Below are 71,148 nucleotides of genomic sequence, written 5' to 3'. Positions count from 1 at the left end.
TGTTTGTTAGGGTGTTTAATACAGATTTCCATGTGCTGCTTAAGTCTGTCAAATGAATATGTGGTTGCATCTGATGATCAGATGTATAGTCTAAGCACCTTTAAATCAGGGCATCACTGTTAATGCAGCTTCATAGAAGGTCCTTGATGTGGACTCCTCTTCCTTCAGCTATGACAGAGATGATGCCAGTATATGAAAAATCACTTGAAATTATGGTGGCAAGTAAGGGTGGTCACTAATTGTATTTATTTGAATTTGGTTTAGACTTTACAAACACATAAACCTTGACTTAGCCTCAAAATTTTACTTTAAATATTTTGACTGCAAATATATTAGAATGTATTTTTAAAAGTTTTAAAGTTTATTGAGCTATAATTCACGTACCATAAGATCCACCCATTTCAGGTGTAAAATTCAGTGGCTTTCAAGTGTATATGTGGATGTCTAGTATCAATATTGTGAGTTCAGCTACTGTTGACTGTAACGATCTGTTCTGACCCAGTTGGGTTTGTTGAAACTACTTCCCTATTCCTGTCCATCCAGCTTAATTGACAGTTAGTAACTACCTGCTTTAGTACTGACTTACTGTTTGCACTGTCAATCAAACATGAATGAGAGGTCAGCCGGAGAAGCTCAGCTGGGAAAATGTTAGACTGAAGATACTGAGGTCCTTTGCTTTGTCCAGAGTTTTGGAGACTGCTTTATCATAATAAAGTTGTTACTGGAAATGGGGTGGGAGGCAACAGGACAACAGTTCCTTTAATAAAGAGACCACACGTATGAAGGTGTAGGTAGGGATTAGGAACAGAAATGTTAGCAGTGGTCTGCTACAATACGGTTAGCATTAGATTAGAAAATAAAAAGGAGAGGCGACTTATAATGCAGAAAGATATTATATCAACTGTACAAGTGATCTGGAATCTCAGCCTGAGTTAAACTTTATAAATATATCAAGTATCTCTGGAATGACAGGATAAGGAAGGAGGAGGAAGAAGATGTCAGGAGATGAAGTAGAAAAGTGAGGTTGGGGTCAGAGAGTGAAGGGAAGTGTATATGCCTTAAGGAGCTTCAGCTCTATTCTTTCAGCATTTGAGCCCAGGGAGTAGATAAGAAAGAAGACCTAGGTGATGGTTAAACTTCATATACATGTCACTGTGACTGTGTTTATAGTTCCTTCCTTGCTAACAGATTGTTGTTACTGTAGACCGGAAAAGTGTGCTTGCCATAGCAGGCTCCTTTCTACTATCTAGCTAACTGAAAGATCTAAATAAACACACATGGGATGACCCCTAAGTATCATATGATCTTCAATGTGTTGACTCAGAGATAGAAATCTATTTAGAATCTTAGAGTTCCTGATTCATAGTATATATCTGTATAACTGACCTATGCCACAGCTTAACATAAGTAAAGTGTAATAACATAATCTGATTAAAATCATAGTCACACATTTTAAATTTATTCCAATATAGGTGATTGGAGTTGTGCTTCATACATTTCAGCAGTTCAGCAGTGTTTTATCTGCCAACTAAGCTTTTTACTTGAGTGCACCATGGAGACGCTACTAATGAGACTTGTTGAGCACAAAAGTGGACTTGAAGAGCCAGAAGCCACTGTTTTCCAATGAAGGATTCCAAACAGTTTTAAGCCTCAGTGCTTTTAAATCACCAGAGATTCCCTCCCTGCCCCTAAAATCAAAATGGCAAGCAGACGAAAATCAACAACACCTTGCATGGTCCTTGCCAGTGAGCAGGATCCAGATCTTGAGTTGATATCGGATTTGGAAGAAGGCCCTCCCGTCCTTACACCCGTAGAAAATGCTAGAGCAGAGAGTGTCTCCAGCGATGAAGAAGTTCATGAATCTGTGGATTCTGACAATCAGCAAAATAAGAAAGTGGAAGGGGGCTATGAATGTAAATACTGTACTTTTCAAACTCCAGATCTAAATATGTTTACTTTCCATGTAGATTCAGAACATCCCAATGTTGTGCTGAATTCATCCTATGTTTGTGTTGAATGCAATTTTCTTACCAAAAGGTATGATGCACTTTCTGAGCATAATCTGAAATACCACCCAGGAGAAGAAAATTTCAAACTGACTATGGTGAAGCGGAATAACCAGACAATCTTTGAACAGACAATAAATGATCTGACTTTTGATGGCAGTTTTGTTAAAGAGGAGAATACAGAACAAGGAGAATCCATAGATGTTTCTTCTTCGGGAATCTCCATTAGTAAAACTCCCATTATGAAAATGATGAAAAATAAGGTAGAAAACAAACGGATTACAGTTCACCATAACTCAGCTGAGGGCACTTCTGAAGAGAAAGAGAATGGAGTAAAAGCAAGCCGGGAAGAAAATGCAGAAAGTACGAGTTCTTCAGCTTCAGAATCCAACACAAGTACTTCCACTGTCAACCGAGTACATCCCAGTCCTGCAGGCACAGTGGTGACCCCCACAGCTGTTCTTCCTGGGCTAGCACAGGTGATAACTGCAGTGTCCGCTCAACAGAACTCAAACTTGGTCCCTAAGGTCTTAATCCCTGTTAATAGCATTCCAACCTACAATGCTGCATTGGATAACAATCCTCTTCTACTTAACACCTACAACAAATTCCCTTATCCTACAATGTCAGAAATTACAGTTCTTTCTGCTCAAGCAAAATATACAGAGGAACAGATCAAGATCTGGTTTTCAGCCCAACGTTTAAAGCATGGGGTTAGTTGGACTCCTGAAGAAGTAGAGGAGGCAAGAAGAAAACAATTCAATGGAACAGTGCATACTGTACCTCAGACCATAACTGTTATTCCTACACACATTTCCACGGGGAGTAATGGGTTACCATCTATTTTACAGACATGCCAAATAGTTGGTCAGCCAGGTCTGGTCCTTACTCAAGTAGCTGGAGCAAACACCTTGCCAGTAACGGCTCCCATTGCCCTGACAGTGGCAGGGGTTCCAAATCAAACAAATGTACAAAAGAGTCAAGTGCCTGCTGCTCAGCCTGCTGCAGAAACAAAGCCAGCCACAGCAGCAGTTCCATCATCACCAAGTGTCAGGCCTGAAGCTGCACTAGTGAACCCAGATTCATTTGGTATTCGGGCCAAAAAAACTAAGGAACAGCTGGCAGAACTGAAAGTTAGCTACCTTAAAAACCAGTTTCCCCACGACTCAGAGATCATCAGGCTTATGAAAATAACAGGCCTTACTAAAGGCGAGATTAAAAAATGGTTTAGTGATACAAGGTACAACCAGAGAAATTCAAAGAGTAACCAGTGCTTACATCTCAATAACGACTCCTCTGCCACTATCATCATAGACTCCAGTGATGAAACCCCAGAACCCCCAGCTGCAGCTGCGTCACAGCAGAAACAGTCCTGGAATCCCTTTCCTGACTTTGCTCCCCAGAAGTTTAAAGAGAAAACTGCAGAGCAACTTCGTGTCCTTCAGGCAAGTTTTCTCAACAGTTCTGTACTTACAGATGAAGAATTAAATAGATTAAGAGCGCAAACCAAACTTACTAGAAGAGAAATTGATGCTTGGTTTACAGAGAAAAATAAAACAAAAGCTTTAAAGGATGAGAAAGTAGAAGTAGATGAAAGTAATGTAGGTAGTTCCAAAGAAGAACCTGGAGAAAATTCTCCTGGAGACGAAGCCGTTGCACCTAAGTCAGCAGGGACAGGCAAGATATGTAAGAAGACACCAGAGCAACTGCACATGCTTAAAAGTGCATTTGTCCGAACACAGTGGCCGTCACCAGAAGAGTATGACAAGCTGGCTGAAGAAAGTGGGCTTGCCAGAACAGACATAGTTAGTTGGTTTGGAGATACCCGTTATGCTTGGAAGAATGGGAACTTGAAATGGTACTACTACTATCAAAGCTCCAATTCAAGTAGTTTGAATGGTCTGTCCTCCCTTAGGAAAAGAGGGAGGGGCAGACCCAAAGGACGAGGCAGAGGCAGACCACGTGGGCGGCCCAGAGGAGGAAAAAGAATGAACACCTGGGACAGGGTACCATCGCTCATAAAGTTTAAAACTGGAACAGCAATACTTAAAGATTATTACCTGAAGCACAAATTTCTTAATGAGCAAGACCTTGATGAACTTGTCAACAGATCACACATGGGTTACGAGCAGGTCAGAGAGTGGTTTGCAGAAAGACAAAGAAGATCTGAGTTAGGTATAGAATTATTTGAGGAAAATGAGGAGGAAGATGAGGTTATTGATGATCAGGAAGAAGATGAAGAAGAAACAGATGATAGTGACACTTGGGAACCCCCACGACATGTGAAGCGGAAGCTTTCTAAATCGGATGACTGAAATGTAAGTGTTTAGCCTTTGTACTCATCATCATATACATGTGTTAACAGCCATCTTATTAGTTTACTCATCTTCTCGTGTTAGTGTGGGGACATGTGCGCATGCGTGCGTTTATGCGTGCGTGTGTAGGCCAGAGGCTGATACTGTCTTCCTCTATTGCTCTCTGCCATACTTTTTGAAACAGCATCTCTCTGAACATGGAGCTCACTGATTTAGTGATACTAGGTGTCCAGGGAACTCCAAAAGCTCCAAGCATCCACCTATCTCTACATCTTTAGTAGGAATGTAGGTGTGTACTACTGTGCCTGGCTCTTATGAGGGGTATTGGATATGAACTCAGGTTTGCATGTTTTTATGTAAGCATTTTAGTGACCTGAGCCATCTCCCTAGCCCTTATCTTCACTTTTACTAATTTTTTTAATACTTGTTTTTCTAATAAGAGGACCAGCTGCCACTAGTCATGACATGTATTATTATGATTTGTAGCTTGATGATTATATAGGGTTTACTGTTCTAATGTCCCTTTAATTATTTATTTTCCATACAAAAATTTTTCATTTGTTTCAAAGAAAAGTAAGAAGGGAAACAGAAAACAAACAGTAAAGGTAACTAAAAGGTATTTTCTTGTAACCTTCTCTCTCTACTAAAGCTTCATTTTTGACTATGTAAGGAAACAATTAAAAAACAAGACAAAACTAAAACTAAGGGCAAGTATACTGAAGGGAGAGACCACAGCACAAGGACTGATGTGTTCAAGGAAACTGAAATAAAAGTAGATGCTGGGGTTGGGAATTTAGCTCAGTGGTAGAGCGCTTGCCTAGCAAACGCAAGGCCCTGGGTTCGGTCCCCAGCTCCAAAAAAATAGAAAAAAAGTAGATGCTTTTTTTCTCTGTTGTTGTTCCCCCAAAATGTCATCAGACTTTTGCTAGAGTTTAAGATGCATTGTGCACTCAATGTCATTTTCTGTTAAAAGACAGAGGCCTATTCTAGGTCCTCTCACCAGTGCTTAGGTGGCATCTGTTTTTGAGTAACTACAATACAATTTTTTTGTTATAAAGATCAAGAGGCAGATAACAGGTTTGATATTTAATATAAATTAACTCAGTCACCTAAAATATCTTTTGCTCTTTGGGATAAGACCTATAAAACCTCCTATAGTATAAGTACTATGTTTGGTTAAAAAAAATTTCCTGCTGGATGTGGCTTCTTATTCCCATAATCCTAACATTAAGAAACTGAAGCAGGAAGATTTCAAGTTCGAGGCTAGCCTGGGCTATGCAGCAAGATCCTCTCTTAAAACAATATAAAATCTCCTTAGTACAAACGAATATGGTTTAAATTTGAAAAGGTTTGGCATGTTCCTTAATAGATCGTAGATTAAATTAAAACGTGACTGTAGTTGCAGATAGTTACCTGAAGTTAGGCCTTCAGTTCTTTGTGAGTTTGAATATTGGGAGTGAGCTAGGGGATTGCTTATGCCAGGCAAGCACTCTACCACTTCGCTACGTTCTCAGCCCAGCACTTCAATTCTTAATTCTTTTGGAATTCAGGAACATGGTTTTATTCTTTTCTGTTCTTTGTTTTGGGAATATTCCAGAATAAAAACATACTGCTTTGAATACAGTTTAGTTGTTATGAAATGGCTGTGTTTGTCTCTCTGTAGCTCGATAGCATTTGTGAGAAATTGCTGTTGTGTTTTCAATCACTGAGTGAGGGAAGGGCACAAACTCTCTATTATTTTGTACCTGAGCATAGGTACTTATTTCCTTGACTTCTTTCCTCTCTGACCTACATGCGTGCTCTCTTATTCCACCCAGTATTTTCTTAATCCCCAGGAGGTATCTTCCTGGTTTGTTTATTTTAGCAATTATTTATAGAAATAAAGGCTACACACTAGTCTCACTTATTAACAGTTCTTTTTCCAGTTTCTTTTCACCAACATTGCTAAGAGAAATCAGATGGACTAAAGCTTCACTTTATTTACATCAGTAGTCTAAGCCTCACTGTAGGTCAGAGAGTATCATGTCATCATTTTAAGTCACAAGAAGCTCAAGAGTTTTATAGCATTATCCTGAAATCTAGCCCTCCACTTCCTTATGTCAGAGACTTCACCACAGGCTTTGTTCTGACCCAGATGCATAAAATATTTGTAGCAGGCTTTTTTTTTTAAATTGCTAAACACAAAAACATGTCTTCCGTCAAGATTAAATCAATGAGTTTGTTGCTGCAGTGAATTGTTGCAGCCTTTCCAGTCATTTTCTGGAGAATTGTAATCATCTAAAAATAGGTGAAATTTTCCATACTGTTTTCTTGGGTCTGACTTTCACTTACATAATAACATGGTTACAGATATTGATTATGGTCATAAAATTTGCATAAATCTAGCTTTACGAGTTTATATTGTATGTAGTATATGTGTCCTTTATTTTTAAAACACATAGAAGCAAGAACTGGGAAAGAAGTTCAGGAGATAAAACGTTTGCCTGAGTTCAGACCCCAGCACACATTCTGTAGGCACAGTACTAGTAACCCCGCCTGAGGAGAGATGGTGGAGAGAGATGTACACCTGGAGCTCACTGGCCAGCCAGGATAGCTGCTTCAGAGTTTTGCTGGCTTGTCTCTGAAACTAAGGCAAGAAGCAGCTGAAGAACATCCCCTGACACCACCAGTGGCTGACACACGTGCATGAGGCATGTGCAACCCTCCCATGAACCTATGCACTGCATATAGCTCATATATATAGTTTAAGAAATACTTGGAAATGTAAAATTATAAAACATATCAATTGGGGTTGGGGATTTGGCTAAGTGGTAGAGCGCTTGCCTAGCAAACGCAAGGCCCTGGGTTTGGTCCCCAGCTCTGAAAAAAAAAAAGAAAAGAAAAAAAAAATATCAATTAGCATGTTATAATTCATTTAACAAAATAATTCCCACAAGATTATTCATCATAGATTTCCTCATAAAAATTTTATTTAAATATGATTTAGCTTATAAAAATACCCTAACCTTTCCAAAATATTGCAACTGGGCAAAGCCACAGAAGACAGATAAAAAGTAATTCCTCTTTTACAACCAGAAGTCATTGTTTAATACAAACTTTGATTAGTATACAAAGGAGTATGATAAAAAAGATACTGCAGAACACAAAGTAAATATAACTTTTGCACAAGCTACCCTTGTGTACAAGCAGAAATACTATAGATTGTTAGATTTCATGTTACAAATACTGACAATGAAATATCTTCCTACTAATAATTTTATAAATGATTACAGAAAGGCGTATGTCTAAAAGCAAATGTGGCACATGAGGAACATATACAAGTTTACACAAACTGCACTGTGAGGTGTGTGTGGTAAGTGATCTCACTGTTAAAGAGAATGCAGAATGCATTTGTGCTAACTGGTTATTTTTATTCTAAAAGCAAAAATTAAAATATGGCTGTCTTTAAAGTTTCAGGGTTTTGTTTGTTTTTCTTTTATAGCTACTTAAAATTCTGAAGGAGAATAAGTTCTTCAATTCAAGATGTCTGAATTACTGTGAATGGGCCCAACCAATCCTTGATGACACTGAGAATGCTTTGGGGCATACATACTTTCAAAACAGAATCCAATATCCAAAAGAAATGGAGCTCGATGTTGTGCCAAAGTCAAACTGCTGCAGTCGGGGGCGGTTCTGCAATGTAAATAGAGCGCTAATTAAAACAAACAGACTGTAAAAGTGAAATTTAATACAGTACACTTTTATTCTGACAGGATGCAAACCTTGTGAATCTTTGACTTTCTAAGGGGTTAATGACCACTAGAGCTTGTCCTCACCTCGACTCCAGCATACAGCTCTGTAAGACGGGCTGTATTACCTGTATTCTTTGACATGTGATTAAGCTTACAGCTTTGAGTGACCAAACATTTTACAGAGTAAAAGTTGTTAGAAATGGGAGAGGAGAACCAAACCCTACTTTCTGTGTCTTATTTTTCAGGCCCTCACCAAAATTAAAAGTTATACATGGGCTTACACAGTTTGCAGTGTAAAAGCAGCCTGTGCCTGTTATGTTAGGACAGAAAGACCTGTGGCTTGCTGGCCTTTATGACGAGACCCTCCACTGAACACTCATATAAACCAGTTTCTACTTGTGCACTTGTGCGGCTTCTCTTTGTCAGAATCCGATTTGCTTTTTACTAAGCTGAAGATACTACCCCAGCAGGAGAAGGAACTCAGTAGGGAACACTCTAAACATGTTCCAAACATGTGAGAGTCCATAGTGAAATACATGTGGTGTGTTCTCACGGGCGTGGGACTCAGGAAGGCCAGACAGTCTCAGGTGGGATTTTGCAGGAATTACCTTTTCATGAAGTTGTACCTTATGTAACAATTTCAGTGAACAGAGGGGAAAAAAAATTGGAACCTAGCAAGTTAAAAATTTCCTTTTGATGTAAGAATCAGGGCGTGTTAGCGGTAACTGTGCTGCAGCAGAAGACAGAGTTCCTACTGACTTGTAACAGACTGGTGCTGACGTTCGTGTGGGAAGGACCCTTTCTGTTGTGTTCATAGGACCACTTTTCAAACTGTGCTTTCCTCACAGAACAAAATTTTTAGTTTTATTTGATTTGGATTTAAAATTTTTTTGAATGATCACACATAGTGGGTTTGGCCAGTTCATCTTTTTCTAACTTAATGAATAATAAATACTGAGCTCTTGGTTTAATGTTTGTCAGCTAATGAGAGATGTTATGAAAAAGCCTTGAATATGCATGCTGCTTTCATTTTTATAAACTTTTTATTTTTTAACTATAGCTTTATTAGCAATTCCCAAATGCTGCAATTTGCTGATTTCTTCACTCAGACAGCTGGCTTTGTGGGCGGCTTTTTCATACTACTGTTAACTTTTTGAAAAAGAAGTGATGTAAAGACTGTAACAATTGAATGCACTAAGCTGTTTTTCTTTTACACATTTAAAAACTTCTTAAAGTACTCTGTATTATAATGATTAAATTGCTCCCTTTTTAAAACCATTGCTAATGTGGTCTGAGTTTTATTTGACAGTAATTTTAATGTTCTCAAGATCCAATCCTTGAAATGTCAAGGATTGGAGATGAAGGATTTGAATATATTTACATTACGTTTCTTTTGTGCTATGCTAACTTTGTATAGCTGCAAATAACTTCGTGATTTTCCCATCTCTCTGGTAGGCTGGGTGAAAGTCTGCTCTGATGTTTGCTAGCTTTTAAATAAATTTATTTGACAGTGCGAAAGAGCCTTTTTTCCTGGTTGACTGTGTCTTTGAATACAAAATAAAAGTTAGCAATAATGAGCACTTTTGAGTGATTTTTTTCTATTGAGCCAGTTTTTTAAAAAATGTGGTAAAATATGCATAGTAGTTGCTGTTATAATTTTAAGTGTACAGTTTAATGGCACTAAATTATATTCACAGTGTTACACAACCATCACTGTAATTTCCCAAACTTTTTCATCACCCCATACAGAAATTTGTAACCATTAAGCAATAACTCCATATCCTTACTGTTGGTAACCTCTGGTCTACTTCCTGGCCTATGAATTTGCCTCCTCTTGATATTTCAAGTGGTGGAAAACACAGGTTTTCCTTTTTTTTTTTTTTTTTTTTTGGAGCTGAGGACCGAACCCAGGGCCTTGCAAGCGCTCTACCACTGAGCTAAATCCCCAACCCCAGGCTTTCCTTCTGTGTCTACCTTACTTCACTTGGCCTAATGCTTTCAAGGTCATCCATGTTGTAATGTATATCATAATGTTCCCTTTTGATGACTGAATCATAGTTCATCGCGTACTAATTTTTGACTATCCCCTCATCTGTTGATGGACACTTGGGATGTTTCCATCTTCAGGTTCTTGTGACTAATGTTGCAATGAACTTTAACTCTGGCCTGTAAGTCTTTTTGAGTCCCTGTTTTTAGTTCTTTAGTTATTACATTTTGGAGTAGTACTCTTATTTATATGATGAATTCTATGTTTAATATTTTTAAGATAAAAATTTAAGTCCATCCCAGACTGGTAATCCAACTTACTGTATTACTCAGGCTTGCTTTGAACCCACAATCCTTTTTTTTTTTTTTTTTAACATTCTTTTCTTTTATTGGATTTTTTTTTATTTACATTTCAAATGTTATCCCCTTTCCGGGTTTTCCCTCCAGAAACCTGCGATCTCCCCCTGCTTCTATGAGGGTGCTGCCCCTCCTACCTCCCTGCCTTGGCATTCCCCTACACTGGGGCATCGAGCCTTGACAGGATCAAAGGCCTTTCCTCCCATTGATGCCCCATCCTCTGCTACATATGTGGCTGGAGCCATAGGTCCGTCCCTGTGTACTCTTGGGATGGTCATTTAGTCCCTGAGAGCTCTGAACAGTCTGGTTGGTTGATATTGTTGTTCTTTCCTATGAGGTTGCAAACCCCTTCAGTTCCTTCAGTCCTTTCGCTAACTCTTCCACTGGGGACCCGTTCTCAGTTCAGTAGTTGGCTGTGAGCATCTGCCTCTGTATTTGTCCTGCTCTGGCAGAGCCTCTCAGGAGACATCCATATCAGGCTCCTGTCAGCAAGCACTTCTTGGCATACGCAATGTTGTCTTGGTTTGGTGGCTGTATATGGGATGGATCGCCAGGTTGGGCAGTCTCTGGATGGCCTTTCCTTCAGTCTCTGCAACACACTTTGTCCCCATATTTCCTCCTGTGAGTATTTTTGTTCCTCCTTCTAAGAAGGACTGAAGCATCCACACTTTGGTTTTCCTTTTTCTTGAGCTTCATGTGGTCTCTGAGTTGAGTTGAGGTAACCAAGTCACAAAAGAACACACATGGTATGTACTTACTGATAAGTGGATATTAGCCCAAAAGCTCGGAATACCCACAATCTTATTATTTCCTCATTCTGAGTGCTAGAGTTACAGGACTGTACCACTACCCCTAGTGGCATAATTGGTTAACTTTCTGAGAAACCATCAACCCATTTACAATGCCAAAATGCTTCCCACAGAATCTTATGCATTTCACATATCACCAGCAACATAAAAGGGTTCCATTTTCTCATATCTTTTCCCATTGCATTGTATAGTTAACATAAAGTAGGGAACAAAATGATAGCCATCTTGGATGTGAAATATATCATTGTGGTTTTGATTGGCATTTTCATAATGACATCATCTTTTCATATGGTGATGACCATTTGTATACCTTTCTTGGTTAATGTTCGTTCAAGTCATTTGCCTGGCTTTTAATTGGGTTATTCATTTGTTGAGTTCTAGAAATTCTTTGTATAATCTGGTGTTACAGTCTTATCTGAGACACAGTTTGTAAATATAGTCAGTCCTCATTATTTGTGGATTCTGTATATGCAAATGCTCCTACTCATTAAAATTTACTTGCAAACCCCAATTCAATACTTGATGCACATTTGTGGCTATTCGTCTGTGTGCACAGAATAGCAAAACATCTGTGCTGTCCGAACACATTCCCAACTGAGGTCCACTAGGTGGCATTCACCTCTCCTAATGCAAAGAAACACTTCATAGTGTACTGTTGGTTATGGTTAGTATTTTTGTGCTTCTTTTCCCCTTGCTGATTTCATTGTTTGCTTTAAATGTAAGGCTGGGTTGCTGCCTAGTAAGTGTGGTGAGTCTGCCTTGTGCCCTGTGGGGAAATGCATGCTAGCTAAGCTTATTCCAGTAGAGCTACCATGCTGCTGGCCATTAATTCAGTGCTAATTAATTGACAGAGCATGTTAACTGAGGTATCTGTAAACAGAAATGCATAAACAAGTTTAGGGATTAATTGATGAAAATATGGAAGGGCCAGAGGCTTGCATTGTGTTTTTCTGGTTTGTTGTCTGAAACTGTCTTAATGTAACCCAGGCAGAAACCACGTAGCTAAGGAAGACCTGAGTTCTTCATCCTCCTTGCCCTGTTCTCAAGTTCTGGATTAAAGGCATGTATCATCCCATCTTCTTGTTCAGTATTTTCAGGATTTATTTTATTAGATTTTTATATATGTGTGTATGTCTTGATATGGGGTGTATACCTGAGTGCAGATGCCCTAGGAGGTCAGGGACATTAAGTTTCCTGGAGCTGGAATTATAGGCAGTTGTGAATACTTGGAGCTGAACTCAGGTTTTCTAAAAGAGCAGTACATCTTCCAGCCTCTATTCAGGATTTCCTTTTCCTTTCTTCTCTCCCTCCCTCCCCTCCCCTCCCTCCCTCCCTCTCTTCCTCCTCCCTTCCTTCCTCCTCCCTCCCCCCTCCCTTCCTCTCCTCCTTCTCCCCCCTCCCTCCCTCTTTCTTTTTTGGTTTTTTGAGACAGGGTTTTTCTGTGTAGTCCTAGCTATCCTGGAACTCATTTGCCTGCCTCTCTGCCACACAGTGTGCTTTTGTGGAACATAACCACTGAGAACTATGAAAAATGGTTATAATTTTCCCATTGTGTTAGCTGTATTTTCACTTTATTAGTAATACATAAATTTAACATTTTTATGTGTCTAATTTTCATTTTTTATTATAACTTATGCTTTTAATATCACATTTAAAAGGTGTCAATTTCTATTTTTCTTAAGTGTTTTGTGATTTGGGGTCTTGTATTTAGGTTCTTAAATCATTCCTAGTTAGTTTTATATATCATATGAATAAGATGTCCAATTTCATATTTTTCTTTACAAACTTTAGCTTATAAAACAATGGACTTTAATGTGATGATCTCTTCTTAATTGTTTGTTTGTTTAGTGCACACATTGGTACCTATATAGAGGATACCTTTTGGGAGTCAGTTCTCTCCTTCTACTCTGTGGGTCCCAGTGTTTGAAGTATGGTCATCAGACTTAGCAGCAAGCGCCTTTTCCAGTTGAACCCTCTTGCTAGCCCTATTATGACATTTCCTTAGTATAATATCATTATATCTTGTTCTGTCCTGCACTCATACTTCTTTCCCACTATTGCTGGACCTCTTCCCACAGATGGCCCATTTTCTCTTTTCATGCCACATTTAAACCTACATTTCATACCCTTTCTTTTCCCAGTAGATCTTTTTCCTTCCCACTTGTAGTCCCCCTCTACTTTTATGCTATCTATGCATTAGATTTCACTTATGAGAGACAGATGCAATGTTTGCTCGAGCCTAGCTTGTTTTACCTAACATGTTCCATTCATTTTCATTCTTTTCTATAGCCCAATAAAGCTCAACTGTATCTCTGTCACATTTTTAATGGTTTATCTGTTGATGACTATCTAGGCTGGCTGCATAACTTGGCTATTGTGAACAGAACAGCAATAAGCATTGGTGTTCTGTGGTATGTTGACTTAGATTTCTCTAGGTTATACCGAGGAATGATTTATGGTACTTATTATATTTCTTTAAAAATCAACCTGTCTCCCTGTGTGTGTGTGTGTGTGTGTGTGTGTGTGTGTGTGCATTTGCCATGCATGTACGTATGCAGGCATGCGCCATGCCATGTATGCGTGGAGATCAAAGGACACCTCATAGGAGTTGGTTCTTTCCTGCCACTTTTGTGGAATCCAGGGGACATGCTTGGGTTGCCATTCCTGTGTTCAGTAAACACTTGCACCCATTGACCAGCACTGATTTATAGTCCCACCAGCAGTCCTTCCCCCACATGCTCACAGGCATATGCTGTTTTCCTTTTGAAAAATTATTTGTGTATGTGTACACCGCAGGCATCTTCCTCGATTGATCTTTTTTTCCTTAAATGTATGGGTGAACTGGGCTTGATGGCACACACATTTAATCCCAGCACTAAGGAGACAGAAGCAGGCAGATTTGAGTTGGAGGCCAGCCTGGTCTATAAATGAGTTTCAGGACAGCCTGAGCTATTCAGAGAAGCCTGGTCATGAAACAAAACAAAACACAAAGTTAATAAACACGGATGTGTGTGTCTTACCTGCATCTGTGTAAATCACTAGTGCCCCTGGAGGCCAGTATCCTGGAACTGGAATTATAGACAGTAGTTTGCTGTCATATGGGTGCTACAAATCAAACCCAGGATCTTCATGATAGCCAGTGCTCCTAACCACTGAACTACTAAACACCTGTTTTAGTGATAATGGTCCTTTCAGCAAAGATGAAATGGAATCTCAATGTTTATATTTATGTGATGAATAAAGATGTTGTTTGTTTCATTTTTAGAATCTTTAAATTCTAGGTACTGATTCTGTCAGATGTCTGGTTGGCAAAGATTTTCTCTGTGGACTGTCTCAAATTCTGCTGCTGGCTTGTGTTGTGCAGAAGCTTTTTTATCTTCATGCAATCCATCTGTCAGTTCTTGAGATTATGTCCTTAGCTACTGGAGTTGTTTGTTTTTGAGACAAGGTTTCTCTGTACAACCCTGATTGTCTTAGAACTCAATTTGTAGACCCAGCTAGCCTGGAACTCACAGAGATCCACCTGCCTCTTATATCCTGAGTACTGGGATTAAAGGCATGTGCCACCACACTCTGATGCTACTGGAATTCTTTTCAGAAAGTTTGTGCCTATTCATCTGTCTTGAAGTTGTGTCTATAGTCTCAGAGTTTTATTGTATCTTTGTGTGTATGTGTGCACTTTTATGTGTTTGTGTGTGTAGGCATCTTCCTCAATCACTTTCCCATGTTTATCTTTTTTCAAAAATTTTCCTACATATTTAATTTGTGAGTGCATGCACACATAAGCTATAGTGCACATGAGGCCAAAGGACAACTTACATGCATCCTCTCCTTTTTCCATGTAGGTCTAGTGCTGGAGGTCAAACTTAGGAACTAATGCTTTGGAAGAATTCTACCAATGAAGCCATCTCCCCTGACCCACATTAAGGACCCTGATACATCTTAACTTGTGTGTGTGTGTGTGTGTGTGTGTGTGTGTGTGTGTGTGTGTGTGTATGCCTGCAGGGTAAGAGATAATCTAATTCTTATACATGCAGATATCTAGTTTTCCTGACTACTTCTAATTTTTTGATGATAATCTAATTGTTTTAGAACCACCTATAAAAGCAACTATTTTCCCCCATTGAACAAACTGTGTACTCTGGTGAAAAATTATTTTTTGTGAGATGGGTTTCTCTGTGTACCCCTGACTGTCCTGGAACTTACTCTGTACACAAGACTGGCCTGGAACTCACAGAGATCCTCCTGCCTCTGCCTCCAAAATGCTGGGATTAAAGGTGTGTACCGCCACTGCCCTGCAATTGGTTATATTCTTGAAGGCTTATTTTCTGGACTCTTAATTCTGTCCTACTGGTATATATTTCTGTCCTTAAGCTAGATCAGTATCATTTAGAGTTTTGTAGATTTGCAATGAGTTTTGAAATCAAGAGTATGAGTCTTACAACTGCTTTTAAAGCTTTTCTTTGGGGGCCTGCAAGATGGCTCAGTGGATAAAGGAACTTGCTGCCAGTGCTGACCACCTGAGTTTGAGCCCCAGGACCACATGGTGCAAAGAGAGAACCAATTCTTACAAGTTGAAAGGTTTAATGAGAGAAGAGAGGAGAGGAAAGGCCGGCCATAGCATGTGGAGGGAAGGGGTTGGGAGGTAGAAAAAAGGGACAAGGAAGAGGGGAAGAGCAGGGAAGAGAAGAGAACAAAGAGAATGAGGAGGGGGGCAAACAGCCCCCTTTATAGTCAGGCACAGCTGGCTGTTGCTAGGCAACTGTGGGGCGGAGTGTACCTGGCTGTTCCCAGGTAGCTGTCGGGGTGGAGCTTAGACAGAATACCAACACTTTGTACATGACCTTCCCCCCACAAATAAATAAATTATTTTGTTTAGGGGTTGCCATTCTGTTTAGCACCCTTTCCAATTCCATGTGAATTTGAGGATTGGCTTTTCCATTGTAAACAGATAGTTGAACATTTGATAGTATGTTGATTCTGTACATTTCTTTGGGTAGCAGTAACATGTTAATGATTTGACTTCCTGTTCACAAAGGGGGTATTTGTCATTCTGGGTATTTGATCTTATATAATTTCTTTCATGAATGTTTCATAGTTTTCAGTGTGCAATTGACTAAATTTATTCCTATATATTTTATTCTGTTAGAACTTGATATTAATATAATTGCTTTCCTTTTAATTAGTTTTATTTTGTTGTGTGTGTGTGTGTGTGTGTGTGTGTGTGTGTGTGTGTGTACATGTGTGTCTGGTGCCTGCTAAACACTTAGTATGGGTGCTGGTAACTGGACTTGGGTCCTCTAGAGGAGTAGTACATGATTCTAACTGGTAAGTCATTTCTCCAGCCTCTGGACTTACTTTGTTTTGAATTGGCCATTGCTGATGTATAAAAACAAGTCATTCTTGTATGATGTGGTAAGTTGCAATTGTGCCCAATTTATCTATCAGATCTACCAGCTTTCTTATGGGAAAGAGAGAAACAAAGAAGACAAAACAGGAAGGGGACTTTTTTGGCAATGTGTTTTTATGTAATACTTAAAATAAAATTTATTTTAAAATTACAAAAAGAAGAAATGAAGGAGCACTCTGACGTCTAGCCAGGCCTGGACTAAGCCAGGAACCAATCCAAACTAACAGCTAAGTATCTTCCTGTGTCTTTTCTGCACATGCATCTTGCTCTGAGAATGTGCATAGCTTTCTAAATTCTCCCCAAAGCACAAGCACTTTTTAATTTTCAAAGAATCTCTCCTATTCTTTTCTCTCAGGCTTTGTGATAAACTTTGATCTTGACTTTGTCTTTGACTTGTTATGACCCAAGACTTTGAAAGTTGGTAGATTTTGTTTTTGTTTTTGTTTTGTTTTGCAATGCTTTCAAACAATGCCCACTGCTTTTTAGTCAAAATTCCAGGTTATACAAAGCAAATGGATATTTTATAAGTCCTTCAGCAGACCCCTGGCACGTTAGAACAGACACACCTAATAATTTGTACTGATGGTTTCTTTGCATTTTCTCAATGTAGAAGGTAGGGCTGTACACTGAGAACATGGACTAAATAGTCTTTGTCTCCCTATAAAATAGAACTTCCACGAGAGCAAGGATCTTTTAAAATATAATTTTTCCTTTTGTGTTTGTCAGTATCCACACTGTGTGGGTAGGTATGGAAGTGGCCAGAAAAGGGCACCAGACACCCTGGAGCTAGAGTTCCAGGTAGCTTGGAGCTGCCTGATATGGGTGCTGGGAATGGAATGTTCTTAATGGCTGAGCCATCTCTCTGGGATCTTAACTAATTTACCACTGCATGCTCCATTCTGACAACAGGACTTTAAGAAATTAAAGCAGATAAATACAGATTTTAGTTGAATCAATGAACAACTATTAAAAACTGCAGAGTATGAGAAATGTATGTTGGCAAATTACTCATGACTACTAATGGGATAGCACTCATGCCAGAGTAGAAGGGACAGATTTTAGCAAAAGAAACATACAGAAAAGCCAGCAAGACAGCTTATTGGATTAAAGCATTGGCAACCAAGCCAGATTACCTGAGTTTGAGCCATGAGGTAGAAGAAGGAACTAACATAAGTTGTCTTCTGACTGCTACATGTGTGCACTGTGGCATTTGCTCCCCACTCAGATAAATAGATAAATGTATTTTTTTTTAAATTTTAAAGAAAGAAGATGGAAAAGTGGAAAAAATATCTATACATCTCTATAGAGCCAACAAGGTAGCTCAAAGGAAAATCACTTGGGTCAGGAAAGGAAAGGGGTGGTTTCATGGATGACAGAGGGCACTTTTAGATTAGTAACTCGGGCATTGCCCATCCAGCTTGTTAGTTACTTTCTGGTCACTGTGGAGCAGAACAAGTAACAAGGGAGCAATATGTTCTTTGGGCTCATGGTCCCAGAGGGTCACAGTCTGTTGTGGCAAGGGCAGCATTCTACCATATATGTCTGAGAGTTGGGCTGGAATGTGTTTTTCACATCTTAAGAGATCAGGGAGCAAAGGTTGGGCAGGGATCTAAAGCAGATACATTGTTGAGGGGCCTGCCTCAGTGGACTACTTCCTCCAGTCAGTCCCAACTTCCTAAAGGCTCTGGAGCTTCCCAGACAAGCTGAGGACTGAGCATTTAAAGGACAGGCTGTGGGATACATCTCACATTCAAACCTTGACAGCAACACAGTATCAAAATATGTAACTAAGTAACCCGATGGTGTCCATGTTTACCATCTGTCTTCCCTACTTCAGTGTGCTCTCTACATGAGCACAGAGCCGCATGCACTGGCCCTCAGACACACAGAATGATGCAGAGAATCCACGAATGAATACGGAGTGGCAAGCCTATTTTAGATTAATTCACTCAGCAGCAGTCAGGGATGACTGGATGCCAGACACTGCTCACATAGAGGTGAGTGACCCAGTCCAGGTTTAAATGAGCTCATGGTCTACTGTGACTGACACATGAACATTAGACACCCCTAAAAATATTTAGCCTCAACCCCAGCCTCTGGAAATGCAAAGTGTCCTGGACATGGTGGTGTGTGAACCTAGAGCCATGGGAACCAGGTTAAGGGGAGGGAGGTTAGCAAAGAATTCTGCCGGAAAAAAAAGAAAAGAAAAAAAAAAAAAAAGCAAAGAATTCTGGGACTCAGTCTGATAGATAAAAGACACCGGGGATGTGGTGGCTTCCTGATAAGTGGTACTTGGTCAGGACAAGGGGGATTACAAGAGGAGGGACAAACTGAGGGCAGACTGGCTAGGGAGCAGGGTTCATTTAAGGTCATGGTCTCGCCTGGGGAGACACTTTCACAGGGAAACATTGGCTCTACTGTCCCCAGATCACAGGCAGGACACCAATGTGCGAGCCATGGCTGGAAAGTACTCTGCTTACCTTTCTGGATGCCAGTCCTTTACAATCACCCATCCATTGAACAGGCATTGATTAAGCTGCTCTGGCCAAGGCCTATCTGGGAGCTAGGTTTACACGCCTGAAGAAGACAGTCTCTAACCTCCTTACCGCTGTCTACAGTGTGTGGGAATGTCACAGTGGGGGAGCAGCAGCAAGAAATGTTGCCCGGGAAGGTGGCTGCTGCCTTGTGATGGGCAACTCAAATGGGCACCTCAATAAAAATTATGATTTTTATAGCTATCGAGCTATAGAAACATTTTTAAAAATCGCAACCATTTAAAAATCACAACCACTCAGTTTGATAGTTGCAAAAATCCCTCTAACACAGTGGTTCTCAACCTGTGGGTAACAACCTTTGGCAAACTTATATCTCCAAAAATATTTACATTACAGTTCATAACAGTAGCAAAATTATATTAATAATTTTATGATTGGGGGTCGCCACAGCATGAGGAAATGTATTAAAGGGCTTCAGCACCAGGCAAGTGAGAACCACTGCCCTAATACCTGTAATTTCTAAGCTTATAGAGTAAATTTAACTGTTTCAGTGTCTAAAGCCCTCTCACTTTATTGGTTTACGGTCTTGAGGCTTATTAAGTGAGGCTGTGCTTTGCACAGCTCTGATTCCCAGGCCCTCAACTGCAATAAGGAGTTTTTTTTTTAAGATTTATTTATTTATTATATATAAGTACACTGTAGCTGTCTTCAGACACACCAGAAGAGGGCATCGGATCTCTTTACAGATGGTTGTGAGCCACCATGTGGTTGCTGGGAATTGAACTCAGGACCTCTGGAAGAGCAGTGGTGCTCTTAACCGCTGAGCCATCTCTCCAGCCCTGCAATAAGGATTTTTAAAGGTCCTAATTCTAACTACAGTTTGCTATCCATCATGATTCCTGGGGTCCTAATAGCTACATTCTCACTTTCAGCTGGAGTTCTAGCACAGGAGGCAATGCTGGTAGACGCAAGCTGGGGACAAGCCTGGCTTGGTTGTTATGTAAGATTAGGCTCAACTTTTCAAACGAAAGGGAAGCAATTATTACTCAATAATTTCTCTTTGTAGACAAATACGCCATGATTGTGGGAGTAAAGTAAGCAAGGAGGCTCTTTTGGCAAAAGGTTGGAAACTACCGAGCCCAGGAATCTTGTGTCCAAAGGGCAAAGAACGCCCACTTACCCACATGCAGTGCTAAAACAACCTGCTGCCATTTTAGCACGTGCTCCAGCTCAGCTGTCAGGCAGGAGGCTAGAGCTAGCAGGCCTCAGAGCAGGAGGGAGGAAATTCTGGGACCATAAAGAAAAAGCTAGAAGCCCTCCCCCTTTCCTGCCTTTGCTCTGCTCTTACTCTGCTCCCGGAACTGATTTTGAATAGGCCCACGTCGCCCCCTTCACATCGCAAGCTTTATGTGTCTTATTTTAATCAATACCCATTTCATATACTGGGTTGCACAGCTAGTGAACCAAGGATCACAAAGCCAGATGCGTGTGGCGCTCGCAGTTCTTCAGTACTGTGCTGTGCTGCTGCCTGCTAAGACAGAGCGTACTGGAATTAGGGCAAATATATTCCTTCTTAGGACATAATTTTTTCTTGGTGAGAGCATGGATTTTTTATACTTTTCTATAATATTCTAATTTTTTCAATAAGAAGTATTGCATTTCTGATGACAAAACAAAACAAAACCCCCAAATATTAAAAATGGACTTCCCCGGGTGAATCCCACAATAGCTACTGTCTGGAGGCTCCCAGGCTGGTGTCTTCCAGTGAGGCTACTTAATACACAGCTAGGTTCCACATTTTGTGAGTGAGTCATGAGCAGATGAATTTTGAACGCGGGGAGATGGTTTAGGTTGCCCTGTATGAATCGTAGAGTAGAAAAGAGAGCAGAAGAAAAAAACCCTAGAAGCAACTGGTGGAAGAGGAGCAAGTGTGAGGAAAAATGAAAAGCTTAATTACCAGCTTCTAATTAGTGCTGTATAACAAAGCCAGTGTTTTGTCCATGACCTTTACTTTCTAGAGTCAAAACATTACTTGAAAAGTCTCAAAATTATTCTGCTAGTCTTGATTAAGCCTTTACATTTCTATGTCTAGTTTTTTTTTTTTTTATAAATGCATAAATAGTTCTGGTCTCTTCTTCAGAAACTCTGGGCTTTTGAACAAGTTACCCGACTTCTTCAAGCACAATTTTATAAAACAGGGATAACTGTGCTCTTCTCGCAGTTATTATTGGGAAAGAAAATGAAGAAGTAAAATGCAAAATAAAATGGGGATGAGAATACTGTCAGTGTTTTAAAACTGGTACTTACCAAGTTAACCCCACAGACCCCGACTTTTCGAGGTATTCAGGGGAAAAATACTCTATCCAGCTTCTGACACAGAGAAGTCAAAACCTTTGTTGGGAGGTTCAGGTGGCCCTAGAGTCAGGTAAGAATTTCTGATCCATCACGAATCCAGTTTGCGCAGCCGCTGAAAGACTACCACTCCCAGAATGCAACGCTCCGGCCGACAACGCACCGCTTCCGTGTTGGTCGCGCGCCGGTGCCGCTCTAGACTCTACTTAGTCTCGGTGCCTGGCTGCTGTCGCGCGCTTTGAAGGCTCGGTGATGGGCGTCGCTCTAGGCGTAGCCTCGTTTCGAGGCCCGGTTTCACGCGCGCGCGATGGAGACCGGATGCTGGGTGCTGGGCGGCGAATTTGAGGATTCGGTGTTCGAGCAGAAGCCGGAGCGCCAGCCTGAGCCGCCCTCCTCCTATGGCGCCAAGCTCTGCGAGCCGCAGGTGAGACGGCTGTCCTCTTGCCACTCCTCACCCGAACCGGCTGCAGCGAGGTCCGCCACTGTCACTGTCCAGCCGCCCTGCAGTCTGAGGCTAGCAAGCCACCTCACTCTTCGAGCCTCCGGTTGTCTCTCCTGCAGGCCGGCCGGAGCTAGTATAATAAACCCCGCCGCTGCCCCCAGCCCCGCACAAGTGGTCCACAGTAGCATCCTTGCAGGCCTGCTGGCTGCCTAGAAGAATAAAATGGTTTCAAGCTAATTTTGTTTCATCATTTCCTAGTTAGATAATGAAAACTGGATAGATGTTTATATGTTATTGTTAAGACGTTGGGATGGCTAGTTATGTGACTAGTTGGTTGCAGAGTGCCGAACCTAACGATGGCTCAAATACCTCGTCTTGAGTGACACGTGTTCGAAGAATAGAATAGTTTTCCCCACTGTTATGGCTCAGAAGGAGAGTTATTAACTTAGCAAGCTTGTGAAGAGCCTTGATACTCAGTGAAGTCTATTTCTCAAAATACAGTCAAGCCATTACAATGTTAACTGGACTGAGTCCGCCAAATTTAGAGAGACTTTCTTCAGCCACAGCAGGTTTTATTGAAAAAGGAGTAGGAGATGCTTCTTTGGGGCTGGAAAATCGGGCATGCAGAAAACTTTTCATCCTTTTTTTGTATTCTTTCTTGATAGTTATATCTCAATCTCACTTTATGTCCAGCGGGTTTAAGTCAGAAGAGGGAAGTCTTCCTTCAGATCCTCCAAATCTTTGTCTGGGATGCACAGAAGCCTGCCTCCAGTTAAAATTTCCTGTGCTCTGTGTGCTCTGTGTGCCTTTGTAGCATTTTCACAGTAGCACCATCGCCATGATCACAGACTCCTACATCTTGTGCATAGCATTGTCAGTCCCTATTCACTCCCAATTGCTCTAAAAGAAAGCAGATATTGCCGCAGAGGCACTGGAACTGCATCAGGTGACTCATTTCCAGTAACTTCGCTGTGGTTGAAGACGGGTGCTTTTATTTTTGTTTAAACAAATTTGTTATTGGCATGTTTTTACTTATGATCATTACAATTTTTTTTAAAAAAACCACATTCATTTATGTGTGTGTTTGGTGAGAGCCATGACACTGTCATGGGGACAAATTGCAGGTGTTGATTCTTTCCTTTGGCCACATGGGGCCCATAGAGCAAAGTCAGGTTGTCCAACTTAGTGACAGGTGCCTGTACCCACCGAGCCATCTCACTGACTAATTGTGATCATTTTAATAAAAGTGGTCCATCAGAGATGGTTCAGCAGGCAAAGTTACCTGCGGCAGAGTTTGATGACCTGTGTTCTGTCACCAGAACCGAAAGGGTAGAAGGAGAGAACCAACCAGCAGTTTATGGTCTGACTTCCACATGTGCACAGTAGCATGGATGTGCCTACATACATTATATTTAAAATCTTTTTTTTATTCTTTTTTTCAGAGCTGGGGACCGAACCCAGGGCCTTGCGCTTGCTAGGCAAGTGCTCTATCACTGAGCTAAATCCCCAACCCCTAAAATGCTTTTTAAAAATCTGGGCCATCGTTAAGGTTGTCCTTGTTGGCTGGGGCAGTGGCTCAGTGGGTGAAATGCTTGGTGCCCAGCATGAGGACCTGAGTTCAGACTCCTAGCACTCATGTAAAACCTGGGTACCTGGGAGCTTGCAGGTAGCCATTCTGGCAAGCTTCAGGTTCAGTGAGAGACCCTGTCTTAGAAAACAAGACGGCGGCTGATAGAGACAGCTGGCGTTGATCTCTGGCCCTCACATCACACAGGCACAGGCGCACACACATTTACTGCACATTCAAACATGTATCAATTAGTCTGATGTGACCACACGGGTCTGTAGTCTCAGCACTTGGAGGACGTGCAGTGAGACACTGTTTTAAAAAACAAAATGTAGGTGGGGGATTTAGCTCAGTGGTAGAGCGCTTGCCTAGCAAGCACAAGGCCCTGGGTTCGGTCCCCAGCTCGGAAAAAAAAAATAGAAAAAAAAAAAAAGATAAAACAAAAAACAAAATGTAGCCATTCCTTGTCCACCGCTTTGCCTTGAGTCTCATCCTGACGACGTGTGTCCTTGACGTTTAGAAGGGTGCATCATGGGAAAGTGCCTTTGACCATGATGTGGAAGAGCATACCTTCACTCTCCACTGTAAATGCTATCTTCTTGATTTCTAGTGGTTTTATGAAGAGACGGAAAGTAGCGATGATATTGAAGTTCTCACTCTCAAGAAATTCAGAGGGGACCTGGCGTACAGACGACAGGAATACGAGGTGGGAGTCAACACGAGTCAGACGCTGCTGCTCTAGCTGGGCTCTTGTCACCAATAGCACATGTAGAGAGCAGTGTGCGTCAGGTTAGCAGCGTGCTTTGTGGGATGGATCTAGTCTATGGTGGTGCTTATAGATAATCTTAGACTCCTAAGTCTAGGCCTTTTTTACAGGGTCCATATTACATTTTGTTTTTTTCATAATTCCAACCAAAGCATGCTTTGAGGGTCCCTGTAGGTCTGCTTTCCTGGGTTTTGTATCCACTCACTTGTGAATCTCCAACATGTCACAGGAGCAGAATACCCCAACACATGCAAGAAAAGGGAAGAGTGAACAATTAGATGCCAGATTGTTTCATATACAAGTCATGTCATTTTTGGGTAAATATTAATAAGGTATATAGTTGGGCCTTAATCCCAACACTTGGGAGGTGGAGGCAGAGCCAGGTGGTTCTCTGTGAGTTCAAGACCAGCCTAATTAATCTACATAGCACGCCCTATGCGTGTGCACACACACACACACCTCAAAGTCTCAGTAAAACCAGGACTCAAAACCTGTCCTGTTTGCCTCTAGAATGTTCTAATACTGTGATACTGTCCATAGTTGGACTTTATGACCTGCCGCCATTCTGTCTCTACCTTTTAGAAAAATATCACAGTACTGGTTAAACAGTTAGGTCTCCCGTAGGTTAACGGAGGGGCCGGTTATACTACCACTTACTGTGTAGGAAAATGTCATCTCTGTACTGGGTCCTTTCCTTTCCCCACCCCCTTCATGCCTTCCCTTCTTTCTTTTTAATAATTGCCAGAAAGCTCTGCAGGAATACTCCAGTATCTCCAAACAGCTGCCGTCTACCAATTTTGCCATGAAAAGGGATGTCCAAGAAGGCCAGGCTCGGTGTCTGGCTCACCTTGGGAGGCATGAGGAGGCACTGGAGATAGCAGTGGACCTGGTGAGTGGCTCTGTTGCTTGTTCTCATACACTGTCCCGTACAAGGACAGGAAAACAAACTTCCTGCTAGGGGCAGAACTGGTGGGCTGGGATTACAGAAAGAAACAGTCAGCAGTGTAGTTACTGAAATGAAAGCATACAGCACTACGTGTGATTATTTTCTTGGAATAGTTTTCCTGTGCTAAGATGAGAATTATTGCCAAGAAATCTTATTTTCAGAAGTTTTACTTTTATGAGGGATATATACCCAGAGAGATAGGGATTGAGTGATTTTGTTCTAGATTTTTCAAAGATGTATTTTAATTTTTAATTATGTGTATATATGCGTGTGGGTCTAAGTGTGGGTGTGGGCAGGTGCTAGGAGCGCAGAGTTACTGGATCTCCCTGGAGCTGTTGTGAGTTGCCCAGTGTGGGTGCTGGGAACCAGATCTGAGACCTCTGCAAGAGCAACAAATGCTGTTAATCACTGAATCATCTCTAGTCTCCATTGTTTTGTTATTGTAGTACTGGGAAAAATCCCTGAAACAGATTTAAATGGATTTTGATGTCCAAAGAGGGACATACTAACTATGCTCTCAAACCCTTGTTTATTAGCTTAGCATAGCTATCAACTTTAGATTATTAATCATATTATCAGAGTCATAGTCTAGAGGCCAGCATTCTGCTGCATGTCTGTAACTAGCAGAGGGAAGTCCGCTAGGAGCGTCACAAGTTCAAGGCCGTCTGTCAAGGCTACATGATATATGCACATACCCAGTTTTTCTTTTTCTTTAAAGCAGGAGTGGGGAGGGATTACAGTCGTGCAGCACCTGCGTCACACTGACATGCACCTGCATTCCCAGTGGATTATAGACCGCAGAAGAGTAGCTTCTAGGGATAATCCAGACATGATCTTATTAGATAAAAGGTATAATTAAAACAATGTTTTAAACACATTGTTTACGTGGTGGGGAGGGATACGTAGGGCAGAGCATTGTGGCAGGTAGAGGTGAGTGAGGTCAGCAGACAGTGGTGGGAGTCAGTTCTCCTGCCGTCATCCAGCTTGCAGCGAGTGTCTTTACACACGGAGCCACCTCCAAAAGGCCTGGCCTGACTTTAGAGATTTCACTGCTCCACAGCCATGCCTGTGGCAGACATGACACTGCGCTGTACTCGGAATCGAATCCAGGGCTCTTGTGTGGTCTTTCTGGAAGGCTAAACCTTAGGCAGCAGAAAGAGTAAAACCAGGTGTGCTCAGTGCTCAGGTAGGCATGGAATCAGCAAATGAGTGACGTGGGCTTTACTTGATGTTTTTCCACTCGGTACAGGACTGTTGTGGGAGCTCAGTGGGCATCCACTTCCACTGGTAACTTCGGGCGCACTTGACCCTCGGTTTAGTTCTGCAGGAGTGTGATCTGGGCAGCTGGGCTTTCCTTAGATTTCACGTCAGGTTAAAGGTAATTTCACTCTGCCATCTGCTCTCTGTAGACTAACTTGGGAAGAGTGAACCCTTTCTCCTAACCCACAAGGTATTAGCCACATGCCGTTAAGGCAAGAGGTAATGACTCCCAGGGAGACAGCGAAAGGTTTTCTGATCAGAAGGAAACCCCTGTGCTCCTCTGTGTACGTGGGCTCCAGTCACAGCTTTTGCGTGGATATGGTTCAAAACAGGAAATCTGCGGAGGGATTAAGTTCACGTGACCCATGTAGCACTTACAAATGCTTCTGGTTTATAACAAATACAATCTGGGCCTCTGGGTGCTCCCACCTTTATATGAAAACATTTTGTAGCTGGGGTTTCTTGCTTTTTCTTCTCCTCAGGAAAGAAAAGCAACCAACACAGAGCATCTGACCTCGGCGCTCTCCCTCCACCTGGCTATCTTTTCCCGAAGGCCGAGCTTGGAGAAGACCATTCTGTACCTGCAGAAGCTGATTTCTCTGCACCCTCTCAACCCTTGGAGCTGGTGTAAACTGGCACAGGCATACCTGAGTCCAGGGCCAGACCTGCCAGCGTTGGGTGAGTCACCTCAGGGACAGAAGAGTTCTGCTTCAAGTGACAAGGCTGTCAGGGCCTCCTCTGTGCACTCGGGAACAGGCTGTCTGCCGTTCCCTGCACCCTCACCTGACAGTGCAGTGTTCGCCGTGGAAGCAAGTGGCTGTGATACTCAGCAGGACATGCAGAACCGCCTGGCAGCACGGAGGGCAGCAGCTCGGACGGAAGCTCGGAGGAAAGCATGTGCCGCTCTGATCCGCGCCAGGTAAGCAGAGAGAGCGTGTGTCAGCACACAGGTGAGCCTGGGGCAAGACTTTAAAGTTAGCATACATGGTATGTAGGGGTGAGGGAATCCCATACACGGCTGGTGACAGTTGAGACCAGTGCAGCCACCCAGATATCAGTGTGAAGCTGGGGCCTGCTGTGTACTGCTTCAATCCCAGCACCTGAGAGGCAGAAGCAGATAGACTCTGTGAGTCTGAGGCCGGCCTGGTCTGTCCTGGGTAAAAGATTATCTCCACCAAGGCAACCCTTACAAAGGCAAACTGGCTTACAGTGTTAGCAGGTCAGTCCATTATCATCACGGCAGGGAACGTGGGGCTGGAGGGGTAACTGAGAGTTCCACGTCTTGGCAGGCAGCAGGAAGAGACAGGCACCGGGCCTGGCTTAGACTTCTGAAACCTCAAAGCCCACTCCCAGGACATTCCCAACAGCTCCTCACGAGTGGTCACACCTACTCCAGCAAGGCCACAGGCCTCCCCTATGAGCCTGTGGGGCCCATTCTCATCAGGGCAGCTCAAGTGGCAGGAGCTGCAGTGTGAGAGGAGCTCAAGGGAGCTGTGAGCCGCGGTCCCGGCCAGGGGACTAGGAGGGCGTGAGTCGGATCTGGCTCTGGAGGACTCTGAGTAATGGCTGATGCCGAGCTCATGGACCTGCACTGGTCTCGTGGCCAGCTGTCCGGCCTTGCACAGATTGTGGACTCTGAGCTCCAAGTCTTCATCTTACTTGATGGAGGAATGGGGAAATGCCTGCTGCCCGAGGGTGTGGAATTCAAGTCATCTCAGGCACCCACTGAAGCTGCATGGTCTGCAACAAGCAATTCATAAATGTCGGCTAAGAGCAGTTTCATTGTGTCTGGTTTCCTATTAGCTTGAGACTTCATCATTTTTGCTTGTGGGTTGATTTTGAGGCAGTGCTCACTGTGTAGCCAAGGCTGGCCTGGAACTTTTGTGCCTCTGTCTTCAGCCTTCCCAGTGCTGAATACGGCCCTGTGCTGCCGCCCTGGCTTAGGGGTTATCTTAAAGATTCGCTCCGTTCCTTGGAGGCCCAGAGAGTATTCATAACCTTTGAATTGGACTGTGATCTGAGCTGTAATTCAGAGGGGGAAGGTGGACTAGAAGAAGCCATTTGGAGCTGTGGCCTGCAGTGGAGAAGTGATGATCCCCAGGGATGGGTCTGACCTGCGGTAGTGCACTGCAGTAAGGGTGGAGAATGGCGTCATCACAGTGTGGGGTGGATGGTGACCAGCTGAGCTATGGGAAGGATGGGGGAGGGGGAGGGAGAAAGAAGAGGAGGAGGAGAGAGAGAGAAAGGAGGAAGAGGAAGAGGAGGAAGAGAAAGGAGGAGGAGGAGGAAGAAGAGGAGCAGACTCTGAAGTGTGCCCCAGGTGCAGGGTCGGATTGGGTGCTATTTGCTGAGGTGGAGGATACCAGTGGATGGGCAGGGCAGATTCAGGATACAAGGAATGAGTGACTCCCGCTTGATGTGCTGAGATCTTGATGTCTGTGGAACATCCAGCTAGAACCCCTCATCAGGAAAAGAGGGCTGAGCTCAGGAGAGAAGAATGAGTGGAGACACCAGGTTAGGATCACTGGGGACATTCATAGTAAGCAGTTGTGAAGTGGTTGTTCGAGGCTTGGCCCTGTTTAGTACTCACATGTGCCAGCAAAGCTAAGTAGAACTTGAGGTCCAGGCTCTGTGGAGACAGCAGCTGCCAGCATCCCAGGAATAGCCCGTGTGGCTGGACTGGCTTTGAACTTCTTGTCAGTGAGTGAATTGTGTTTGCTTTCAACTGCCTGCCTGCCTTTCCACTTTTGACACAGGCTCACTGTAGTCTGCTACCCTGATTCGATAGCTGTCTCGGCCCTCTGAGTGCCCGTCCTTTCTCAGTTGTAAAGGAAGGCAACTTGTTCAGAACCATTGGAACTCAGGGATGGCTCCAGTGAGGCCAGCAGGACTCACAGCAGCTTAGTACCTGGCTCTGGATGGGCTTGTGCTCCCTGCTGCCCTGTGGCACAGGCCCCTGTAGCGGAGCCTCTCACACTGAGATTTGTTTCCTCAGGCTCTTGCTTCAGCTCGCCCAGTCCCAGCAAACATCATTCGCTTTGGAGAAGAACTTGAGGACTCAGCAGGAAATTGCACAGAAAGTGAAGGAGTTCAGCTTTAGGGAAGATACTTTGCTGTTGATGGAAGAGGTACGTATCCCCTCAGATTTATGTGGGGCAGCATCACGGGAATTTTGTGCTATTCCCATAGCAAAATAGCACCAGATCTCATCTCATGCTGAAGTCCCTCAGTTTCCCCCTGCTGTGTGCCTCTGGGTTTCTCAAGGCACCAAAGTGGTCCTCCATCATTCACCTGCCCATACCTGCTTTCTTGTTCTCGTCAGTGTTAATTAGCCTCCTCACAGAGCATCCTAAGTAACATGCCCATTTTACTTGTTTTAATGTGGAGTTGACTGAGTAATAAGTTTTTTGCTGGAGATTGAACCCAGGACCTTGTACATGCTAAGTAATCAGTGTACTCCGAGTCAGCCATGGTGCTGACCTTTAGACTAATGGGCGAGTGTCCCCCTCTGAGCAGGCATTTTATGTAGCTTCCTTCCTCTCCTAATAGCCAGCGATGGGGAAGGTAGGCAGGGCTGGAATTGAGGCTTAGAGAGGTTGCGGCTGCCTGAGGTTAGGGCAACAGGCAGTGTAGACCAGCCGTGAGAAGTGTCCTCTCCTCTCTCCACCCTTTCTATAGCTGAAAACCAATTTTCCTCAATCCTGAAAAGCCATCCCTTGTGAGACATGTCATTATGATGCCATTTGCATGTGCCATGTCAGTTCACAATTTTAGAACACTGAATGCAAAGGTGTAGCACCTCAGAACTGATGAGTTAGAGACACAGCACTCGCTGACTGTGATCTGGGGCTGCGGAGGGGGGTGGATAAGAGCTCTTACGCTGCAAGCACAGCGTGCGGACCTGTTCTAATCCCCAGCCTCCACATAGAAGCCAGGCATGGGTGCAAATGCCTGGACCCCAGCACTGGGTCAGAGATGGTAGATCCTGTGAGCCTGCTGGCTGACCAGCCTAGCCAAACAGTCAGCAGCAAGAAGCCGCCTCAGGGAAATCAGGCAGGAAGTGACTCAAGAATTCCTCCTTTGGATTTGCTATGCTAGGGCACATAGGTCCGCACACACATGCGCACACAAGCATACACCACACATGTGTGCACACACACAAAGAGCCATTCTTTGTGCTTATAGTTTTCATGGCCACATTAGCTGTCAAGGTCAGAGGAGCCTAAATTAGTACCTTGTTCCCTGCTGTGTGAGTGTAAATTCTCATGCTGTGAAAGCTTGTTAGGACTTCACTTTCCCCACCGCTGTTACTCATTACCAAAGGACCACTTACTGAGGCTACATAAAGGCTTCCTGGAACTTAATTTTGAGTGGGCTCATCAAATTCCAGGATTGAGTCTGTGTTGCTGCAGTTGTGATTGTGACCAGGAGGGGGCAGTGTTGTGCCTCTAGGGGGACGTGCTATGGCCCTGAGAGACCCTTGTGGAGGGTTGGATCTTTGCTGTCTTTGGACTTCTGGACAGTGTGGATTTGTGTCTCACATCTTACTCTGATCGAGCTCTGCTCCTACCTCTTCAGCCCTAACCTCTCACCAGGAGGGAGAAGCCCACAGCTACACTGTCATCAGAACAGTCTTTGGCATAGAAAGGTTGATTCAGTGCTCCTCGGAGCCCAGGCGGGACAGCTGCCACCTTAGGACTCGGGATGAGAACAGAAACAAAGCTGGTGGCGTCCCAGATAATGAAAACAGGGCTTCTCACCCTGCTCTGCGCCTTCCCTAGGGCTTACACAGCTGGTGAATAATCTGTCTTCCACCTCTGACTGGAGTAATGTTTTGTTTTTTCCTCTTCTTGTCCCGATACAGGCTATGGGGGAAGATATTGTACCAGAAAAGGTAAAAGAGGAGCTTCATCCGGAGGTGCAGTGTGTGGGCCCCGCAGCCCTGACTGCCTTGGTGGCTGCGTCCTCCAAAGAATTTGAAGACAAGTGGTTCAGAAAGCTCAGAGACCATTTCAGCCCCTTGGAAAATCAGTCGCACGTGGACATTCAGATCGTGGCTTAGGAAACCACTCCAGAACTGGGTATCCTTGTTTACTTACACAGTCTGTGCAATCATGGAAAGCTAAAGCAAAGAGAGTCTTTACGTTGTTTATAGAAATGTCTCTCCCAAGAAACTTCAGCTGTTGTGGATTTTGCTGTTTGTTTTTGTGTCTTCGGTGCCCTCAGTGCGGTCTTTGTAGGCCTCTGCCTCAGTAGCAGGCACCTGCTGGGAAAGTACATGAAGGGGCTGTGCTAGGTTCTGTTGCTGCTGCTGTCCAACTGCTCTAAGGGTTGAAGTTGACTGATGGTTTCAGAGGACAAGGCTCAGTCTCAGTGGCCAGGAAGCAGAGGGGACAGAGAAGGGCCTGGAACAATACAGCCCTCTGGGACATGCCTGAGGGGACTTCCTCCAGCTAGACCACCACCTAAGGTCCCCACTGTCCCCATATGGTACCCTCCAGCTGGGGACCAGGACATGAACAGTCTTGGATAGTCAACAGGGAGCATATCTTATATTTGAGCCTTAGCAAAAGACTTTTTAAGATTTTCTGGTCCTTTGAAAACAGTTACTATGTTGCAAGAACCTTTGCTCAAGTGCACCGGCTAGGAACCGCCAAGAATGCTGCAGTGTTAAGAGTCCAGCGGGTGTGTCAAGACCTGCAGTCAGGTGCTATCCTGCTTACTAACTTCCTGTGTGGGCAGAAGACAGGACACTCCTGAGTCAGACCGGAAGCCATCACTCAGGGCCCAGCCAGCGGATGAGCCCGAGCATACTCGTGTTGGCTGCTTTTGTCTCCAGGTCGGAAGGAGGCTGGCTGCACGTGTGGGCACACATGATGCATCCCGTCACACCGAATGTGCATCACTGTCTTCCTGTAACTTACACATCCAGCTTGCCCTGTGGAGAGGAGCCCTGGCTTTAGGAAGTCCGGGTTGCTAGAATGGTCGTGTGCCTGCCTCTCGCACTTCTGCTCTTGCTCTGCAGACATCCTGAAAGATGTCTGGAACAAGCATCTGCTCAAAAGACACAGGAGCCAGAGGCAACCCATCTCTCTGTCTCCTTTAGCCACATTTACCACGGTCCCTAACGTTGTCTGCATGTACAAAGGGCCATTCTCTTACTCAAGGAGTTACCCAGGGTAGAATTGCTCTTTTCTAGTGGACGTAATAAGGCCAACCTCACCCTGTGTTGTTTTTATTTAGACTTTCATGGAGAGATAATTCTAGCCCTTGACAAAGGGTGCAGCCCTCAGGATTTCTCTTCCGTCCTTCCTTCCACTGCCCTTCCCCAGACAGAAAGGGGCTGACTGTGCTCAGTCTGAGGACTCTCAGGGAGTTGGTCAGTTTGACCAGCAAGTGCAAGTTTAGTTTCTCAAATGGGAAACAAGACTACAGTTGACAGGCGCTGTGGTTTTAGAATCCATCAGCGATGGAGCACCCGTCAGCCATCACTCACTGAGCTCACATTACTTCCTGCTCACTGTGATTCTAAGGAGATGTGGGCTGGAGTTTGTGGTCTAGCAGTGGATCACTCTCAGGGACATAAACCAACATGGCTTGCCATGCCCGCCAGTGTAGCTGTGGCCATCTGGAACTCTCCCGTCCACATTTCTTTTTTGTTAACCTTTCTGTGGACACCCCCCACCCCATCTTCATCAGATAGCTAATTCACGGGTCCCTGCTAAATGTTGGCTTGTTAATAATTGCTGGTGTTTCCGGTTTTCCTAAAAGCTAACGTGCCTGCCTGCCTGCCTCTTCTCTTTCTGAGGCCAAACCCCTGTGCACTGTATACCTGAGTTTCCTGGAAACACTCCCTGTTCTCCCCCAGCCCTGGGCTCCAGCTGCATCCTAGCTCCTTGTGGGCGTCACCTGCGCTTTGTGCTTTCAGATCTCTGGTCTCCCTCCTGACCTCCACCCACACCTGATGGCCTGGTGTTTTCCACATCTTGCATATAACTCACTCCCACCTCACCTTCCAGTCAGTGAAGTGTTGATGTGAGAACCAGGATCACTGAAGTCCAAAGCCTCAGCTGTCACTGAGGGCAGGAGGGGCATCGGGAGGGCAGGGCTCCCTGGTCATTTCTAGCACAGGCGGGAAGGTAATGGGCTGGGTGATGACTCTGCTTGGGAAGAGGCTTCCCTGCTGTGTGTGTTCACACATCTCTACTCGCTTGCCAATGCGTGAATCACTGGGAAGTGAGCGTATGGTGACACAGGTGTGGCTGTCTGCTCTATAGCAAGGGCCGGCTGGATTGGTTACCTCTCTTGTTGCAGTAACAGAAAGGAAGCAGTCTAAGAAAAGAAGGGTTTGTTTTGTGTTTGCGAGCACAGTCCATCGTGACGGGAGACGTGGTAACTGGGGTTGGGCAGCTGGTCATGTTGCACCTCAGTCAGGAAGCAGAGGGAGATGAACGTGTGCTTAGCTCACTCCTTTCTGCTGGCTCTGACCTCAGGTCATGGGATGGTGCAGGAACATTGAGCATGAGTTTCAGTTACACCTCTCTTGAGAAGCTCCTCAGTTACACCCAGGAATTTGTCTCCTAGCCTAGGTGGGTTCCAGATCCTGTTACCTTGGCCATGCCAATAAGCTGTAATAGACCTTTTGTTCTTGGTGATGTCCTCATTTCAGCCCTTCCCCATGGCCACCCTTCCTCTAAAGGGTCAGTCCCTGGAAAAGGCTACTTGAGGTACGGAGGGCCTGTTACTCAGAAGCCAGTTCCTGCAGAACCAGGCCACCAGTGTCTCAGATGTCTCCAACCCCCGTGCAGCATGAACTTTATAAAAGACGAGCTTTGCTCCGGAGAAGCCGCGGGTCATACATACACCGCTAGCAAATGAATACAAGCTAGTGTTTACAGAGAGACGGTTTTAAACAGGAGCCTTCTCGTAAGACGTAATCTCAGAAAGTAGTTTATTTGCACCCAGCTTTCCAGGGCTTTGGGGCCTGATAGGAAAGCAAACAAACTAGCAAAGAAGCAAAGAGGGAACGCAAAACCCCATGAGGCTCTGCTGCTGCGGGGTTGCACACTCATTAAATCAGGGGCAGCCTCGTGTGCATGTGACTGCTTTCTCCTTCCCTGATTCCATCTTCTGGCTGAATCAGACGTAGGTGTTTCAGACCCAACAAATCTAATGGGACTGCCCTGAGTGGGCCAAATGACAGGCCAGTGAATGGCAGCTCAATTCAATCTTCCCAAATTGCCAGCACTTGGAAAATTGCAGGAGTTGGGGGGCAGGGCTGGAGGCAGAACGGGGGAATTGGAGCGAGGAGGGTAGAAGATACTGTTTTTTCCTTATTCTTTCTTCCTCGGAGGATGGGTGGCCTCATCCCCTGAGGCTTTGGTGTGGTATTGGTGCTGCCTTCCATTTGAAAGAGCAGACCAGACTCTTTCCCAGGCCCATGTCCACTGGCAGGGTCTTCCTGCCTAATCTGTCGATGGCTTCTCACTTTTATACCTCAACACCTGTGTTTCCTCAGCCCCAGCTCTGTCTCCCTGCCCTTCTTCCTCAAGCTAAGAAAGCTCAGGGAACATGAGCACAGCAGTTCTGGGATCTTGGTGCCAACATACCAGTTCTTTGAGTCAGGAATATGTTGCTGACTCCTGGAGATTGACACATGCATCAGGCCCTGTACAGCAGCAGTTAAACCTGACCTCCCAGGCCCAGACCTGCAGACTTACCCATTGCAGAATGTGGAAGAGAACATTCGGGAAGGAGGTGATTTCCTACATGTGTCTGTATACGGTGACAATGGAGACTCCCAGAATGGTACTCTTGGCTCTCTGCCTCTTTCTTGGCAGAAGTGTCCCTGACCCAGATGAGGAAGAGATGATTCATATTTAGAACAGCCCTGGGTCTTTCCTTTAACTTCAGGGCCACTGCATATTTGAGGTTAGCTGCCAGAAGTAACCCTTTCACTGCTGGTGGAGATAATTTTTTATTTTGTTTTGGATAGTGCTTTGCTATAAGGCCTAAGCTGGCTTGTAACTTGGTGTACAACCCAGGCTGGTTAGCTTGATCTTTCTGCCATAGCTTCTCTAGAACTGGGATCATATCATATCATATATATCATATCATATCATATCCTATCCTATCCTATCATATCATATATATCATATCATTTCATATTACAGGCAGGTGCCACCATGCAGAGTGAGACACAGTTCAGATCAGGAAATGCTGTGTCCAGAGACCTGGCTGAGGTGACTCAACTCTCAGATTTCCCTGTGCGGGGCTGGAGAGGGAGGGGACTCGTATCAGTCCAGGTTCCGGGCAGTGGGGATGGGAGGGAGCCAAGGGGCAAAGGTAGGGAAAGCACCTTGGGGTGGGTAAGCCTCTGGCACCAGAACCTCCACAAAAGGCCTGCTCGTTAGGGACTAAGTTGGGGACTAAGTGTACCCTACATTCCCATAGTAGGGCCTGACCCCTCATACCTTAGAGTGTGACTAGAAGCAAGAACTTTAAACTCACAGTATCAAAATCTGTATGACTCAAGATTCTTCACAGAAATGGAACCAAGGAAAGAGAAGGGGAAGAGAAGGAGATGGGAAGGAAGAGACAAAAGAAGGAGTAGCTGATGGAAACACTGGATCATGTGAAAATGCAGGCTGGCAAGTCCCAAGGGCTTCAGGATGCTTCTCCAAGAGCAGCAGCGGCGTAGTTCCTGGATGTTGGCCACAGGCTCAAGGCCAGAGAACCATTTTAAGTCAGGTTAAAAAAAAAAATAGTGCTTTAGGTTGAAGGCCACCAGACCAGAGGAATTCTTTCCTGACCGTGGAAGGGAGGATCTTTTTATTGCATTTGGCTTCAGCTGACTAGATGGAGCCACCCACACTAAGAAGGGAAGTCTGGTTTCCCAAGTCCAGCAGCTGATCCCACCCAGACACCCAGAATGATGTCTTCCCAGTTATCTGGGCAACCCACAGTCTAGTCATGTCAACACATAAAAGAAATCATTTAAGCTCGCCCCTTATCTCGCTCCCACTTCAACTCCCTAAACTCCCACTCCAATCTCCACTTCCACTAGAATACCAGAAGGGCGTCCAGGGACGTGCATGCCGGAGTCATCTTGTGGGTTTTTTTTCTTTTTGTAGTTGTGAATGACAAAATTCCTATAAAAAAAAAACTTTAAGGGAGAAAGACGGTGTTTTGGATTTTAGAGGTGACAGTGAAGAGTGAGCTGGCAGTGTATGAGGTAAAAAAACATCAAACATCACAATAGAAAGATATAGTAGAACAGCAGTCAGGATGGGGGGGAGGGGGAGGGAAAGGAAGAGAGGGAGGGGAAGGGGGGGAGAGAGAGAGAGAGGCTCCTTCAAAGACACACCCCCATGTTAATTACTCTGCTGTGGCTGTAATTAGACACCGTGACCAAGATAACTTATAAAAGAAAGTTTATTTGGGGCTTATGGCTCCAAAGGGCAGAAAGAAAGGAGCAGCAGCCACGGTAACTGAAACAGAAGCTAAGAGCTCACATCTTAATCTGCAAGTGGACAGAAAGCAGAGAGCATGCTGGGAACAGCCCAGGGCTCTCCTGGTGCCATACTTCCTTCAGTGAAGTCAATCACTGGTTGATCATGGCCCTCAGGGAACCAACCGTGGGAGGAAAAGCCCTCTCAGAGATACCCAGAGATGTGCTTTACCCGTCTCCTCTGCACCTTTCAGTCCAAGTTAAAGATCACCGCAGGTGCAGGGTAGGGGCCTTCTGTGAGCAAAGAAGAGAGGCCACCAAAGCAATGGTGGTCGCTTCATCTGTGACTCAGAACTGTAAGAATAGAAATTGCTCTCTGCTGAGGCGCCAGGTGCATAGTATTTGTGGCACAGTGGTTCGGGCCTGTCCTGTCCCCTGAGAGGACATTCTCACACCCTCTTTGGTCTTCACCTGCCCTTTTGGCTCGGAGTGTAGCATCTCCCTTGGCCCCAAAGTTTGCTCAGCTTCTTTCTCTGCACTCCTGGGAAGCCAAGGGAGAGAGGCCTGGGCGGTGCTGCTCAGGGGAGGCAGGAGACTTGATCTCACCTATTTCAGTGGGGACATCCAGAAATCTGTTCCCAAGCCAGGGCTATGAATGTAGAAGGCAGCGACTTCCTCTCACATCTTGGAGAAGACATCGAAGGGGTCACCCCTGAGCCCTGTGCACACATGGAGCCACCATCCTATGGTTGTCTCCTTGTGACTTCTGCCCAGCCCACTCTGAAGTATTACCCAGCTACCTTCACCAGCTCTGCAGAGGAAGGATGGCGGGGTGCTCTTAGAAGAACCAACCACATCTGCCTTGGAATACATTGAACAACAGTGAAGAGGGGTTGAATCTCTGCTTGCTAGCTCAAATGTCTGCAGTGTTTACATTCCTAATAACAGTTTTTTTGACACGCAGACTCTCTCGAGGAAGAAGCTGAGAAAGTGACTGGCAGTTTCTCAGTTTCTCTGTGTCCAACAGCTTCTTGGATGAAGTCCAGAAAACGAAGTATCTGAAGAAGCTGCTTTGACACTCGGATGACAGGCCAGCAGGGCAAGCTGTCAAGCCACATGAAGGTGGGAGCTCCTTTGCTTGTCCCGTTGAAGCAGCCTTGGGGTGTCACAATGGCCATCTGCCTTGCAGGAATGAAGCTTCTCACAAGCACTCAACTGAGGGGCCGTGGCTAACACATGTGGTCTAAGCAGAGCATTGCTACCAGTCTGCTGGGGCCTGTAGAGACACTGTTGGTCTCTGGGCTCTTACAGTGTGGATGGAACAATACACAGTGTCATGTGCAAACCAATGATTGCAATGGGCCACTCCAGAGAGAGAGAGAGAGAGAGGTTCTAGAAGCATATGGTGATTAGCAGTCACCACGTGTAGTCAGTGTGGACCTTCGCTTGGTTGAAGCACCCCCTTCTCTCTCTTGGACCCTCTACAATGCAAAACTCCTGCCATGTTCTTCAGGTCTTTCTGGTGACCTTCATGGGCAGGTCCTTCCTAAAGCTCCACAGAGCAGAGAGATGTACCCACCGAGGGTGTTCAGATGCCATTGTTAAAGTCCACTCTGTAGTAGTGACTACCAGTCAAGGACTGCTCCTGCCAGCAGGCCTGAGTGAGGGAAAGCCACAGGTAATTATAACCCCGAGTGGAACTAAAACTAGCATAGAAACAATAGGGGTGGGGGATGGGTCGGTGAGCCTTTGTACTCTGTACTATAAAAATGCATTCACATTCCATACAATAGAATGAAAGCTGCACATACACGCTATTAATACCTTAGCGTGTACACACTGTTAGTGCCCCACGTGTTCTGAGTTAACTCGGCTCCTAGAGTAGTACAGATGGGATTGGTACCAGCAAACATTGACTGTATTCAGAACTGAGAGTGTGGGGCTTGGGGTTAAGAGAGGGATTCAGGCACCAGCCTCAGAAATGTGTCTGAGAAAATCCCAATGCCGGCAGTGGGGTATTTCCCTAGAAGCTGTTGGCCAAAGAGTCCCCAGAGCTCCCCCAAGGCATAGCTTTATGCCATTGCCCACAAGAACTAGATGGTAAGACCTTAGTGCTGAGGGGACAGCATACTTGGTTTTTAGGGCAGATGAATTAAGCTGGAACTTACCTGAAGATTTCCTCCCTGCTGGCTTGCTTTCGTGGAGCTGAAAGGTATTGTGCAGGTTGTAGGTGATGAGGGAGAAAAAAGATATCGATGCTATACCTGTGGCCAACCCTGCACCCTACTAAGGATATGAATGCTCACTGATGCAATAGAGGCACAGATGTATAGGAGGTACCCAACTGCTTTGGATTGGATTTGAACCCTGCTCCATGGGAATTGATTCGTGCCTGGCACCATAAATCTTGTCAAAAGTCAATGACTGGAGAGACCATAGGTCCTAAGGCTTAGGGAAAACCTACTGCTGTATTGTTAAGTGGCCATATTGTCAAACTGTGTTCCAACTGTCGATGTTTATATTCATCAATCATAGCTACCCTCAATCTCTCTCTCTGCAGCGGTCATCAGTAAATGCAGAGACTTCTGACTTTTCAAAGTACTGAGAATAAATTACTGTTAAGTGCTCAGCCCTAAATGGGACATTTGCATACACACACACACACACGCACACACACACACACGCACACACACACACACACTGCAATATTATGGAAGAATGAATTTAAGAGCTGGAAGGTAGGAAGAAGTGCTGTGAAATACTGTCCTTTGGACATGGCATGACCAGTAGTTCACCCATGAAATTACCATTGCTATGACTCCCTGCACACGACCTGTATAAGATCAAGCCAGCAAGAATAGCCAACCTTCCAACAGGCAGTGCCAGGCGGACTCAGTGCGAGCTGGGAGCTGGGTGCAGATGATCAAGCTGCATGCATACATGTTTGAAACTGTCAAAGAGTAACTAAAAAGATTCTTTACAAAGCATGGCTGCCTACTGCACCGAAGGGGCAAGACTGATTTCCTGAACGGTCTCCCCTGAAGCTGGCTGATTGGAGAGGGTGTGCTAAGGCTGTTATTTTCCTAGTTGTTAACCCGCTGCCTAATCGGATCTCAGGCTCTCGGAATAGTGCTTAAAGACTCAGATTGTCTCTCTGTTCCTGGTGGCCAGGAACTAGAGCTCCAGCAGCCCACTTACAAGGACAGGCTTAGCGAGACTTCATCTGATTTTCCACCATCCATGGCCAGGTGCTGAGAACTTGGCTGGGCTGTGGTGGGAGTTGGGTCCCCAGAAAGAGCTGCTCACCCCAAAGGATGTCGCTGTATCAAGCCAGTGGGCTTTAGAGGTCATATCAATCAGGTTAAGCTGAGCCAGGGTGTAAAAGGGAAACTCTCCGCATCCCAGTGGCTTAAATGACAGGCTTACTCCTTCATACTATAGATCCATTGCAAGGCAATAGTGCGAATGGGGGAATTTTTGTGGATTGTGGTTGCTGCTGAAGTGTGGCTGGCAGAGGAGGGCTTCAACCTGCTAGATCTTTCTGGTTGCAAACCACGGGATCTGCCTGGAGGTGAGTCTTACATGCTGCTAATCAGAGCATTGCTGTCCTACCTCCCAGCCACTTGACTGTCACCAAACTATGAGGGCTCAATAAAGTATAAGTCATATATATATATTATATATTAATACACACACACACACACACACACACACACACACACACACACACACTGGGGAAGGAAGAGCCAGCCAGTTCCCGGCCACTCCCAGCCAGTGGCTTCCCTGAGCCCTGTCGCTATCCTTGGCTATTAAAAATGGGCAGTGATGCCCATTTATATATATGGATATATTTATATATATTATCATATTTCACCTGGGTATATGTATATATACACATACACACATAAATCGTATATATAATGATTATATATTATCATATATATTATTGCCTGGGTATGTGTGTGTATGTAATATATACATGCACACCCAGGTATATACATATATATGCTGTCTTAAACATGCATATATTGGTTTTTCGAGACAAGAGTTTCTGTGTGTAGCCCTGGCTGTTGTCCTGGAACTTGCTCTGTAGACCAGGCTGGCCTCAACTCAGAGATCTGCTTGCCTCTGTCTCCAGAGCGTTGGGATTGAAGGCACTTACCACCACTGCCCATTTTTAATAGCCTAGGATAGCAACAGGGCTCAGGGAAGCCACTGGCTGGGAGTAGCCGGGAACTGGCTGGCTCTTCCTTCCCCAGTGTTGAGCTCATTCAGGCATACATAGGCCACCTCAGAATGAAGACTTTGGCAGTTTTTGTAACCCTGGGAGCTTTCTCTGTTTTCAACTTTCTCAGCTTACTGTGAAATCCAATTTAGAACTCAGCCAGCCCTGATAATCCCACCTCCATCCGTGTGTCAGCAGGGTAACAACCTGGGCTGCCTGGCCCGGTGGTTCAGAGAATAGGGCAACTTGCCACCAGCCCTGACAGCCTGGTCTTGATCCCAGGACCCCATATGGTAGAAGAAGAGACCTGAAAGCCACACACATGTTGTCCTTGACCTCCACACATGCACTATAACACACACACACACACACACACAACATGTTATGTTTTAAGAAAAATCAGGATCCAAATATGAGTGTTTTTTTAAGTGTTTGAGAGAGAGGAAAGTAAAGGGGAAATGGAAGCCAGGGTGGCCTTACCTTAGCCAGGAAAGCCGGATAAATTTGAACAGAGGGATGGAGGGGTTGGATAGCTCTCAGAAACAGGACAGGAGGAAGGGCTCCACTCCTCCGTGCTCCTCAGTCCGGCTTTTGTTGTGATGGGTTAAAGCTAGCATGATTGTGTGTGTGTGTGTGTGTGTGTGTGTGAGTGTGTGTGTGTCATGATTGGTGTGTGTGTGTGTGTGTGTGTGTGTGTGTGTGTGTGTGTGTGTGTGTGTGTGTGTGTGTGTGTGTGTGTCCCAGGTTCTAGGCACCCCCTTCTTTTGCCTGGACTAGCCCGGAGCATATCTGTCTGCCCTGTCTTCTGCCCTCCCTCCAGCTATCCCCACAGAGGAGTAGCTGTCACGTTCTCTAGGAAGGAGCCAATGAAAGGCTTGTGAGGGTTCCACATTTATTTCACGGGCATCACCAGGGCAAGAAGAGGCCACAGAGCTGCAGCAGGTGGCTGGCTGCCCTGGGCTTTGCTGAAGGCCATTCTCAGCCATGACAACTCATGTCTCTGGAGCCCGCTCCGACTTCCGGGATAGACCTGCGTTTTCTTAAGCAACAGCCAGAGTCTGCTAACGTGCCTGTGGGAAGTAAACTCTCAGCCTCCTCAGGCTGTCCCATCCCTGTAAGCAGCAGCTTCAGGTGACCCCACACAATCACATACAGTTTCTGGGGTCTCATTACTAATCCATCGGGTCCGGAGAACACCAGTTTTAAGACACTTAACAGAGGAGGAGAATTTCCTACCAGAAACAGCCAGAATATTCTTACACTTGATCCTGAATCTTTCATTTCTGAATCTCTGAGGGAGTGGAGCCTATTTATAAAACTTAGGCTGCATCTGGTCATTTGTACATTGTGGAGACATCAATATCAAATCCAGAATGGACTTTGGAAGATAGGGGTTCCGCATCTTGTCATTGAGGTCTCTCCCCTGCCTGCCTGGAATCATCTAGAATGAGTTAAGCAGGTAGGCAATAACCCACCCCCACCCCCACCCCCAGTGCTTTTAGCTCACAGGGAATCAGGCTCGATCATATTGGTCCTTAAGGTATGGCTTCTGAGACAGAAAATTCAGCAGTGCTCAGTGAGGAGAAAGGCCCCTTCAAAAATGAGGTAAGGCCTGTAGAAAAGGCCTCCAGGGTTGAGTCACCCTGGGCACCAGGCCGAGCTCCTGCAGCTGCAGCCGGGTGGGCCTGTAGGCCATGAGGCTGCTGTAGGGAGCTGGTGCTCCCTTATGGGGTCTCATGGGGACCAAGAGATCCTGTGGGGCCACGGCTCTCCGGGTACTGTGATAAGGCTGCAGCCTTGGAGCCACGGGTGGGATGGGAGCCAGGGGACTGCCCGGCCCTGAAGACGTGGATAGACTCCGGTTGTGGGTGTTGCTGCCAGTCGACAGGCTGCTGAAGGGGTTGGAGGAGGTGCGGTCACTGGCAGAGTCACTGCTGCCACTGAGGCGGCCATTGGGGGCTTCTGGGCCCTTGCTGGATTGGAGTGGGGCAACCAGCTTCGGGGACTTCAGACCCATCAGGGGCTTGGAGGAGGCGTAGAGGCGTCGAAATTCCTCATCAAACAGCTCCACCGCCTGGCCCGTGAACTTGGAGAGGATGTTCCTGTGCACGTGTCCACAGAGCCAAGAGAAGCTGGAGCGGGAGAGGAGACAGGGAAGGACCACAGGATCAGCCTTGGGTTTGCACGACCCTCAGAACCGCTCACCAGGGCTACTGTTCCTCTGCACAAGCAGGGACATTTCATCCCGGCAGAAGCCCCGATAACTGGCTACATTAACCCTGCAAAGCTTTGGCTCCCCTTTATAAATGGCAGCACTGCGACCAGGACATACTTGCAGATGAGCCATTGAGTGGACAGAGTAAGTCTTAGGCTTCGAGGTTCCTCACACCGACAATGCACCCGCCCATCCACTTTGTACATGCATACACATAGACAGACACACTCACAAACACACACGGACACATAGGCAGATAGATAGACACATACACACAGAGAGACATAGGTAGGCAGACAGAAGGACACACAGACAAATAGGCAGACAGACAGACAGACACACACACACACACACACACACCCCTCAAGGGTCAGAAAATGGTAAGCGTGAGGAGTCACCTGATGGGAGCTGTTGGAGCGAGGGGTCTTCAGTGTCCCCACCTATAAGACGGGGTACCTGCCTCCTGCCAATAATTACTGAGAACACCTCCCCAAACAGGCAGAAAGGTGGCTGAGGTTGGGTGGTCCTGCTATGTTTCTGTGAAAATCTAAACTGTCCTTCAGGCTCAGAGCAGTGGCACCGGCCTTTTATCTCAGTGCTCTGGAAGTTGAGGCAGGAGGATCACGATGTCTAAAATAAGTAAATAATAAAAATGAGTGAATGAATGAGTAAATAGTGCTCTTGAAGGAGGACTTAGCCCATTTTACTTGTTAAGCCATGCAAAATGGGGTACAGGGTGAGCCCAAGGGGACCTGAGTACCTATAGCTCCAATTTATGAAAGAAAGCCCCTCAAACGCTGAATGCCTTCAAGGACAGGTCTTGACATCCAATTTAAGATGTTAAGAGAAAACAATATACTTAAGGCATTTATGCCTTATTGTTATGATTCTCTTACTTTACCAACTATTTTTCCGTCTTGGATGGAAAACACCCCTTAGAAGCTGGGGGCAGGGGAGATGCCCCACCAAGAGGAGCTAGGGATCCTGGGCTACTTACACACATGGGCCATCCCTAGGGTAGAGCAGTGCAGGGGGATAGCCAGAAAAAGCCAGCGTCCCCAAAGTGTGAGCAATGCCAGAGCTGAGGAGAGAGGCCTCCAGCTTCCAGCCCTCTCTGCCTGCCTGCCTGCTTTGTAGTTCAGTCCTGGCCCCAGACCCCGGGTGCGGTTCCCTACACTGTGAGTCAGGACAGGCCCACACAGGCTGGGATAATCTGTGGAACAATTGGGGTGCTTTGTTTAAATCTCTCCTCCCACCCAAGAGCACCCACAGGCAGGAGAGGCGAGCTTCTGAGGCTGAGCTCAGGACCAGCCAGGAGGCAAGGAAGGAAGAGAACGATCGGGCTTGGCCTAGACTGAGAAACCAATCTTGCAGTGTTGTTTGGAATCAGACACGTTCGAGACACATAGGTGTATAGCATGTTCCACAAAACAAGGACAATAACACCCTAGGAATTTCTGAGGGCAGTGGTTCTCAACCACCCTCATGCTGGAACCCTTTAATACAGTTCTTCATGTTGTGGTGACCTCCAACCCTTAAATTATTTTAATTGCTATCTCACAACTGTAATTTTGCTACTGTTTAATGTAAATAACTGTTTTCCAATGGTCTTAGGTGACCCCTGTGAAAGGGTCATTTGACTTCCAAAGGGGTCATGACCTACAGGTTGAGAACTGTTCACTGTCTTGGGCCATTCATGATCCTTCATCTCCTGTGCACATGCTCTTGAGCGTGTATGTATGAGTGCATGTGTACACACACACACACACACACACACACACACACACACACACACACACACTCCATCTGTGTATCACTCGACTTTGCTCATACTTCCCTCACTAAACCCAGGGGAAGAAGTGATGACTCCTGTTTGCTGGGATTGGACCCTGAAGGCAGGCTTCATAATCTTTGTCTGGTAGCTACCCACTCTCCTTCCTGGTCTCTCTCTCCATGACCTATTTAATGCATGGATCTACTTGTTTTCCTGGCTTACATAATGATATTAGCATGGCCTGAAATTAAAGCCAGCCTCCTTAAAAATCTTGTTTGTGAATCGTTATTGTTCACGTGTGCATGATCCACTTATGTGCATGGGCAGAGGCCTGCCACGGTGCCTATGTAGAGGTCAGAGGACTGACTTCAGGAGTAGGTTCTCTCCTTCCTGGTTCGTTTGGGGATAGAACTTGATGCATTTGGCTTGCACAAGTACCTTTACCCACTGAGCCATCTCACCAGCCTAGCCTCGTCCTAGGGTCCTGAGCTAGGAAAAGTCAGTGTAATGTGTTCTGTGACTACAGCATGTGTGTTAGATACTCCTTCATTGCTAGGACCAAAACGTCCATTGGAGACAAACAAGATTTTAGTCTGTCATGGGGAAGGCACAGCAGTATTCGAGGCAGCTGGAACAAGTAGTGGAGCTGTTGATGCTGAAGGACGGAGGGGAGAGAGCTCTAACTAGGGCCACAGATAACCTGCGAAAGGCACACCTCATCTGGGCCCCACCCCCCAGGCTCCTCAGCCCTCCTACGGTGGGGAATCAATCCCCAAACACAAGCCCATGGGGGAACATTTTAGATTCAAACCATACCACCAATCCCTGCCTCCCCAGTTTGTTAGAAAGTACTTTACTCTTCTATTTAAGTAAATATTTTAATTTTAGCTTGTTAAAAACATATATGCAATCTTTTAGAATTTTTCTTTGAATTTTGCATTGCTACGATGTGTCCACATTATTGGTTTGTTTGTTTGTTTGTTTGGTTGGTTGGTTTTGAGATAGGTTTCTCTTTGTAGCCCTGGCTGTAGACCAGGGTGACCTTGAACTCAGAGATCCACCTACCTCTGCCTCCCAAATGCTGGGACTAAAAGTGTATGGCACCACTGCCAGGCTACATTGTTACTTCTTTTGTACTTTTTCTTGACTATATAATATTCCACTGGTCATGTCACTGATGACGGAGTGCTGGCTTGTTCCGGTCACCAGCAGGACTACTTTAACATTCTCTTGTGTGCCTGCTACATACACGTGAACCAAAGTCTCTTGGATATATGCCCAGGAGCAGAACTGCTGGGTTATAAACCATGAATGTTCACCTCGAGGAAAAAACCCCAAAATTCCAAAGCTAAACAAAGGTGTTTTCAAGTTTTTCAGTGTTTGTTAAAAATCTTACTTATGATGTCACAGGCCTATAAAATCCCAGCTCCTTGGGAGGCTGAGGAAGGAGGGTAGATTGTTCAAGGCCAGACTGGGCAATTTTGATCGTGTATCAAAATAAAAAGTCAAAAAGAGAAGCTGCAGTTCAGTGGTAGCATTTGCCTAGTATGCATGACACCCTGGGTTCAGTCCTCAGTACCCCAAACCAAAATAACCTCCCCTGGACTCTGACTCTGCACACCCTCCCCATGCTTGCGACCCCAACCAGCGTAGAGAGCAACACGCCTGGTTCACGTAGACTGCCTCTGACCCCACGTTTGCCATGCTTCTCACCCCGCCCTCTTCTCTCCAGCCCAAACAGGTTCCCGGTAAACAGCTTGACTCTTCCCTTTCCCAGACTGCCCCTAAGAAAGTGCTCTTGGTGTGGTTCCGGTGGACATGTACCCAGTGCTGACAGGCACACACTGTCTTGGGGAACCTGGCCACACTTTCTGGCACTTCCCCCATAAGCCCTGCAGAAGGGATCATGTATAGAAAGGAGCCTCAGCTCCTCAGATAATGATGCTCAAGTCATTAAACTAAGGTGCTCATAATGGTGGTTTTTACTTATTCACTACAACCCATCCTTGGGGAGGTCAGAGCATCCTGTATAGGAGACCTAGCTGTGTTGGGCTGGGAAACCGAACTTCCTGTTCGACAAACCCTGCCTGGAGTTGTAGTTAGCACAATACATGAGAATCCACACAATGCCAATTTGTTTTTGTTTTTGAGACGGGGTTTCACTCTGTAGCCAAGACTACCCAGAACTCACAGCAATTCTCCTGCCTCAACACTCTGGATACTTGGATTACAGCCACCATTTCTAGCATTAATGCCATTTAAATAAAAAAAAAAAACAAAATGTGGGGGAGGGCATGGTGATGGTAGTTGTGGGAAGTGTGTTAGTGCATATCCTCGAATTCCTCAACACATGTGTGGAGACCAGAGACCAACCCTCAGGGGTTCGTTCTTTCCTTCCACTGTGGGTTTCAGAAATGGAACTGAGGTCATTGGGCTTATGCTAGACATGCCTTTACCCGCTGAGCCATCACACCAGCCCTAATACCAACGTCTTAAAGAGATGTTTTTGTGTATCTATCCCATGCCAGCCAAGTATCTGCCCTTGTCATTTACTTGATCTGCCCAGCAACCTAATGGAGCACGATTTCATTTTGCCTGGAAGAGGAAGCAGGCCGACAGAGGAGTGTTCTGGGCAGGAACATGAGCTAACAAGCTCAAGTTCTTATTCTTTTGAGGGAAGATGTGACATAAGATTATGCTGACCTAGTTTAGAAGCGAAAACAGAGCCAAATTGGAGATTAGATGGTGAAACGGTCCACAGCTGAGAAGTTAAAGATCAACAGCTTGTGTATCCTCTGCTGCTGGAGGGCATGGCCCAGTTCTGCTCAGTTCTTTGGTTTCAATTCTCATAGCTGCTTCACAAGAACATTTGTCCGTTTTGTCTGTCTGTCTATACATGCATCTGTCTATCTACCTATATGTCTATGCACGTCTATCTATCTATCTATCTATCTATCTATCTATCTATCTATCTATCAATCATCTATCATCTATCTATCAATCATCTATCATCTATCTATCAATCATCTATCTATCTATCTATCTATCATCTAATCATCTATCATCTATCTATCATCTATCTATCAATCATCTATCTATCTATCAATCATCTATCTATCTATCTATCATCTATCTATCTATCTATCTATCATCCATCTATCTATCTCCATTCATTACCTCAGCACATTTCCAAAGGACAATGTCCCTTGACCCTCTCTCTTCCTTGTGGCAACTCTAGCCTTGAATAACTGGTGTTTAGAAGAGAGGATAGAAGAAATGGAGAGAAACCACAGACAGCCACTCAGAGGGAATAGCTTATGTAATTAATTAACTCCAACTGCAGTCTAAAAATTATGCAAAAGTGACTCCATATAGATGCAAAAACATGTTTAAATTAGATCCACCAAGAATAGCAACTTTAGTAAGCTTAAGACTAAGGAAAAGCAAGCGTGGCAGCAGAAGGAGGCCACTTAGTATTTCCAGCAATGACGGCATTACATTAAGTTTTGCTGTCTCTAGACTCGTTTGGTTGTTTCAGGATGGCTGAAGCACTTGGCAGGGAAGTATTTTGGGTCAGTGGATTATGCTGCTTTGTGGGGACTCCTTCCTAGAGTGTCATTAATACACTGAAGACCCCTCTTTGTGTGACTTCTGAAATCCTTAACACTTAAGGGTTTAGAGTAGTAGACCAGCCCTTGTTACCCTGATATGCAATGAGAGACTGAAGTTCCTTCCATCCAGGACACTCTCATGACATGATTCCTTATGACACCCCATGTGTACCCTGGGATCAGACATCCTGACACCTCTTTGTAGCCCTAGTCATTTGGAGTCACCCAGAACAGTCAGAGAGAGCACCAACAGATTCTCCCTTCTAATAGAGCTGCTTCCAAGGCACTAGAACTTTTAACCCTTCTTAACTATATCACCACTACAGCGAAAGGCATATCAGAACAACACACAAAAGAACACATGCAATTCCATAAATTCAGCTTGCCAATGATGGAGCTCAGAAAAGAAATGTAGAAAGAAAACGTCCCCCGGCTGTTAAGTGACTCTCAGGAATTCAAAGGGCAGGTCAAGCCTTTGTCTAATGGATATGTGTCTGCAACTGAAGCAGTCAGCGCTCGCCAGATCCCTCCCCAGCCACTTACTCAAGCAGAGTTTATAGAATCAAAGTGGAAAATAGCTCAAATTAGTACCCGACCATCCAAGGATGACCTCCACACTGCTCCAAATACGCAATCTTTATGCCACAACAGCGGATAAAACATATGTAGAACCAAATGGCTCTCAGAGGCCCAGGCGTGAAATCCTTACTCCACAATTTCCAAATGAAATGAAAGAGGATCCTGAATGATAAGGGCTCCAAATGACCCTCAGCTCTCTCAAACCTCTTTACAAATGAGTGGCGACTGCACAGGAAAGCACGAACGGTGAGAGTTTATGCACCACAGACCAGAGATTTTCCTTTCCAGATGAAAGAATGAGTTGATAAAAGAAGAGTCTTTTCCCTAACCAGTTTATCAGTGAGATGCATCTCTCTTCCCTGTCTGTCTCTGTGACTCTCTATCTCTCTGTCTGTCTTTGTCTGTGTCTCTCTATCTCTCTCTGTCTCTCTCTCTCTCTCTGTCTCTCTGTCTCTGTCTCTCTCTGTCTCTGTCTCTCTCTCTGTCTCTCTCTCTGTCTCTCTCTCTCTCTCTCTCTCTCTCTCTGTCTCTCTCTCTCTCTCTCTCTCTCTCTATATATATATATATATATATATATATATATATATATAATGTATATGCAGCCAACACTGAACCAAGAGAGAGAAAATGTCGGGATCCCTCCAGCTGCTAGGAATTTCCCAGTACTCCAACTGCAAACTTGGCTGGCCAGCCTGGACTTCACACTGCAGCCCAGCTCCCCAGAAACTGTTAACAGTGTTTGGAATCTAAGATCTGCGCCTTGTGGTCACAGAAAACCGGGAGACAAGAATTAACAAAGGGAGGCGAATTCATTTACAGTTTTCGCTAGTGAGAGGAAAGTTTTTAGTTTCTTTCTGCCTCTTTTGTTAACAGTATTGGCGTCTTACAGAAGAGATAAAACAAGACTTAGGAAGCACAGAGAAGCCAAAGAAGGTCCCCACACCATTCTGCGGACAGTAGCAAGCCCTGACAGTCTGGCCTCAGCTTAGACTGGACTCACTGCGAGGGGATGAATATAATCTAAACTCAGTGTTCCCCAGGAACCTTGAGAAGCTGGTTTCTGTTTGTCAGGGAAAGCCATCACGTCCCTTGTCTTCTACAGCCTACAACCTCCAGCAATGAGCACCTACCCCAGATTAACTCAGACAAGCTCATAACAGATCGAAGTCCCCATGAGTTCCCAGGTTCTTCCGCCTTGCGACCCCACTTCCTGCGACTCTAACTCCCAGGCTGTTCCCTCCCTCACGCACCCCTGCCTGGTCAGCTGCAACCGGTCTCCTTAAAAAGGCAAGGTGCTGACTGCCTTTTGTTGTTCTCCCTGCCCATGAAAGATAGCCCTGACAGTTTGATTTCCCAATAAACCTTTCTTTCTACCCACAGAGTGGTCTAGTTCAGGGGTTTCCCTGAGATTCAGCAGCGAGAGACAGGTAATCGGAACTTTCTGGAAAGTGAGAGCCTTCGCTGGTGCCCAAGCTTCAGCCTGGTCTCTGATCCAGCACGGGATCTCCTGGGGGAATACGCGGCTTTGGAAGCCATTTTCTTCACGGTCCTTGTAATACGTTAACTACTCCGTGGTCCTGTGGAAGGAAAGCACTGATGGGTTCTAACAGGCAAATCTCTCGGGTTAGAGCAACCGTCAGCTCGTCCAGCCGTTGGCTATAATCGCCTCTTCTCTCTCCATAGAAGCAAAGGAAAATGCTGGAGAATGAGGCTCCCAGACCTTATATTGTCAGAAGTTGGGGACTAGGAAAATCCCTGTAAATGGATATACGGTTGAGCAATCTGTGTTACCTCCATACAGGGGAATACTATTTAGCTGTAAAAGGAATAAAACTACTGATGCACGTCATAGCTGGCATGAATCTCAAAAACGCTATGTTAAGTAACAGGACCCAGTCATAAAATACCACGTGCATAACTCCGTGGATATAGTGCCTATGATAAGTAAACTCATCAGAAGACAGACTGGGGTCCTTAGGGTAGGGGAGAGGGGGATTGAGAGTGACTTTTTAAGAATTTCTTTTTGGGGGTGATGAAAACGTTTCATAACTAAACAGTGATGGTTGTACAGGGTTGTGAATGTGCTAACTGCCACTGAATTGAACATTTCAAAATGATTAATTTTAAGTTGTGTGAATTTTAATATAATAATAACAGGAATGGGGGAAAGGGGCTAACTAGGACGGAAGTCCTCACCCTGTGGGTCATGACCCCTTTGGGTTGGAATGTCAGATATCCTGCATATCAGATATTCACATCGTGATCTATAGCAGCAGTAAAATTACAGCTATGAAGTAGTAGTAACAAATTTAATCACCCCAACACGAGGTGGTGGCTATTAAAAGGACCATGCCATTAGGAAGGTTGAGAGCCACTGAGCCAGACACCTTCAGACAAGCTCTTGTGTCAAGAGCAACTGTCAAAACCTAACAGTTTGACGACACTGGCTCTGTGGTTTGGATAGGGGTAGTGTCTGGCAAAGCCCATGCATTAAGGGCCTTGACTGAGAGCATAGGGCAGTGGTCAAATTTTAGGGGGCTGGATTTAATTAGGAACTGTGGGTTTTTTGGGGACAATTTTAAAAGGCACTGTGTGCAGCTGGAGAGATGGCACCAGCTGCTTTTCCAGAGGACCACGTAGTGGCTCAACCATCTTTAAACTCCACTTCAGGGGATCTGATGTCCTCCCAGGCTTCTGTGGACACCAGGCACCCCATGGTGCACAGACATGCATACAAGCAAAAGACCCATATACACACACTAAATAATATACAAATGATCTGGGAAAAGGATGTTTGTGTCAGAGCTCAGTGTTGGTCTCTCCAAAATCCACAAGTTAAATGATCCTTGTCCTTAATGAGATGCTATTTTGGGGTGGAGCTTTAGAGAGTGGACCCCTCATGAATGAGGTTAAGTGCCTGTCATGGTTTGAATCTGAAATGCCTTCCAGGGGCTTATCTGTTTGACCTTTGGTTCCCAGACCATGGCACATGTTTGGGAGGTTGTAGACCCTTTAGACAGTGGGGCCAAGCTAGGAAGTGGGTTGCTGGGATGGGGGCCATTAATTAGGAATTACAGCCCAACCTGCATCTAACCTGAGCACCCTCTCCTCTTCCAGATCCACTGTGGAGATTAATATTGTATTAATATTGATAGAATTGAGAATCATATAGGAGACAAGCCTGTGCAAGCCTGTGAGGTATTAGCTAGGTTAGGCTAATTGAGATGGGAAGATCCACCTTAACTGTAGGTGGTAGAGCTGTGGGCTGGGTCCTGTATTACAGATAAAGGAGAGAGCAAGCTGGGTACCAGCACTCATACCTCCCGTCTCCTGACTATGCACGCAGGTGTCTCAAGCCACTGCAGCTGTCTCTTCCCCACCATGGGGGATGTACCATGAGCCGGAATAAACCTTTGCTCACTTTAAACTTATTTGGTCCTAGCATCAAAAGGGTTGATGAATGTACCCACCAAGACAAAAAGGACTATGCTGTAAGTTTCTGGTGCCTTACATGAAACTCCAGTCACCATGCCTTCCCCACCATGATGAACTGTAGCCTCCCCATGTCCATGAGCCTAAACAAATCCTTTCCCACTCTGAAATTGCCTTGTCAAGCGTTACATACACAATAAAGAAAAGTAACTCTTGGGCTGGAGAGATGGCTTAGTGGTTAAGAGCACTGACTGCTCTTCCACAGGTCCTGAGTTCAATTCCCAGCAACCACATGGTGGCTCACAACCATCTGTAATGAGATCTGATGCCCTCTTCTGGGGTGTCTGAAGACAGCTACAGTGTACTTATATATAATAAATAAAGAAAAAGAAAAGTAATTCTTACAAAAGGGACAAACGCGCATCGCTTTTACTGAGGGGAGTGAGTACAGCTTTTCCTAGAAAAAATGCTAGAGGCATTTTATAGTATATATTGTTGTTGAGTTTCAAACCTGAGACTAAGGGCTGAGGTGTCTACTTAACATATCAAAGTGGACCTGTCCTTCAAGTCTTCCCAGCATCCCTCACTCCCTACCTGTTACAGGGTATGGCTGTCACTCCCTGTGCTCTCCCTGAACTATCCAGCCCAGGGGCTGGGCTTTCCTTCCCCCAGAGGCTCTTCCCTCTATAATCCAGACATTTTGGATACCCACCCTTCTTTTATTTTTGGCACTTGGTTCTCTGATCTCCCCTTCCCACATAGCCCAACTCAATCTGGACATGTCCACTCAGGACTCTGACAGATGTCCCTGACTGCCTATGTCATGTCACATATCTATAATAAAATTTCTTCTCCACCATACCTAGGAGCAGTCATGTCCTTTCCTTTCCTTTCCTTTTTATTTCTTTCTTAAAATTCAATTATAAACATGCATTTGTACTTCAATCTGTAGGAAGGGATCTACATGTGGCTTAGCACCCACATCCCGATACTCTGAGCTAACTTTCTATGTATCAAACATCAGGCCCAAGCTGAATGCAAAACTCAGTGGCCTTGATGAATGGGAGCCTTCCCTCCCACTATACAGAGAGAAATCCTAATGAGGAGAAACAGAACCTCAGGTACACTGTACCTGACAGGGGCAGGCCACTGTACAGAGGGCTGGACCACCTGGCAGAGGGCTAGACTACCTGACAGAGGGCTGGACCACCCAACAGAGGACTGGACCACCTGACAGAGGGCTGGACCACCCAACAGAGGACTGGACCATCTGACAGAGGGCTGGACCACCTGACAGAGGGCTGGACCACCCAACAGAGGACTAGACTACCTGACAGAGGGCTGGACCATCCAACAGAGGACTAGACTACCTGACAGAGGACTGGACCACCCAACAGAGGGCTAGACTACCTGACAGAGGACTGGACCACCCAACAGAGGGCTAGACTACCTGACAGAGGACTGGACCACCTGACAGAGGGCTGGACTACCTGACAGAGGGGCAGACCACCTGACAGAGGGGCAGACCACCTGACAGAGGGGCAGACCACTGGACAGAAGGGGCAGACCACCGGACAGAGGGCTAGACCACCCGACAAAGAACTAATTTAGAATGATAGATTTTGTTCTTTTTCCCCTATAATCTGCTGACTGAAGATGAGATAGGAGACATGTTTGGGATGGTAATCCACAGTCTCCTCAGCAAAGATTTATTTCTGACATTTTTGGTTTTGCCTAGATGCTAGGTACCAAAGGCTACTAATAAAAAGACAATAGTCTGAGAGCCCTTGTCAGACACTATAATGGTTACCAGTTTGACCCTGGACTTCCTAGCCTTCAAGACTGTGAGACATAAATTGATTTATTAATAAACTACCCAACTTGACAGTATTTTTGTTATAGCTCCACAAGTAGAGTGAGACATTATGCAGACATTAGTGATATCAATGTCATGAAAAGTAAGATGTACTAATATGCATAAACAAGCCAAAGAAAGCTCATTTTCTATGTATTCTTCCACCATTTCCCTTTCTGCTCACTTATCCTTCCCTGAGTGAGGGTTCAGCAGGCCCCTCAGCAGTGGCCTCCCCCTGACTGCAAAATGGAATCTCTGATTCTTCAGCATCATTGAATTAAAGGGATAGCCAGATTTTAGTGTCCAAGTCTTGACGTGTTTTTAAAACTAATGGAACCCCTAAAGAAGACATGCAAAGGGTCAACAAGCACAGAGGGGGCAGACCACATTCTCAGCCCACAGGAAAATGCAAACCAAACAACAAAGAGAGAGTGTGTATGTCCAGGGTGACTGGAACAGAGGGACAACCAATAACAGGCATTGTCCAAGATCAGAGAAACTGGGGCCTTCAGATACTGGAGAAACACACGTGAGACAGCTACTTCAGCACAGATCTCTATCAGTTCACCACAGATAGAAACCTCAAGTTAATACCCAGCATCTTTAGGAACACACTCAAGAGAATTAAAAATAACTCCACAAAAAAACCGGTACACCTGAATTACTCACAAAGTTGGAAAAGTGGGAACGACCCAAATTCACTGCATCCCCTGCAGAGTGGATAAACAAAATGTGGTATGCCCATACCGCGTGCCATTGAGACACTACGCTCAGGGAAAGAAGCCAGTCTCAGGAGACCACATCTATAGCTCTATTCACACAGTCTACAGGAGGCTAACCCATTGAGACAGGAAGTAGATTTGTGGTTACCCAGTGAACCAGTTCTTAACTGGTTCTGGGTAAGTAGATCTGGGAGTGGCCGCCAGTAGGAATGGGGTTTCTTATGGTGACAATTGACAATTGACTATGTCGACGGTTAAGCAATGATGTAAATAAGCCAAGGGAACTGCGCATTAAGTAGGTAAACTGTGTGTGAATACATTTTGGTAAATCAGTTGTATTAAAACAATAAAAGTTTGGAAGGGAAAGGCTCAGTTAGTAAGCAGCCTACTATGAGGAACTTACTTAGCATCCCTTGCACCCCTGTGAGAAAGCCAGGCGTGGTCACATGTGTGGGTAAACCAACCCGGGGAGGGTGGAAGCAGAAAGATCCCTGGAACTCACTGGCCAGCTACCGCAACCATGACTGACTACTGGGTTCAGCGAGAGAGCCTGTCTCAAAAGCGAAGGCGGAGAGCCAGGAAGAAGGCACAACAGCCTCTGACCTCCATAACATATCCCTCCAACTGTACACATGCATGTGTACTCACATATACAAAATAAAAAAGTTAAAAGCAAAGTGGGTCATGCCCACACACAACAAAACAAACCTACTGTCTTATAACTATCCCTAAGAGACCTGGGAGAGTAAAAATGAAGTCTATGTCCAATTTCAGTATCAGATGAAACCAGTACTCACCTGTATGATCCGGATAAGACAAACCTCCAGTCTGAGATGATGAACTTCTCTTGGATTTGGCCCGAAAATTTCCTGCCTGACTTGGCACAGTACACCTCCCCCTCCACACTCCTGATGGAGATGTTCTGTGGGAGGCAAAGTGAAGGCATCATTTACTAACTGCACATTTACTGATAAACATGCGGGCTACGACTGAACATGTACCCCCAACTCTATGTTGAGACATAGAGTTGCAGTGGTTTTGGGAGGCTGGGCTTTGGGAGGTAATCAGCTCATGAGGGTGGGGTCTCATAAAGGGATTAGGGGGCCCTATGTAACAGAGCTCCCTCATTCTGTATGCCATGTGAAGTATGTCGAGGACCATCATTTACACACAAGGCAGAGTGTCTCACCAAACACTGACTTTGCAGATATTTTGATCTTCGATCTCTCTGTCTCCAGAACTGTGAGAAATCTCAGTTGTTTATAAGCCACCTGGTCTATGACAGTCTGCCACAGCAGCCCAAACACACGGAGACAATTTGCATAGGAAATTGGAAGGATGTTCACCAAGACTTTATCTAAGCTTGGAGAGATTTTGTATCATTTACATTTTTTGTTGGCTTAGTTTTTCAAGTTTTTTCCATTGCTCTGGCAATAGATGGTAATGAGGGAAAAAAGTAGAATTCCAACAAAAATAAAGCAGCAAATAAAAGAAAGACAAGGATTTGATGGTCCAATAAGACCCTTGTCTAGGCCTCATGGGCCACAAAGGGTCTGCATTACAGAGAAGCAAGTCTGTAGGTAGCTTTAGTGACACGAATTCTTTACTGTAAGCTGATCGGAGAGCTGGCCAAGTATAACAAGAGGAGATAGGGGTGTGAAGGCCCCATGGATTCTGGACCATTTAGAGAAAAGGTGTGTTCACAACCCCAATACCAACTCTGTTTATATCTTGGTCTCCTTGGCAGCATCTGGTGACCATGCCTCAGATGGCTCCCATGGAAGACAGTAGAAATGACAAATCAGGGATGTGTGGAGATTTACTTTAGTTTTATAGCCAAGGACTGTGGAATATGGCCAGGATCCTAGTACTGCCTGGCCATGGTCACCCAGCTCTGGGAAGGATACTCCGGTTCTTCCAGAAGCCCCTCCTAACATCTTGGTGGCAAGAGTACACATCCACTGCTCTGTAGGTGTGGCCCATGAAGGCAAGGCCTGCTCCAATGCTCTCAGTCTATTATAATGACCCTTTGTGGAGAAATAGAGACCCAGAGAATTCCAGGCAGACCTCGAGGGACTGGCTGTAGACAGGGGCATCAGGAGGGACCCCTGAACCTATCTGCCTCCCATCAGTGTGGAAGGGATGGCTTTTTTGGAAGCTGATGATGGGTCTGAGCTGAAGGGGAGATGTCAGAGGAACCCAGGGTCACACATCAGCTGTTCAGCTAGACCCAAGCATGAATGAAACTCTTGACCTCAACTCAATGCTCTCAAGTTTGTGTGACTAATTAAATTCCCATGTCTGTGCTTCTTTTCTTCCCACCAGAAGAGGGAAATGTGTGTGCTTGAGTACACATGTTCAGGGAGGATCCAGTTAAAACTAAAAGCACCAACTTCTTAGGGTCAGGGTGCTCAAAATACATCTTTCTCTCTTTTTGCTTTGTTTTTTTTTTTTTTTAAAGACAAGGTCTCAGTATTTGCTCTGGCCATCCTGGACCTCACTGTGTAGACCAGGCTGGACTTGAAGTCACAGAGATGTGCTTGCCTCTGCCTCCCAAGTGGTGGGATAAAAAGCAGGCACCACCACCATCCTGCCCTCAAAGCACACGTTACTGCTCCATTGAGTAGCTCTGTGACGTCAGGTCTATCAACTTTGTTCCCAAAAGTGATCAAAGGAAAGGAAGAGGTAGCCTGCTTATTGGCAGCACTCTAAAACTTCAGAGGCCTATACATCCATTCATCAAGGTCAAAGGATTATGGGTGGAAATAGTGGAAATCTCCTCCGGGTCAGAGTCTAACAATAACCTTCAGGATTCTCTCTCCCTCTTTCTTCATCACTACTGTTTCATAAGCCATGGACTCTGTATAGCATAGCATAAGGTGGAAGAGGGCTGGTTGGCCTATATGGGAATTTGAGCAAGAGGTGACTTCTTTGAGATATTGAGTTAGGGCATAGCTACCACTGTCCTATCTGATGGATACAGAACACCCTTAGAGCTGTCACCGAACTCCTACCTTGAGATGAATATCAGAGATCTGGACTTTGTCACACATCTCCTGGAAGAGCTTCACACCTCCCTGATCCAGAAGCACACAGACAAATACCCCACGCTTGTTGGCTGCCTCTAGAATGTCACAAAAGATCTCCACATCCGTGAACACATCCATCAGGATGGCCAGGACCTGGGTCAGGAGAGAGGACTCCGTTACCAAAGAAGTCAGAGCAGCTCGACCAGATTGCAGCTGAAACTTCTAAATGGCAGAGCTGGAGGGAGGGGATTGGGTAGGATAGAGGAGGGTCTGAGAGGGCAGGGTTAGAGGAAGGGGAAGGAAGAGACAAAGGGGAGGGCCTGCTCCTGTCTTGGCCCCACTGTACCAGACTAGGCATGTCTTTGCCTCTGTGACGAGTTGGAGTGAGACGTGCAAAAAAGCAAAACAAACAGGCAGCTTAGCAGGCTCAGAGGAGAGAAAGAAAACGGAATGGTGTCCCTGGGCGTTTGGAGGTAGAAGGCACATGAGACTAGTTGTTTTGTTTTTTCTTTTTCTTTTTCTTTTTTTTCGGAGCTGAGGACTGAACCCAGGGCCTTGCGCTTGCTAGGCAAGCGCTCTACCACTGAGCTAAATCCCCAACCCCAAGACTAGTTTTTTGAGTGTTCTTAATCTTTTAAATTTTATTTGTCTGTCTGTCTGTCTGTCTGTCTCTCTCTCTCACATACACACACACAGAGAGAGAGAGAGAGAGAGGGAGAGAGAGACAGAGAGAGAGAGAGAGAGAGAGAGAGAGACAGAGACAGAGACAGAGAGAGAGAGCACAGAGACAGGTAGCTTGTGCCTTTGTGAATGTAGAGGTCAGAGGGCAATGTGTGGAGCTGGTTCTCTCCTGCCACTCTGTGGCTCTCAGGGATTGAACTCAAATTCTCAGGTTTGGTAGCTGAGCCATCACACTGTCCTCCCCACCCTGGCCCTGGAGTCCTCATACACAACAACAACCCATGTAGAAGAACCATGTTCACATTAGATGAACGAGCTGCCCCAGTGGGATGGCAGAGTGTTGGTGTCCCAGCAGCCTCTGTGTCGGCAGTCTCCTCAGCACTTGGCTGAGGTACCCTACAAAGGGGAGGCGCGAGGAGGAGTGCGGGCCCACCCAATCTCCATGCCTTCTTTTTCTGTCAACAGCACTCCAATTAGATTTGAGTGGATCCTCAGCAGGAGACCAAGGCCAGAGCAATGGGAGCACTGCATCCCTCCCTGGCCTCAGAGACTGGTCCAGAGATGGTTACAGCATCCATCTTGTTCTAATGAGGACTGCTCCAGGTCATTTGTTGGAACTCTTGAGAAAAGGAGACATGTTTGTTTGTCCATTGGTACTCCACCTGGTTGTTTAGTTAGTAGTTGATGAGCTACAGATCCAGTGTGCTGCTCCTTGTGGAAAGCATGCACAAAGGTTAAGCCACCCTGGAGAAAGCAGGACCAGGCGGTGGGCGTGGATCCTCAGCAGCCGTACCTGAACGCCTGGGTTCAGCTGTACCTGAAGCCCCCTGAGTGCTGGGATTACAGGGCTCCACCCCTGTGCCAAGCTACTTCTGACCTTCCCACAAAGGATGTCAACAAATCTCCTTCAGTTTGCTTGGATTTATTGATTCCCCTTCCGAATACCTAAGTTGTGGTATATTGACAATTCCATTATCAGGAAGCCATTTTAAAAGATCATTATGATGATTGTGTTAAAATTGCAAGACCTGGTGGCACGCAACAAATGTGTGTTAGTAACAAGTGAAATGAAAAGAAAAAAAGGGTGGGGGGTGCTAGAGACATGGCTCAGTGGTTAAGAGCACTGACTGCTCTTCCAGAGGTCCTGAGTTCAATTCCCAGCAACCACATGGTGGCTCACAACCATCTGTAATGGGATCCGATGCCCTCTTCTGGTGTGTCTGAAGACAGCTAATGTGCACTCAAATTAATAATAATAATAATAATAATAATAATAATAATAATAATAATAATAAACCATTTTAAAAAAGAAAAGAAAAAAAAAGCAAAATAACCCAAATGTCATCTCCCTTGTAACGGCCACAGATAGTAGTCATGACAGAAGGGGCGGTAGAGTTTCTTCTTCAGCATTAGACGTTGCTGTTTGCCAGTGAAAAGTCCCTCACAGGCTCAGAAGCTTGGACACCTGATCACCACCAGATGGTGGGGAGTTTGGGGGAGGTTGTAGAACTTTTGAGACTCTTTTCTCTCAGCACAGATATAGCAACATTGCTTCATTGTCTTAGGAATAATAAGTCCATGTGCGAGCATGGGCACTTTGTTTCATTTTGCTGTGGGAGCGTGGGCACTTTGTTTCATTTTGCTTTGAGTCTCACTGCGCAGCCAAAGCAAGCATTGACTTGCAGTCTTTCCACTTCAGCCTCCAAGTGCTGGGATTACAAGCCTGTGTCAGTATGCCCTGTGACAATGTCTTTTTGCTCTGTTTGTTTTGAAAGCGCTAACAACTGGGAGGTAGCAAGGGAAGAGAACACCTCATCTCATGGGTGGGCCAAGGAGGTGCTTGGGCCCTGTGTAGGTTGACTACTTTGCTGATGGGGATATCTGTGCAAGGGAGGGGACGATGGAGAAGTTACTCTTGAGCAATCGGGCCCATACTCCATTAGAACTATGATTGGTTGTCACACAGCCGAAAGTGTGTAAACTAAATTTATAAACACTCAAATGTCCAGGGTCTTTTTTCTCTGTTGTGAGATAGTACTTCCCTTCCAAGGCCTAGACAGAAGACACCATGCCCTTTCCAGAGTAGCAGAGCTGTTTCTCTGAGATAGTGTTGGTGACAGGTTTATAAAAATAAAACATTTTGATTTACAGGTTATAGATGCTTGCTGAGATTGGTACACAACATTTGGGTCTATTTCATTTGCTTCTTGTTGGGATGGGCTTCCAGCTGGGTTAATCTAAGGCCAGTAATTGTCTTGAGTTACTCTTCTTAAGCTCCCTTCGTGGTCTTAAAGAGTGTAGTGTGGTAATCTTAAAGAGTAGAGACTGCAATTCCTCCCACCAAAAATATATGGTCATAGCCTAAACTGTAAAGGAGACTTCATTTGGGAAAAAGTCTTTGAAGATGGAATTAAGTGAGAGACCTGAAGGTGAATTCTTCCCAGATTGCTCAGTGGGCCCTGGATCCAATGACAAGGGGTAACAGAGAAAGTGGATTTCCATGGTGCAAGACCAGAATCTCAGCCGAGGTAGGAAGATCATGGGTTCTGGAACAGCCTGGGATGCATACATCCTGCACCAAAACAAAAGACAGCAGAGGGGAGAAGCAAGAAGAGGGAGAGACCATATGGAGACAGAGAGAGAGATTAGAGTTGGGTAGCCAAGAGGCCTGAGCCTCCAGAGGCTGGGAGATGGGAACAAGGATTCTTTCCTGGAGTGTGGAGACAGTAAGGCCCAGCAAGACCACCATGCCATCTTTTTGCCTTCCAGAACTGTCTGAGAATACACTCCTGTTGTTCTAAGCCACCAAACAGTAACAACAGCAAAGGTTCAATGAACACCTACTGTCAGCCCAGGTTTGTCTCACGTGACTTCCTCAACATCAGTCCCCAGTTTCCCAGGGTGAAGCTGGGGGTGCAGACAGATTTCCACACCCACAGGACGGGGATGTGGTCAGAGCTACCTACACCCCAACCGGGAAACCCATGCCCTCAACATTCTGCTCCACACCCACAAGGACTCTTGATTGTCTTTTTTGTCCGTCTATCTGTCTGTGTACAACAGTGACAACCCAAGGGAAGAAGGGTAAAGAAGGGATATTCTAGAATTAAAAGAAACATTTCAGTTCTGTTTCCCTACTGGCCCTGAATTTGACTAGTAAACTTCACACACACACACACACACACACACACACACACACACACACACACACACACACAGAGCATCCTGTTGCACTCTTAACAATTATCAATGATCATCAAGAATTTTTGTGTATGGGTAGTATACCTACTGAGATGAGAAACTAAATCTGAAAAAAAATGGCTTTTTGCTATTTTAAATTATTAGTAATCAATCCCATTATAAAATAAATACCATAAAACAATAGGTTCCAGGAAATAACTATTTTCAAAAGCTGTAGTAGGTAGCATGACCTTGTTCCTCATGTGTTGTATGTTTGTGTACTGTGCTGGGGACAAAACCCAGGCCCTCCCACATTCTAAGCAGCCCCCAAACCTGACACTTTACATTTTTGCTAATCTACATTTGCCTGCACAGAGCACAGCAGTTTCTCTTATCTTCCACATCAGTCGAGGCATCGCACTGTGAATGGAAGCATAGAAAACACTCTTTGAACCAGGGTTAGGGGACTAAGACGTAGTTCCAATGATAGACCGCCTAGTATGCAGGGAGCCCCATGTTCAATTCCTGGCAGTGCCTAAACTGGGTGTGGTGGTGCATGTATGTAATCCCAGCACTTGAGAGGCAGAGGCAGGATGATCAGGAACTACGTGAGATCCTACATCAGGGGGAACAAAGAGAATGTCTTCCCCCCATGCAGATAAGTGCTCAGAAAAAGCAGAGCCTCACAGAATCACTAGGAAGTCTCCGGGACCCTCAGGGTCTCAGTTGGGGAAATGCTAGTCTTACTCTTACATCCAAGGTAAAGGCACACACAGTCGCTGGCCTTACAGCCCCTATCCTTGACCTTGTGACGCCTCGGGGTCCCACTGGATCTCCCCACCTCCAGGATACACGCCCTCCTCTGACCACCCTGACCTTTGCACTTAGCTTCTCTCGACCTGGAATTCTTCTTTCCTTCTCTACCTGGAAAATACTTACTCAGCCTCTGACTGTCAACTGAGAGGCAGCAGCCGGCCTTAGTCAGTCTTCCAGGTACTGAGCTTTGCCCCACCTGAAGCTTGACCCACACAGCAGCACATTCCAATCCCTCCTATAGCGGGAGGCAGCAGACAGAGGCTTCCCCAAGGCAGGGGGAGCTCCGTTTTGCTTTGCTATCCTGGGCTGGGTGGAGTGAGGGAATTCAGCTTGAAGGGAAGGAGGGTGGATCCTGCTTCTTAGGGGTGGGGAACACTCTAGAGAGGACCTGCCAAGCTGCTCCTGAGCCTGCCTCCCTTTCCTCTCAGGGTCTGCCCTTATAGAAGATGGGGGAGCTCTAGCTTTCCCCCTTCTTATCACCTACCTCCATGACAGAATGTGACTGGATCCATCTCTGCCATCATCTCTGTGGGGACAACCTTTTTGTCTATGTCTCTGCCTGCCTGCTTGTCTCTCTGTCTCTGTCTCTCTGTCTCTGTCTCTCTGTCTCTCTGTCTCTCTCTCTCTCTCTCTCTCTCTGTGTGTGTGTGTGTGTGTGTGTGTGTGTGTGTGTGTGTGTGTGTGTGTGTTGGCAGCATGTGCTCTCATACGAACTTTGCCTGTCTGAAGGATATAACAAAGTCAGCCTGTAGGTGTCTGGTAGGCAATAAAAATGGATGAAGCTTCAGTCGGCTCAGGCCAACAGGGAGATTTAAGGGATTGTGGCAGAGGTGGCCTAGCCAAAGAGGTCACCATAACTTGCTACAATGGACCCAGGTCTTCCTACCTGCTAAATGGAACCAGAAGTCCACACTTTTAGGTGACACCTTCTGATGTTCCAGTGTCCTAAAATCCATACCATGCTATGTCCTACAAAGAACCTCAGTGGGACTTGGGTGGGGATACCCTGCCAAGGAAGGAAGAAGGGAGACCAGACAGGGAGCTGGGCTTCCCAGCTAACCTTAGCTACTTCCCAGGGTGTTGCCCTGGTCCTGGAGTCCGGGCTCTGGCTGAGGATTCCCAGGGCACCGGCCCCACCCTCAAGAGAGCAGCGCTAGTACACTTAGCAGTACCCCAAAAGGAATCTCAGCTCAGCATGGCACTTGCCTGAGGTGTCACAGGTTAGCCCTCCTGACGGCCTGCCTGGGCCCTTCTGTCAAGGCGTGATTTCATCATGCCATGAAATAGTTCCCGAGCAGACCTGCCACACAGTGGCTCCACCCAATGAGCCACCAATTCTATTAATTTTTCTATTTCTATTTAAATTTTCAGAACTCTGATTCTTTACAACCCTTCAGGTCCCCAGCCTTGGTGGCTTTCCCCAGAACTTTAAAATTGAGCCCAATATGGATGTCTCCTGAGAAGCTCTGCCGGAGCCTTACAGATACAGATGAGGATGCTTACAGCTAACCATCAGACTGAGCATGGGGACCCCAATGGAGGAGTTAGGGGAAGGACTGAAGGAGCTGAAGGGGTTTGCAACCCCACAGGAAGAACAATACCAACCAACCAGACCCCCCAGAGCTCCCAGGGACTAAACCACCAACCAATGAGTACACACGGAGGGACCCATGGCTCCAGCCACATATGTAGCAGAGGATGGCCTTGTCTGGCATCAAATGGAGGAGAAGCCCTTGGTCCTGTGAAGGCTCTTTTCCCCAGTGTAGGGGAATGCCAGGGTGGTGAGGTGGGAGTGGGTGGGTGGAAGGAGGAGCATCCTCATAGAAGAAGGGGGAGGGAGAGTGGGAGAGGAGGAGGATCGGGAAAGGGGATAAGCTTTGAAATGTAAATACGTAAACTATCCAATAAAAAATGGCATACAATGGTGGGACCCTGGGAGGGGATCCAGTCATGAGCCCAGGACTGTGATCGCTAGGAGTGAGCACACACACACACACACACACACACACACACACACACACACACACACACACACAGAGAGAGAGAGAGAGAGAGAGAGAGAGAGAGATCTTTATTGACCCCCCATCCCCATACTGGGGAGTGAACTCTTCTATGCTAAGCAAACCGTCTACCACAGAGCCACACCCCCAACCCTGAATGACAGATTTCTCTCCTCCTTGGAGTTCACTCTCTCCCTTGACCCTCTGCAGTTTCAGGAAGGAGGGGTAGGTACGCTCAACTCTGTGCACCAGGGAAAGAAGAGATAGCAGAGAGTGACCCCGTCTACCCAGCCCCCAGTTGACACTGGCAACCACAGCAGACCCGTGTACTCCTGGGTCCATCTGCCTCGATGGATGTCTGAAGTTCTGTCATCTGGGCCCACGTCCTGAAGGACTTTGCATGGGCACCCCCGGGAGAGGGGGGACTTTCTCTGAATCCCTCCTTACCTCATTTTCTGCTTAGATAGAGCTGCCTGATACAGGGGTTACGGGGTCACCTGTGGGCAGCCGTATCTAAATGGAGGTCGAGAGGACAAAGGATCAAGGATATATCCCAATGAAGTCCACCACACCCCTTCATTTGGAAGCACAAAAGAAAGAGTAGCATGAATCCAAGTATAAAAAACAGGGGTGGTGGAGGGGCCAGGCAGAGTCTACAAAGTTGTGAAGCCAGAGGCCAGAGCCTCAAATCTGCAGGGGACTCGGGGTTGAGTAGCAAGCAGTAGGAAAGGGGTTGGGGAGCACTGGAAGGGGTTTATTCTTCACACAGGAGAGTCTAGAGTGCCAGGGATAGGTGTTAGTAGCTAGGACCCAGGTTGTTACAGGGATCGGGGGTCTGTGCTCCAGGTCAAGCCTATGAGAACAGGATGCAGTACTGCCCCTATCCCTGTTCAACCAGCCCCGCTCCATCCCGCAAGACACCAGCTCTGTGTGGGTACCTGGCTGGCCCGGGAGATGCAGCGGCGGACCAAGTCTCTGATGTTGTTGTGTTTGTCCATCTGGAAGTAGACAGTGGCGGTGGACTTTTCCTTCATGTAGGGCTTCTCAGCCAAGGTCCAGGTATGTAGCAGAGCTGGTTCACTGCCTTCCGAAGCCACAGGGAAGTAGGTACCCGATTGTAAAGAGCAGGAGTCCAGTCCTCTGGGTCCTGACTCGGCCCCTCCTGCAAGATCTGGGGCACCGGGAGGCTCCTTGGCCTGATCCTGAATGTACTGGGCCTCTGCGGAGGACAGGAAGTCTACCTCTCCTTCCTGGCTGAGAGCGCGCCAATAAGCCTCTGGACCCCCATCCAAGAGGGCATCTGTGGCCAGCCGGGCGCTCTCATTATCACTAAAATCAGCTCTGGCTGGCCGGATCCACTGGTTCTTGACATCTTCCAGACGTTTCCGGATCTTGCCCACATGCCTTGACCGGCTCATGCTGCCGCGTCTCTCAGTCGTGGAGGGGTGGCCAATCCTGGAGCTCTTCCAGATGTACGGAGAATGCAGACAATGCCAGGGAGGAATCGGGCTCCCAGTATTCCCAGGAAGGCGCTATGGGCTTCCCATACTGGCTTGCAGGTCCTGTCTTCCCCTCTTGCCTATTTGGAAAAATGATTCTTACTGCCCCAACAATGCTTCATAGGGATCCTCACCTGCAGCCCAGGGATTGGTTTATCTCTGAAAGCCACCACCCTGCCCGCAAGTCAGAGGGCTCATCAGTCAACGCCTTGGCACAGTCAACCATGGGATATTTCCTCTGCTTCAGCCTCAGGCTGAGCCGGCTTTCCCACTTGGTTGCACAACACGGAGGGCCTGGAAGCCCTCGGGCCTTTGTAACAGTGAGGATCCACCCCTCTAGTCCCACAGAACCAGCCCAAGGGATAGACCAAGGACCAAGGAGGACTGTGCTCTGGTCTTTGTGCTCCTTGGCTCAAACTCTGTTGGGTTCATATAAGGCCAACAAAAACTTCCCCAGGAACCCCTCCTTTTCTTGCACACTCCCTCCCCGTCCCGTGAAAGAGTGTCTATATAGTATTTGCCATTGACCTATTTGTCCAGTCTGCAAAGAGTTTCCAGGTCAGGGGATCATGCCAACCTTTGGGGAGTGTGACCGCTGGTCAAGCTACTGTTTGATGGCCTGGGAACCTATAGGATCCACCTCGGGGCTGAAGGAGGGGCACCTTCTATGAATGAACTCTGTGACCTCTGAGGGAGTCACCTATGCTTTCTCTCCAGACCAGATCCCAGCCTGCCGTGGATGGAACATGTGGGAGCCTGACTGGCTTGAGTTGGGCTCTGCAGGAAATAGGCTGAGAGGATAACAGGCAACTTGGAAGGGGACTCCAGAGAGCAAATGTTGAGTGGGTCAGGGGGAGTTGAACAGCATGGAGTGGCACTTGTCTTGGTCATGGACATGATAGGACACACAGGGGCTCAGTTCTCGGAGAACTGTGTGATAGGATAGAGTCGCACCTCAGCTTCCAACATTGGAGGTGCTTTACCTTCCAGCCTTCCAGCAGCAATGGAGGGCCTCTCTCTCATGCCAGGGTTTACCCCAGCAGCGATGGAGGGCCTCTCATGCCAGGGTTTACCCCAGCAGCTGGCCTGCCTAAGAGCCCACTAAGTGCATGAGGTGACAAAGCAGCAGGTGGTTGCAGGAAGCTATAACTATGGGAGGGATGACACCAGGGGACAAAAGCCAGGAACTGGCAATCCCTGCTAAGGACCTGTGCCAGGAAACTTCAATTGTGTGCTGTCAAGGAGCCAGAACATGGGAAGAGTTGATGCCTCTGGGCCATTGCTACTCTCCAAAGGAAGGCAGATTAAGGCTTTTAGGACCTTAGAAAAGTGACCCTGGAGACTTGGCCCAGCAGGACAAGTCACATTGCTTAAATCAGAGTGCACTTCAGAAAAGCAATTTTAAAAGGAATGTTTTTCCTCTTAGGACAGACAACCAAGGAACCCAAGTCACAATCTCAGGGAAGCCTCCCCTTGTTCTAGCCTCTCTCCTCCCTCAGTTCCTGTCCCCCAAGGACAAACCCACTAATCCCTCCTTGGCTCTCTGCCCTCTCCCTTCTTGCTCCTGAAAGTGGACCTGTTCCCCTCTCCCATAGCCTCCTCCCTCTTCCTGATTCCTGGGTCCCACTTGGTTCATTCTCAACATTCTCTGATTTTTTTTGCATTGCCCAAGTCCACTCCCCTTCTAGTGAGACAGACCCTGGGCAGAGGGAGTACCCATGGGTTTCACTATCCATGCCAAAGGGTATTTTGTGCTTCCCCGACTAGAGACCATCTAAAATGGTTCATGTGATCTCTTCCATACTCGGCAATCCTGGAACACTAAGGCAAACCAGCTCTCTAATACTGAGGGCTAGAGGAATTGCTGGACCTCAGAACAAAGGACACCGAGGACCAGGAAGACTGAATAGTTTGCCCAAGGTCGAACAACTAGAAAGTGGCAAAGCCCAGGCACTGGGATTCCAAAGCCCACACACGTTCTCTGTGGACCCCACTTTTCTGCTTCCATTTTTACTCTTCAAGCTCTGTAGAGTCTCTCCTCAGCTCCAGAGAGTGAGTAGGGCAGAAAGAAAGTATGCGGCCTTACTTTTACCTGGACATGATTCTGTGTTTGCTTGATAAATGATTGCATGCCTCCCTTGAGAGAGGGGTAGCTCTTTGTAACCTCTAGGGACCATTTCCCTCCCCACTCCCCACTGTCTCCTCAGAAAGCAGCTCTTAATAAACGCTGAGAAGAATCATCGAGTGGAACTTACCTCTTTAGAGACCTGTCCCCAGTTGGCCTTCACAGATTCCAGATATTCTAGTCAAATCCTTTAGAAGAGTCAGAAGACGTGAATGTTGGTACCACTCATCACCCTACCCACTGTCCCTGTACCCCTGGCAGACATTACTAATTGATCACTGAGTTCTTTCTGAGTGAGCTGGGAAGTGATTCCCAAGTGTAGCTTATAGGGGACCAGAGAATTCAGCTGGAAACATCAAGAGAGATCCTAGAATATGAGGCAATCTACACGACAGACTATTGGGGCAATAAGACAGGAGCAGAGATGGTTTTCAGAGAAAGAAACTGAGAAACTGAGGCACAGGGGGATTAATTCAATTCCTCAAGCACTTAGTAGCAGAGGGTGGGCTGGGTTTTTCTCTGAGGCTCTTGATCCTCTCTGCAACCTGATTCTCTAACTGCTAGATTGTGTGTGTGTGTGCCCATGTGTGCTTGAGACAGGGTCTCGATCTTTAGTCCAGGCTGGCTTGGAACTCACCATGTGATTCACGCTGGTTTAAACCCACAGTGACCCTCCTATGTCAGCACAATTTTAACCACACCTGGTTTTGTAATTACTAGTTCAAGTGAGAATCCTCTCTAGGAGCCTGATAAATTTGTAGTGGCAGTAGAGGCAAGCAAGGCATGTCTCAGTTTCTTAGCACCCCAAGTTTCTATCCCAGTTGGGGATTAGTGCAGAGTAGGCAGGAAGTCAATGTCTATTGGAACGGCACATGGTTAAGAACCCCAGACTGAGAAGCTGGGTGGTGTGGATAGAAGACACTCTCATGGGGACCAGGGCTTGCTTGTGTACTGGGTGGGAAACATCTAGAGGCCGTGGCTGAGCCCTGGGGGAACAGCACCTGCCCTGCCACAACACATCAAGGCCTGTAGCAGTGAGAGAATCATACAGTCTTGTTACCCAGTGACCCGAGACGTGACACTAAATTGAAAATTACTTGGCATATTAATTAGACAAGCACATCGTTCCCTGTCAACACCAATCTATTCTTTCAGCATAAAATCAGAACAGTGAAGGCAGGGCTGGGTGAGGTTCTCCAACATGTATCTGCTAGGGGCCAGGCAGGAGGTGGGAAAGAGAAGTGTCTGAGGACTCTGCCAGGTGTCCCAAGCCCCATTCACCCACAAAACCTTCTTCAGCTGCTTTACAGTGAGGCCTCTCCCTCCAGGTTAGTCTCCATTGGTCCTATCTTGAGTATCTTACCAAACCCCAGAGGCCTTCCCAGCATGCCCCACTGCAAGGTCTGGGACTCTTTGTTTCTCACCTTTGACTCTAGGCCCCTTGCTTGAGGTTCCTGACATGCGTCTCCTAGTTTTCCTTAGCGAGCACCAAGGGGCTTTCTAAAAATTAAGGTATCACTCACATGCACTAAAGTTTATCCCCATGAATGTACAGCTGCCAGGTTGAGACCACAACCAAACAATGTTCTCATCACCACTAAAGCCTTCCGAAGTCACAGCTTCCTCTCCCTCAGCCACGAGAAACCACCTACCACTCGTCTGTCTCTAAAACATTTTGCTTGTCCCTAGATGTCATATAATTAGAAGCACACAGGGTTAGATCTCTGAAAATGGTTTCTGGCTTCTTTTGTTTAGCATGATGCATTGTGATCACCCATGCTGTGCATCGGTAGCCATTGTCTAGTCCCGTAGTTTGTTTATCCACTTCCCAGAGAAAGGACGTTGGGGTCTCACTTGATAGGTTCATGATAAAACCGCTATAAATAATTGTATGCAGAATTTCATATAAACCGAGTTTATATCAATTGGGTAAACATCTAGGACAATATTTCTAAGTTCCATGGTAGGTGTGTTTGGTTTTTTTTTTTTCGGAGCTGAGGACTGAACCCAGGGCCTTGCCCCAACCCCATGGTAGGTGTCTTTATGACTTTGTAAGAAACTGCCGCATTGTCTTGTAAAGTCTGAACCACTTTTTATGCCCATCAGCAACAAAGGAGACTGGTTGTTCCACACTGTTGATGTATAAGCTTGTGTGTGTGCATGTGTATGCGCATGCATACATAGATATGCAAGTGTTTGTACACCTGCTGAGTGTGTGGAAGCCAGAGGTTAATGGCAGGGTATTTTCCTTCATTTCTTCTCCATCTTTTCTTTGTCTCCTTAAGCTTGGAACTCTCTGATTTGGCTCTACTGGCCCTGGGATCTGCTTGTCACCACTCCCCCAGTGCAGGGACCACAGATGCACACCAGCACACTTGCTATTTCACACGAGTTCTGGGGGCTCAACTCAGCTTCTCATGCTTGCACAGAAAGCATTTTATCCGGGGAGTCATCTCCCCAGTTCTAGAGTATAAATTCTAAGAAGTGACATCATGTGTTGTTGGTGACCACAC

At 45.9% G+C, this 71,148-nt stretch overlaps 3 protein-coding genes across 6 annotated transcripts in view; 2 read left to right on the top strand and 1 right to left on the bottom strand.

The window, feature by feature from the left end:
• Zhx1 (zinc fingers and homeoboxes 1) overlaps positions 1–9,630 on the top strand; it is a 26,217-nt gene extending 16,587 nt beyond the window's left edge. For all 4 annotated transcript variants that reach the window (XM_032915692.1, XM_032915669.1, XM_032915684.1 and 1 more), the window contains 2 exons: positions 1,473–4,324; positions 7,803–9,630. In XM_032915692.1, the coding sequence (XP_032771583.1) occupies positions 1,700–4,321 (2,622 nt within the window). In that variant the 5' untranslated portion in view covers positions 1,473–1,699 and the 3' untranslated portion in view covers positions 4,322–4,324; positions 7,803–9,630. The remainder of the gene's footprint in view (positions 1–1,472; positions 4,325–7,802) is intronic.
• A 12,040-nt stretch (positions 9,631–21,670) lies between these two features.
• C1H8orf76 (chromosome 1 C8orf76 homolog) lies at positions 21,671–31,632 on the top strand. The gene is made up of 6 exons (XM_032915656.1): positions 21,671–21,885; positions 24,081–24,176; positions 24,982–25,125; positions 26,925–27,361; positions 29,438–29,570; positions 31,307–31,632. The coding sequence occupies exons 1-6, from the start codon at positions 21,769–21,771 to the stop codon at positions 31,502–31,504; spliced, it is 1,125 nt and encodes a 374-aa protein (XP_032771547.1). The 5' UTR covers positions 21,671–21,768; the 3' UTR covers positions 31,505–31,632.
• An 11,079-nt stretch (positions 31,633–42,711) lies between these two features.
• On the bottom strand, positions 42,712–66,590 carry Fam83a (family with sequence similarity 83 member A). Its single transcript, XM_032890847.1, has 4 exons — positions 65,950–66,590; positions 58,320–58,487; positions 56,103–56,227; positions 42,712–43,249 (listed from the first exon to the last, which is right to left on the bottom strand). Exons 1-4 carry the CDS (start codon positions 66,427–66,429, stop codon positions 42,712–42,714), a joined length of 1,311 nt encoding a protein of 436 aa, XP_032746738.1. The 5' UTR covers positions 66,430–66,590.
• Between the last annotated feature and the right edge of the window lie 4,558 nt (positions 66,591–71,148).

The sequence above is a fragment of the Rattus rattus genome, chromosome 1, assembly GCF_011064425.1.
Source record: "Rattus rattus isolate New Zealand chromosome 1, Rrattus_CSIRO_v1, whole genome shotgun sequence".
Classification (NCBI taxonomy): domain Eukaryota; kingdom Metazoa; phylum Chordata; class Mammalia; order Rodentia; family Muridae; genus Rattus; species Rattus rattus.
The sequence above is the reverse complement of the archived record's forward strand: the minus strand, read 5'-3'. Positions and strand labels throughout refer to the sequence as shown.

Coding starts and splice junctions, on each gene's coding strand:
- C1H8orf76 (XM_032915656.1), top strand. CDS start 21,769: ATGGAGACCGGATGCTGGGTGCTGGGCGGCGAATTTGAGGATTCGGTG. Junction 24,177..24,981: donor ACAGACGACAGGAATACGAG/GTGGGAGTCAAC, acceptor AATAATTGCCAG/AAAGCTCTGCAGGAATACTC. Junction 27,362..29,437: donor GCCGCTCTGATCCGCGCCAG/GTAAGCAGAGAG, acceptor TTGTTTCCTCAG/GCTCTTGCTTCAGCTCGCCC.
- Fam83a (XM_032890847.1), bottom strand. CDS start 66,429: ATGAGCCGGTCAAGGCATGTGGGCAAGATCCGGAAACGTCTGGAAGAT. Junction 58,488..65,949: donor GCATCTCCCGGGCCAGCCAG/GTACCCACACAG, acceptor CTCCTGACCCAG/GTCCTGGCCATCCTGATGGA. Junction 43,250..56,102: donor GTCTTATCCGGATCATACAG/GTGAGTACTGGT, acceptor CTCCCGCTCCAG/CTTCTCTTGGCTCTGTGGAC.